Source organism: Schistocerca cancellata, chromosome 2 (assembly GCF_023864275.1).
Source record: "Schistocerca cancellata isolate TAMUIC-IGC-003103 chromosome 2, iqSchCanc2.1, whole genome shotgun sequence".
Lineage (NCBI taxonomy): Eukaryota > Metazoa > Arthropoda > Insecta > Orthoptera > Acrididae > Schistocerca > Schistocerca cancellata.
Window position 1 is genome coordinate 293,467,282 of NC_064627.1, and position 72,089 is coordinate 293,539,370.

Genomic DNA, 72,089 nt, shown 5'->3' on the forward strand with positions numbered 1-72,089 from the left:
GTCAAACCGATTTCGAGAACATCAAGCAATCCTTATTAAATCCTAATATTTTATCTCAACCCGATATGAAGAAGGATTTTTCTTTGTGCATCGACACATCTTCTCAAGGTTTGGGTGCGTGCCTTTTCCAAATGGTAGAAGAAGAGGGAAATTTCAACACTAAAGCCCGGTCCACACGCAACGATCTGTCTGCGCAGACATCGGCGCAGATGTCTGTACATGCAAAAGATAGCTGCAATTGTGATGTGTTCACACCACACAAACCCCAATCTACTACTCGCCCGCCATCTGTCGGTGTAGAAAAGGATTAGCAGTGGCAAGCGACTACGCTCCCCGTAAACGACAAAAATTTAATTCAGTTATTTTGAAATATAGAAATGGAGGAAGTTCTGTTGTGGTCTGTGTTCGCAACTTGTGATGCAAAAAACATTCAGACCAACCGCAGGAAACAGAAAGCGGTCAAAATGGTGTAGACAGTGGCTGCTAAAGCGAAAGCAGTTTTCTCACGTAAATTTACTGCGAGAGTTGCAGGGCGAACCTAACGACTGGCGAAATTATTTACTGATGGATGTCGAAACTTATAATTATCTCTTAAAGTTTTTAACCCCTCATATTATGAGAAAAAATACTTGTATGAGAAGGGCAATTTCTCCTCATGAACGGCTGGGGGTAACATTAAGATTCCTAGCAACAGGAAGGGGCTACAAGGACTTGGAATTTTCAACTGCAATATCGAAACAAGCGTTGAGTGAAATAATACCCAACACATGTGAAGCTATTTACGCTGTCCTGAAGGATGAGTTCATGAAAGCAAGTCAAGTAAATTAAGACTGTCAAGTTACAGATAATATTTTTGGTGTTGTAGGCGTGTTTAAAACACAGTAGGCCCATATTATTAGAGATTATATACCTACATGGCCAATGAGCTATGGTTTACTTTGTTTCTGAGTAGGCATTTTCAGTTCGCTACTGTGTAGAAGCAACCTGTTACAAACTTTTGTTACAGGATACAAAACTCCTACACCAGATTTTCTAGATTTCTGAACTTTGGATAACTCTTTTCGGTAAACAGTTGGCAACGAATTTATTTTTTTTATTACTGTTACTCTGTTTGCCGAGGCGTCAACTGTCCGCAATTTTTCAATTAGAGCATTGTATGCTGCTGTCTTTTTGTCTCAGTCACTATATTCTTTACTGTTAATCTTCCACAAACATGGATGGTTTCTATATATTTCAATGAATTCACTTACAAACTTACAAACTGACGAGTATCAGCTATTTTAATGCCCTGTGCGCACAAATACAAACACTAGACTGAGCAAACAGCTGTTTCGCGCCAGATTTGCGGCGATCTCCGGTCCACACGCTCCAACTTGTCTGCACAGATGTGGTTTGAACCCACAGGTTTGAGAGGTTTTGCTCAAACCTCCAACTCCAATTTCCAGGTTTGCACACACCTCAGGTTGGTGCAAATCTTCTGTTCACACGCAACGATCTGTCTGCGCAGATGTTATGTACGCAGACATTTGCGCAGACAGATCGTTGCATGTGGACGGGCCTTAAAGTAATTAGCTTCATCAGCCACACCTTATCCGAAGCTGAATGTTCATATTCAGTTACAGTACAGGGTTGGAGAGTTTGGCTGTAATTTGGTCCTTTAAAAAGGTTGAATATTTCTTTTGGGCTAAACACACAAAAAAATATGTGACCATCAGCCCCTATCGTTCTTGTTAACTTGTAAATTGCTACACCACTCCAAGCATTCACCATGGGACACAAAGATATTGAGCATCTTTGGTCAGAATTTAAAGGTATTGTCCACCACATGCTAGAGAAAAAAATATAGGGGAAGGAAAGGATCCACCTTGGTACAACAGACATTGCACAGTCGTTTTAAACGTAGTCACTACCCCCCTGCCAAACAGAAATTATGTGAAATGAAAGCAGCTGTCAAAAGGTCAATGACAGATTCTTTTAATGAATTTGAAAGCAATATTTTATCTGCAGATTCTCAAAATAATCCCCAAAAAATTTGGTTGTACATAAAATCTATGAACGCTACAAATAATTCAATACCTTATCTTTCTGACAGTATGGATAATGCAATGGACGATGATAAACAGAAGACCGAAATTCTGTACCTAGCTTTCAAGATTTCGTTTACAGTAGAGGACTGCAGCACCATTCCTCCTTTCATTCATCGAACAAATGCAAGGATGGTTGACATAGTGTTTAGTGTATCTGGGATTGTAAAACAGTTAAGATCCTTGAACGCCAGGAAGGCATCTGGCCCAGGCTGTATCCCCGCAAGGTTATATGTTGACTATGCTACAAATATTGCACCATTCTTATCCCTCATCTATCAAAGATCATTGGAACAGCAGAAAGTCCAACGTGGCTGGAAGAAGGCCCAGGTCATAGCAATCTATAAAAAGGGTAAAAAATCGGATGCAAATAATTACTGGCCAATTTCACTGACATCTATTTATTGTAGGATCATGGAACATATTTTGTGTTCAGACATAATGACCTTTCTAGACTCTGAGAAGCTCATCTGCAGAAACCAGCATGGTTTTAGGAAACAGTGGTCATGCGACATACAGCTGGCCCTCTTTGTGCATGATATACAACAGGCTCTAGACACGTGCTCCCCGGTTGATGCCATATTTCTCGACTTTCGAAAGGTGTCCGACTCAGTTCCGCACTGTCGCTTTCTCTAAAAAGTAAGCGCTTACGGTCTGTCTGATGACATAAGCGGTTGGACAGAAAGTTTTCTAACAGACAGGGAGCAGTATGTCGTCCTGAATGGGGCGACTTCAACAGAAACAAGCGTAACTTCAGGTGTACCCCAGGGCAGCGTAATAGGTCCGCTGCTTTTTACGATTTACGTAAACGATCTGGTTGATGGTATTGACAGCGGCATTAGACTGTTTGCCAATGATGCTGTAGTCTACAGGAAAATAATATCACACGAAAGTTGTGAACAAATCAATGCGGATTTGCAGAAAATAAATGTGTGGTGTAATGACTGGCAGTTATCTCTCAATATTACTGAGTGTAACCTATTGTGTACAACAAGGCGAAAATCCCCATTAATATATGAGTACAAAATAAATGTCCAGTTTTTGGAAGCGGTAACATCCGTCAATTTTCTGGGTGTGACTATTCGAAATGATCTCAAATTGAATTATCAGATTGCATAAGTAATGGGCAAGGTTGGGTGAAAAAGCATAAGCACTCTTTGCTACTTGACAATTCCTCAAACGGTGTTGAATGGTCCCTAGTGGTTCCAGCCTGTACACAAAAGTAAAAATTGTGGTTGTGCTGCACTCCAAATGGGTCACATCACGTTTCATGAGAATGGAGCCCTGCAATGTCCTTAGAGAAGATTTAAAACGTGTCTCAGAGGTCGACAAGAACATCTTCCTGTTCCTCATCGCACTGCGAACTATCGTTTTAAACCGCGAGATGAGTGGGAATCAACACCCCAGGGAAAGAGGTGGTTTCATTGAGGTCCTTTAAGCCGTCCCTGAGATCTTTTCTCGTCGGTTCTGAATGGCAACGTGTCTGAAATGCTTTCCTATGTCACCCATAAGAAAACCGCGTGATTTCAAAGCTGGGCGTCATGGTTCTAACCTCCATCGCAAAGGCATAAAACAAAAAAAAACGGTTGAAATTTGGGTAAGAGGGACTGTGACGAACTTCCCATCGTTTGATACGTCCTCGGCGGCAAGGGGCAGAATTGTGGTTTTATTTGGTGCCAGTGTGACATCATTAACCCACCTTAGACGTCATATGAATTTCTGAGCTGTGCCCTTTTGTTCACATATGCCGACGCGTTGCTATTTGAAGCTTCGTCGAACCCAAGAGCAACGTCAGAGCCTGCCACACTTATGCATCATTACAGAGGTAGGTTGTATGCTCCTTTTAGCCAAATTTCAAACTTAAGCGTCGCAATGAGTGGGAATTACGGGACTATAAGAACTGCACAGAAAACATAATTGGACAGTTTCAGTAATACACAAAAATAAGCTTTCTGTTGTCACTTTTAACCGGCTCTTCTCCGGCAGTGAAGGACTGTCGGCGAAGTAGATTTTTAATTATCCCTCGTTCATATAACCGTCTTGCATATTGAACAATAGCATCGAGGCTACAAAAATTATCTGTGAACATGTATATCTACAATTGTAAAATAATATGCGGCGTCTTAATTGCGTTTGTCATCGAACTTGTTAATAACTTTTACAAAAATTCCCGAGATGAGTTGTTACAGCTGCTCGCCAAGTAGGCTTCACTGTGGTCCGTCTGATTCCCGAGAAACCTCTCCGTGACGTGACGTGTCCATGACGTTCTGTTGACGGCGTATGTGAATACCACCCTTTGAACAAAGGAGGAGAATCTTTTGACGTGACGGACATGGCGGTGAGGTTCCATCAAGTGTGAATCCATCTTTATATTGATGTTCCGTGCGAACTGCTGACATTATTGCAGTCTGGGATTAATTGGTAATAGCTATGAGACTACGAACTATCGATAGTTTCTTCGACTTTCAACTCATATATTATCTATGGCTTACAAACCGCCAGTTTTGTTTGGGTGGTGTTTTGATTTGGTTGTATGTTTATCCAACCTAGTTTGCAGTCTACAATAGTCAGTGGAGCTAGGAGTATGTGCTATTGATAAGAACTGTGACTGTTACTTCAAGATTGTATACGACTTACAAACCACCAGTTTTGTGTGTGATGATTTAGTATCTAAAATGCTTGTCAACACGTAAAGTTTGTTTTTTGTAATCGTACAGAGTAATTTAAATGGATCCTCCACAATATCTAGACAGCCAAGCATTGTTGAAAGGAGAGTATGAGACACAATTTTTCGGATTTTCCTCGAGATTTTTATTCGTGCACCGTAAGTTCACTTTGTTTTACATGTAGTTAGTATACAAAAGTGGCTTTAAATTCCGTGTTTTGGCTGTCGTTCTACAGTGGCAATTTATTTTTTATTTGCTATCGTAGGTTACCTTGTTTAGCTGAGGATGTCACATTTCGCGACACTTAAGTGCAACAACTTACACTGAAAATGTTTTGGGTAGATCTTTAATACAGCGTATCGTGTAAACTGCATACTTTCGTAACGCTTAAAAAATATCGTATTCGATGGATTTCCTATTTACCCCTGTGTTTTACAAAAACATTCAATTAAAGATCACTGCAAAACATATTTTAAATGGTTTGTTGTGCTGAAGTATAGCGAAATGTGAGTTTGCGGTTGAACAGTGTACCATTATTAAGTTAAAAAGAAGTCTATCTTTTTTAATCGCCGTTTTGGAAACTAATCGAGTCAAAACACTGCTCTGAACGCTTGTTGACACGTTTGACATTTCGAACACCGATGTTCTTACTTCCTTTCACCGGTATATGTATTTTATGGTTTATGGGGAACAGTCGGCTGAAGATGTTGGAAAGAATAACATCCTGCGATACCGCAGAATGTGACTGAAATGATTGAAAGAAACCACCAAAATGTACAAAAGTTTGCCATATTTTGTAGCCTATATTACCCAATCCCCTCCCCTATGCATATCCCCCTCACCTCTCGCATTAGCCGCCCCCCCCCCCCCCCCATGCATATCCCCCTCACCTCTCGCATTAGCCCCCCCCACCCCAAATTATTTGCTAGTCTCCCGTGAAAAGTTAACCAGGTTCTGTTAGGTTTGAGTGTCTGCTGTGTGAAACCTAATCCTGTTCTTATTCATTTTCTTTAATACTAAGTCACTGGATTTTCTCCCCATGTAGAGTGTCATATTTCATTCTTTGTTGCTGTCAGTATACTTCTAGGTTTTTCCAAGGGTCCAGGACTCAAAGTTATATTTTAAATTACTAATAACGAATGATGTAAATATTTTTTCTTAAGTGTTATCAAGTTCATCACTTTTTGATAGAAATATTATGTTTCCGTAGACTTTTTGTAATTGCTATTATATTCTTTTTATATTCTTAACAGTCCTGTTGGCGTAACATAATGAACTTCACTTTAGTCTAGTAAATAATGCAAACAATCATTAGGTATATTTTTTTAATTATGTCATCATAAGTAAATCGTGTCATCATGCAGTATGTAAATGGTGTCTAGGATGTTTTTATGTGTTGGCTTCAGTTGTAGATCTCAGTAGTATGTTCTGTTTATAATTATTGTTTTTCTTGTTGATGGTGGCTTAGCTCATGTTCACTGTACGTATATACATCGAGGTGACAGGTCATGGGATACCTCATTTTGCCCGACATAGTTCAGCAACTTGGCATGGTATGGGCTGAAGAAGTTGTTGAAAGACCCCTGTGGAAATATTGAGCCATGCTACATCTTTACCTGTCCATAATTGCGAAAGTGTTGCCAGTGCAGCATTTTGTGAATGAACTAACCCCCTTAATTGTTCACATAAATGTTCGATGGAATACATGTTGGGTGAAATGGGTGCCGAAATTACTGTCTCAAATTGACCAGAATGTTCTTCAAATCAATCATGAGCAGTTGTGGCCTGGTGATATGGCGCATTATCATCCATAAAAATTCCTTTGTTGTTAGGGAACGTGAAGTCCATGAATGGCTGCAGATGAACTCTAAGTAGCCAAACATAACCATTATCACTCAATGATCAGTTCAGTTGGACCAGAGGACCCAGTCTATTCCATATGAATACAGCATACAGCATTAAGGAACCACCAACAGAGTGCACAGTGGCTTGTTGACAACTTGGGTCTATAGCTTTGTGGGGTCTGTGCCACACACAAACCCTACCATCTGCTCTTAGCAACTGAAATTGGGCCATGATTTTCCAATCATCTAGGGTCCATCTGATATAGACACAAGTACGGGAGAGGCACTGCAGGTGATGTCATGCTATTAATAAAAGCACTTGCATCGGCATATGCTGTCCACAGCTCATTAACAGCAAATCTCGCCGCTCTGTCCTAATTCATATGTTTGTCCTAAGTCCCACATTGCCTTTTGTTGTTGTTTCATGCATTAGTACTGACAACTCTATGCAAACACCACTGCTCTCAGTCATTAAATGAACGTTGTCGGCCACTGCATTGTCTGTGGTGAGAGCTAAGCCTTGAAATTTGGTACTGTCGGCACTCTCTTGACACTGTGTATCTCAGAATTTTTAATCCCCTAACAATTTCCAAACCGGAATGACCCATGTGTGTAGCTCCAACTACCATTCCGCATTCAAAGTCTGTTAATTTGTCATGCTGCCATAATCACATCGGAAACCCCCTCACATGAATTACCTGAGGGCAACCAGTGCACTACTATTTTATACCTTATGTACGCAGTACTACTGCCATCTATGTATGTGTGTTACTATCCCATCACTTTCGCAACCTCAGTGTAAATCTGGTGGAAATGCAATCTGTTTAGGGGAGTAGTGTTCTGCATTATATAGTAGCATGTCAAAGCTGACATCTGGTATCGGCAGATTCAGTTAACCCAACTAGTTTGTCACGACAACCTCCTGTGTGCATTACAGATCACTATGCAGCCACAATTTACATTACAGAAATTAATATCAAAACAAAGCAGAAATTGTCAATGTATGAGGTGCATTCAAGTTCTAAGGCCTCCGATTTTTTTTTTTTTTTTCTAATTAACTACTTACCCAAAATCTATGAAACTGGCGTTACTTCTCGACGTAATCGCCCTGCAGACGTACACATTTTTCACAACGCAAACACCATGATTCCATGGCAGCGGCGAAGGCTTCTTTAGGAGTCTGTTTTGACCACTGGAAAATCGCAGAGGCAATAGCAGCACGGCTGGTGAATGTGCTACCACAGAGAGTGTCTTTCATTGTTGGAAAAAGCCAAAAGTCACTAGGAGCCAGGTCAGGTGAGTAGGGAGCATGAGGAATCACTTCAAAGTTGTTATCACAGAGAAACTGTTGCGTAACATTAGCTCGATGTGCGGGTGCGTTGTCTTGGTGAAACAGCACACGCGCAGCCCTTCCCGGACGTTTTTGTTGCAGTGCAGGAAGGAATTTGTTCTTCAAAACATTTTCGTAGGATGCACCTGTTACCGTACTGCCCTTTGGAACACAATGGGTAAGGATTACGCCCTTGCTGTCCCAGAACATGGACACCATCATTTTTTCAGCACTGGCGGTTACCTGAAATTTTTTTGGTGGCGGTGAATCTGTGTGCTTCCATTGAGCTGACAGGCGCTTTGTTTCTGGATTGAAAAATGGCATCCACGTCTCATCCATTGTCACAACCGACGAAAAGTGCATGTTGCATGTTGACTGCTGTGAAGGTTCCCTTGTAACAAATCTGCTGATAATGAAACTGTACTTCAGGTTGTACCCTGTCAAAGTAAAAAATGGCATCAATAAGATACTGGCTGGATTTCTTTACAAGTTTTCCATTGATTTTTATCTTTTTCAGTATGTTGTTTATTGTTGTTCTTGTGTACTGTAGACTTGAACAAGAAGAGAGCAGGTACCTTTCACGTATTTTCTTACTCTCATGTTTCTAGTAGTAATATAATCTATTTTTCTGTGAGATTTTCCCATAAAATCTTATTCCAGCTCTGTTCATTTGTTTGTGACTGTAATAAAGCACATGGTAGATATTGCACTTAAATTGTGCCATTTCTCTTTTAATGCATGCTGGTATGCACATGAAATGGATGAAAATATGTTTTGTAGCACTCTCTCAGTGATAACTGTAAACCAATATCTGATGCTGAAATGGTCAGTGACCTTACGATCAACTCAAAGAAGGGACACCGTTGACTGCTTTCAATGCGTGTGCTCTAATGTGACATCATCCCTTCTGGCACTGATTGCTTTCATTCACAGCGCCAGGTTGGTAGGTTTCTTCGAAACTGCATGTAAAGAAATGTACAAGTGTATAGTAGGAGAGATTTTTGAGAAATATTTGATGTATTGGTTCCCTGACCCAATGCTAAAGCACACCAGCTGGCAATTCATCAGTTCTGGTTCAATTCCTCATGCTACTGCAACTTTTTTCCCCATTTCTTTTTGTTCCTCACAATGGTAAACATTTGATTATAAAATTTAAATATATTTAAACATTTCAGTTTATATACATAAAATTAATATATTCTGTTAAGAGTACTACCCTCCAAGTCAAAACACTACAGATGGTGGTATAAAAAAAAATCTGATATATGAGGAAATTGAAAGCATAGTGGATATAATAAGTATACAAACAATATACTTGATCTCACTGCATTAGGTAAAGCTACGATCTCAAAAATATTAAGTCTGCCTATCATGGCGGCATGGTGTGGGTTCCTGTAGTCATGTCCTAGTTCATGAACCACGGGCAATGTATGAGTGGCCAAGTAAGTGGTCCCGACAGGCGGGATACCAGTTACTTTGGAATAAGGCTGGGCATCTCGGACATATTCTGAGTCGTGGTTACCTTTGTGCTCATACGGCAAAGACTATCAAATCCACCAATTAGTCCCTCAGCCGTTAGGGGTAAAATCCAATGGGACGTGGGGCAAGTAAGGCTAGCAACCTGCTTCCCCGGTACTTTAAATATGATGCTGGCAACAATCAGAGCAAAATGCCTCGGACCTTTGGAGGTGACGGAGTCCCACCTCTAACTGACAAACCAGGGACTCCTAAGATACGACTTGGCAAACAAATGGTAATGAGATGGGGAGCTATTAATATCAATGGGGGCTACTCTGGGAAGAAGGTAGAGCTGGCAGAGGCTGCAAGTAAGATGGGGCTGGACGTTTTAGCTGTTAGTGACATTCGGGTAAGGGGTGAGAAGAAGAGGAAGTGGGAGAATACAAGGTCTACCTGTCAGGAGTCAAAGCAGGAATAGCACAATGGGGTGTAGGGCTTTACATCAGGAAAGCAATGAAACCCAGCGTAGTTGCAATAAGGTATGTAAACGAATGACTGATGTGGATAGATTTGACAGTGTCTAGCAAGAAAATTAGGATTGTGTCAGTATATTCGCATTGTGAAGGGACAGATCAAGATAAGATGGATAGTTTTTATGAGGCACTCAGTGATGTAGTTGTTAGAGTAAAGGACAAGGACAGTGTTCTGCTCATGGGTGATTTTAACGCAAGGATTGGAAATCGAACAGAAGGGTATGAAAAGGTTATGGGTAAATTTGGAGAGGATATGGAGGCCAACAGGAACGGGAAACAACTCTTGGATTTCTGTGCCAGTATGGGCTTAGTAATCACAAACTCCTTTTTTAAACATAAGAACATTCACCGGTATACTTGGGAAGGCAAGGGAACCAGATCTGTCATTGACTATATAATAACAGATCAGGAATTCAGGAAGGCTGTGAGGGACACACGTGTATTCAGGGGATTCTTTGATGACACTGATCATTATTTAATCTGCAGTGAAATTGGGATTGTGAGGCCGAAAGTGCAGGAGGTCAGGTCCATATGTAGGAGGATAAGAGTGGAGAAACTTCAGGATAAGGAAATCAGGCACAAGTACATAACAGCGATCTCAGAAAGGTACCAGTTACTTGAATGTAGTCAATTACAGTCATTGGAAAAGGAATGGACAAGGTACAGGGACACAGTACTAGAAGCCCCCCAGGGGGTCCACAACTCTTTTGTGGATACGTGCGTAGCGAGCACGGGACCCCGAGCTAATGTGGCCTTCCTTCCTTTCCGGGCTGCATACCTTCCCATTCCTTATCCTTCCCCATCCCTATCTTCGCCCCTCCTCCCCTCACCTCTGGCTCTTTCCTTCTCTTTCTCCCCATCTGGGAGTATGGTTTGTGCCTACGTCCGGAGACGGACGCTCGTAAATGTACTGCATTTCTTGCCTTCCTTGCTTTTATGTCTTCTTCCTTCCTTTGTCCTTCTCTGTCTTTTTCCTTCCTTTGTCCTTCTCTTTGTCCTTTGTCCTTCTCTTTTCCTTACCTCTTCTCTTTCTCTTTTCTCCGCTGCGGCGTTTGAGACCTCTCTTCCTTCCCTTCCCTTTCTCTTTCTTCCTCCCTGTGCGTGTCTGAAGGCCGACCCACGCCCTTCGTGCGTAGCCGGTGACGGGGTAACGCGTAATTCCCCGCCCCGGGTAGACAGGTAGGACACGTACGTACCCCCTGGTAACGGCCAGGCCCAGGGAGGGGTGATTACCCGAGCTGATACCTTCCGAAAATGCCGATTGGTCCCTCCGTCCGTTTGTCGGGAGGTGTGACCTGAGGTGTGAACAATCACCTAAGGCGGGAGTGCCCTCAGAGAGGGCCCCCACAAGGGAGGAGCGCGCCATCGGAGACGCCGGTAATCATGGGGGATTCTTCCGCAATGGTTTCCTCACCTTCCACTAAGTCTAGTCACAAACGTAAGCATACTGAGTCTCAGCCACAGACGATTCTTCCATCGTTGCCACAGTTCCTTGTTGTTTCTCGGTCTGATGAAGGTCATGACTTCTCCACGGTCAACCCTTTCATTATTCAGAAAGGAGTCGACGCAATAGCAGGTCCTGTAAAGTCTTGTTCCAGATTACGGAATGGCACCCTGTTGTTAGAAACACACAGTGCCCTCCAGTCACAAAAATTGCTGCGTACTTCTCTGCTCCACACCTTCCCTGTCCGGGTGGAACCGCACCGTACCTTGAATTCCTCGCGTGGAGTCGTTTATACACGCTCCCTCGATGGATTGTCTGACGAAGAAATTCAGCACTATCTGTCTGACCAGGGCGTAACGGCAGTTCATAGAGTAATGAAACGGGTTGACACGAACATCATTCCAACCCGCACTGTCTTCTTGACATTTGACACAGTTCAACTCCCATCGAAAATCAAAGCAGGCTATGAGATAATTTCCGTTCGCCCTTACGTCCCAAACCCTACGCGTTGCTATCGATGTCAGCGGTTCAATCACACCAGCCAGTCCTGTTCCAATCCAGCCAAATGTGTTACGTGTGGCACGGATGCCCATGAGGGTGCTTGTCCACCTCCATCCCCTCGCTGCATCAACTGTATGGGTGACCACGCTGCTTCCTCTCGAGATTGCCCCGTTTTTAAGGATGAGAAGCTCATCCAGGAAATAAGGGTGAAGGAAAAGGTGTCGACCTTTGCTGCTCGAAAATTATTCGCCAGTCGCAAGCCCACCGTGCCTCAGACAGGAAAATACAGCACTGTCCTTGCTTCTCCTCGGCCAACAAAGGAGGCGGCCACGCAGACTTGCGACCTCACCTTTAGTACCACGGTCGTCAGATCGGCCAGCGCAAAGATCGCTCGTTCAACCTCACCACTTTCGCCTGCCCACTCTATGGCTCACCCTTCGTCGGGTTCTGCTACATCTCGAGCCCAAAAGTCGGACGCCAAGTCTTCGAAAAAAGAGCATACTCGTGAAGAGTTTTTACGGACCGCAGCTTCACAACCATCGGTTCCTCCTTCCTCTAAACAACATTCTTCCAAGAAGGCTACAAAGAAACCCAGTTCCTCTCCTTCTCCGCCAAGGCGTGCCCCCTCTACAGCACCACCTGGCGGAAATCGCCCTCGGCCATCTTCTGTGTCGCCGAGGCGCACTGCTGGTGGCCGGTCAACCGGCCGATCGCTGGTGGCAGGGACTGCTCCTGACCAACTTATGGATCAGGATCTTCTGCCTTCGGCTGAATGCCATTCCATGCTGTCGGTTGCTAGCTCCGAGCAGTCTTTGAGTTGACAGCAACTTTGGTCACATTCCTCCATTCTCTTTTCACCCCATGTCCATTATCCACTGGAATATCCGCGGCATTCGAGCCAATCGGGATGAATTGTCGGTCCTCTTACGCTCCTACTCGCCGGTCATCTTCTGTCTTCAGGAAACAAAGCTGCGTCCCCATGACCGCTTTGTTCTCCCTCATTTTCAGTCTGTCCGATATGATCTCCCCTCTGTTGAAGGCTCTCCAGCCCATGGAGGACTCATGATTCTTCTCCGTGATACTCTCCATTATCACCCAATCCCCTTAAACACTTCCTTCCAAGCTGTCGCCGTCCGTCTTTCACTTTCCGGATACACGTTCTCTCTTTGTACTGTATACATTCCATCGTCCACACCAATGGCACGAGCTGATCTCTTTCATCTTCTTGGTCAGCTTCCACCCCCCTATTTGCTGGTTGGGGACTTCAATGCCCACCACCCGCTTTGGGGATCTCCTCATCCTTGTCCACGTGGCTCTCTATTGCTAGACGTCTTCCACCAAGCGGATCTAGTTTGCCTCAACACTGGGGTCCCCACATTTTTGTCTGCCTCCACGACAACATTATCTCATTTGGACCTTGCGGTCGGTACTGTTCCGCTAGCTCGGCGCTTCGAATGGTTCGCCCTTGATGATACACACTCGAGTGACCACTTTCCATGTGTCCTCAGACTGCAGCCTCAACTGCCATATATGCGCCCGCGACGCTGGAAGTTTGCCCAAGCCGATTGGACACTTTTTTCGTCTCTCGCGACTTTCGATGACCGTCGCTTTCCCAGCGTCGACGATGAGGTCACACACATTACCGACGTTATCCTTACAGCTGCGGAACGTTCAATACCACGCACCTCCGAATTGCCCCGGCGCCCCCCAGTTCCTTGGTGGAACGAGGCATGCCGTGACGCAATACGTGAGCGGCGACGTGCTCTTCGCATTTTCCGTCACCATCCTACTTTGGCCAACTGTATCCGCTATAAGCAGCTCCGTGCGCGATGCCGTCGCGTCATCCGCGATAGCAAGAAGGCAAGCTGGAAATTCTTTATTAGCTCATTTAACACTTTCACTCCCTCCTCGGAAGTTTGGAGTCGGCTTCGACGGTTCTCAGGCGCGCCTAGTTTCTCCCCGGTTTCTGGGCTCACTGTCGCGCATGATACCCTAGTGGACCCCGTCGCAATTTCTAACTCGTTGGGTCAGCACTTTGCTGAGATTTCGAGCTCTTCAAATTACCCGCCAGCGTTTCTCCCGAAGAAACGTGCAGCGGAAGTGCGACCTCTTGCTTTCTCCTCCCAACATCACGAAAGCTACAATACTGTTTTCTCCATGTGGGAACTCCAACATGCCCTCTCATCTTCTCGCTCCTCCGCCCCAGGACCGGATGGTATCCATGTCCAAATGTTGCTGCATTTATCCACCCATAGTCTGCGTTACCTCCTTCGCCTTTATAATCGAATTTGGACCGGCAGCACCTTTCCCAGACGGTGGCGGGAAGCTATTGTCGTTCCCGTTCCGAAACCTGGAAAGGACAAACATCTCCCCTCTAGCTATCGCCCCATTTCTCTCACGAGTAGTGTCTGTAAGGTTTTGGAGCGTATGGTGAATTACCGTTTAGCTTGGTGGCTGGAATCCCGCAGCCTTTTAACACCAGCCCAATGCGGATTTCGGAAGCATCGTTCTGCAGTTGACCATCTTGTCGCTCTCTCCACTTATATCATGAACAATTTTCTCCGGCAACGCCAAACGGTAGCAATATTTTTTGATCTGGAGAGAGCATACGATACCTGTTGGAGGACAGGCATCCTCCGCACACTGTTCTCTTGGGGCTTTCGAGGCCGGCTGCCCCTTTTTCTTCGCGAATTTATGGCAGAGCGCATTTTTCGGGTGCGGGTGAACACTACTCTCTCCCGTACTTTCTCCCAAGAAAACGGGGTACCCCAGGGATCCGTGCTGAGTGTTGTACTGTTTGCCATCGCCATAAATCCAATTATGGATTGTCTCCCTCCTGATGTCTCGGGCTCCCTCTTTGTGGACGATTTTGCGATCTACTACAGCTCTCAACGGACCAGCCTTCTTGAACGACGTCTTCAAGGATGTCTCGATCGCCTCCACTCGTGGAGCATCGAAACTGGCTTCCGTTTTTCACCCAGTAAGACCGTTTGTGTCAATTTTTGGCGACGTACGGAGTTTCTTCCGCCCTCCTTACATCTAGGTCCTGTCAACCTTCCGTTTTCAGACGTCGCTAAATTCTTGGGTCTTATGTTTGACAGAAAACTATGCTGGTCCTCCCACGTTTCCTATCTTTCGGCTCGCTGTCTGCGATCACTTAACACCCTCCGTGTCCTGAATGGTACCTCCTGGGGAGCGGACCGAGTGGTCCTTCTCCGCCTCTATCGCGCCTTAGTGCGCTCGAAATTGGATTATGGAAGCATAGTCTACTCCTCTGCTCGGCCGTCTATTCTTCGGCGTCTCGACTCTATCCACCACCGTGGATTACGTTTAGTGTCTGGAGCTTTTTACACTAGCCCTGTGGAAAGCCTTTATGCTGAGACTGCTGAACCTCCGCTGTCCAATCGGCGAGCAGTCCTCCTGAGTCGTTATGCTAGCCGTCTGTCTTCCATGCCTGCTAATCCAGCCCACGACCTTTTTTTCGACGCCTCCTTTGATGTAGGGTATGCAGGCCGCCCCTCCTCCCTACTACCCCCGGGAGTCCGCTTCCGTCAACTGCTCCATTCTCTTTCCTTCCGCTTTCCTAAAACCTTCCTGACAACTTGGGGTACAGCACCGCCTTGGCTCCGTCCCCGGATCTGCCTGCTCCGTGACCTTTGTCAATTTCCCAAAGATGGTACCCCTACACTTGTTTATCGTCGGGCATTTGCTGCTCTATGTGCAGAAATGACGGACGCCACATTTATTTACACCGACGGCTCGAAAACATCGTTAGGTGTAGGGAGTGCCTATATTGTTGGCGACACCCCAAATCGCTTTCGGCTTCCCGACCAGTGTTCGGTTTATACTGCGGAGCTTTACGCTGTTCTCCAGGCTGTCCACTACATCCGCCGCCATCAGCGGATACAGTACGTTATCTGCTCAGATTCTCTCAGCTCTCTCCTCAGTCTCCAAGCTCTTTACCCTGTGCACCCTCTGGTCCACCGGATTCAGGACTGTCTGCGCTTGCTTCACCTGAGGGGCGTCTCGGTGGCGTTCCTCTGGCTCCCGGGACACGCTGGTATCTGTGGGAATGAGGCGGCCGATATAGCGGCCAAGGCCGCAGTCTCTCTTCCTCGGCCAGCTATTCAGTCGCTTCCCTTCACCGATCTTCGGAACGATTTATGTCGCCATGTTGCTCATTTATGGCATGCCCATTGGTCGGCACTTCCCTGTAATAAATTGCGGGAAGTGAAAGCCCTTCCTTGCGCTTGGACCTCTTCCTCCCGAACGCGTCGTCGGGAGGAGGTAATTTTAGCTAGACTCCGGATAGGGCATTGTCGTTTTAGCCATCGACATCTTTTAAGCGGCGATCCTCCCCCACTCTGTCCCCACTGCTCTCAGCTGTGGACGGTAAGACACCTTTTAATTGAATGCCCCTATTTTAATCCGTTACGCTCCTGTCTACAGCTATCGCCTGATCTATCGTCGATTTTAGCAGATGACACGCGCTCCGCCGACCGCGTTCTACAGTTTATTAGTGACAGTGAAATGACGTCAGTCATTTGAAGCTTTTTTTGGGGACAATCACCCCCTTTCTGTAGTGGATTTTTAAGCAGTCTTCTATTTTTAGTTTCTCCAATTTTCTGACTTTGTTCCCATTGCTGCTGGTTTTAAATTTCGGTTTTTTACTGTCTTAAGTCATGGGCTGGGCGCTAATGACCATAGAAGTTTTGCGCCCTAAAACCACAACAAAAAAAAAAAAAAAAAAAAAAAACAGTACTAGAAGTGGCTAAAGAATGTCTTGGAACAGTAGTGTGTAAAAGTAGGATGAAGCAAACAGCTTGGTGGAATGATACAGTCAAGGCAGCCTGTAAAAGGAAAAAGAAGGCGTATCAAAAATGGCTACATACCAGAACCCAGGTAGACAGAGAAAGTTATGTTGAAGAAAGAAACAAAGCCAAACAGATAATTGCAGCATCCAAGAAGAAATCGTGGGAAGACTTTGGAAACAGGTTGGAGACTATGGGTCAAGCTGCTGGAAAACCATTCTGGAGTGTAATTAGCAGTCTTCGAAAGGGAGGTAAGAAGGAAATGACAAGCATTTTGGACAGGTCAGGAAAACTGCTGGTGAATCCTGTGGATGCCTTGGGCAGATGGAGGGAATATTTTGAAGAGTTGCTCAATGTAGGTGAAAATACGATCAGTAATGTTTCAGATTTCGAGGTAGAATGGGATAGGAATGATGATGGAAATAGGATCACATTTGAGGAAGTGGAAAAAATGGTCAATAGATTGCAGTGCAATAAAGCGGCTGGGGTGGATGAAATTAAGTTGGAACTCATCAAATACAGTGGAATGTCAGGTCTTAAATGGCTACACAGGATAATTGAAATGGCTTGGGAGTCGGGACAGGTTCCATCAGACTGGACAAAAGCAGTAATCACACCAATCTTTAAACATGGAAACAGAAAAGATTGTAACAACTACAGAGGTATCTCTTTAATCAGCGTTGTGGGTAAAATCTTCTCAGGTATTGTTGAAAGGAAAGTGCGAGTATTAGTTGAGGACCAATTGGATGAAAATCAGTGTGGGTTTAGGCCTCTTAGAGGTTGTCAGGACCAGATCTTTAGCTTACGGCAAATAATGGAGAAGTGTTATGAGTGGAACAGGGAATTGTATCTATGCTTTATAGATCTAGAAAAGGCATATGGCCGGGGTCCTAGGAGGAAGTTATTGTCTGTTCTACAAGATTATGGAATAGGAGGCATACTTTTGCAAGCAATTAAAGGTCTTTACATGGATAGTCAGGCAGCAGTTAGAATTGACGGTAAATTGAGTTCATGGTTCAGAGTAGTTTCAGGGGTAAGACAAGGCTGCAACCTGTCTCCACTGTTGTTCATATTATTTATGGATCATATGTTGAAAACAATGGACTGGCTGGGTGAGATTAAGATATGTGAACACAAAATAAGCAGTCTTGCATATGCGGATGACGTAGTTGTGATGGCAGATTCGATTGAAAGTTTGCAAAGTAATATTTCAGAGCTAGATCAGAAATGTAAGGACTATGGCATGAAGATTAGCATCTCCAAAACGAAAGTAATGTCAGTGGGAAAGAAATATAAACGGATTGAGTGCCAAATACGAGGAACAAAGTTAGAACAGGTGGACGGTTTCAAGTACTTAGGATGCATATTCTCACAGGATGGCAACATAGTGAAAGAACTGGAAGCGAGGTGTAGCAAAGCTAATGCAGTGAGCGCTCAGCTACGATCTACTCTCTCCTGCAAGAAGGAAGTCAGTACCAAGACTAAGTTATCTGTGCACCGTTCGATCTTTCGACCAACTTTGTTGTATGGGAGCGAAAGCTGGGTGGATTCAGGTTACCTTATCAACAAGGTGGATGTTACGGATATGAAAGTAGCTAGGATGATTGCAGGTACTAGTAGATGGGAACAATAGCAGGAGGGTGTCCACAATGAGGAAATCAAAGAAAAACTGGGAATGAACTCTATACATGTAGCAGTCAGGGCGAACAGGCTTAGATGGTGGGGTCATGTTACACGCATGGGAGAAGCAAGGTTACCCAAGAGACTCATGGATTCAGCAGTAGAGGGTAGGAGGAGTCGGGGCAGACCAAGGAGAAGGTACCTGGATTCGGTTAAGAATGATTTTGAAGTAATAGGTTTACCATCAGAAGAGGCACCAATGTTAGCACTGAATAGGGGATCATGGAGGAACTGTATAAGGGGGGCTATGCTCTAGACTGAACGCTGAAAGGCATAATCAGTCTTAAATGATGATGATGATGATGATGATGATGATCATGACGGCACAGTGAAACACAATCTGTTTATTTTTGTAATATTGCAGCAAATGGTTAAAATTTTGCATGAGCCAACACTGGTAATAATAAACATATATTGAAGCCTATAGAATTTTACACAATTCCTGTCTGATAATTAGGTAAGGTACGGAGGTAACATGTACCACAGTTAAAACCTCTTAAAAGTCATAGCATGGAATCAAAATAGGACTGGATATGTTCCTACTGAATCTCCTCCCAGCTGGATTCCGCACAACAGCCCAAGGACTGTCAACAGTTGTTAATGGAGAACTGTGAAGAAAAAGTTGGTGATAACCCCTATCTTGGACATTTTATACATGTTAGACAAAATGGGATGTGAAGGAAGTAGATTCAGCTGCTATCCTTCCAAGAAGGCTTACACTTTCATCGCACATGTAGGTTGGTATTATTCTGCTGAAATGTGATATACAGTTGGCTGAAGGAGGGCAGTAACCTCAGACTCTAAACCTTCCTGGATGCAGCAGTTGGTGTTAACACATTAGAGACGGTGCCAGTGTCTCACTCGTGTGCTGTCATAGACAGTGTCCGAGTGAGACTCAGCTTCTGTCTCAAACAGGTTTTCATTATTACAGAATGAATCACTTACAAGAACAGAATCACTTTCATCATTATTATTGGAGTCGCTTGAAAACGCTGCCACGTTACATTTCTTTGCATGTCTAGTGAGGTGACCGTCACTGGTAATTGTCGTCAAAAAACTCCTAAAGTATTTCACATTTGTTCATCTCCTGAATAGCACTTCCTCTGAAAGCAGGAGGAATGTCGAGACTAAAGGGTACTGTTTGACATATCAAAATGCTAAGTAAGCAAAAAGTACATCAAGGCTATAAAGTTTAATACATTGACTTCTGATGTAAACACTTAAATAGATAAAGTGGTTAAAATATCACAGCAGGTGGCATCTACAGATGGCGTATGAAAAACTCGAGTAAACTCAGGACCTGTCCGCAGTGTGTTAAGATCCCCCTTCATATGCAAGTGTGAAGAATGTGCATAGTATCCAGTGGCACGCCTAACCACCTCACTCGATGTAATCTTTATGTCATTTGAATCCATTGGTTTTACACATCACCTTCGTTGAAGCATGCTATGTATGTATCTCAGATCAAATTTCCAGTTTATTTGAATTTTCTGATATTGCACCCAATGATGCCAGCAAGGCGCATCAACATGTGCTTTCACATTGTCATTTTGTTTAATGGCTCTTCCTTGACTTGACTTTGCATATTGTGAGTGTTTCAGTTGCACAGGAAAGTGTTGTTGAGGCTACATCAACATGTCCGTCATCTATCTAGTCTTATTATTGATGATGCACTGTTCTGTGTGTCTTACAAATTTTGATTAATTTGACCCATTCTCTCTGGTTGTTGAAATTTACACAAAACCTTGTGTATTTACAGAATATTAACAACCAAAGTCTGTTATTTGCATACAACTATATTACCTGATTCTCCTTTTTTTTAAATACAATCCTTTGATGCACATAGTGTTGCATGACATATTTCCATAGCTTTGTCTCCAGTACTTTGATCTGCAAGAATGGCCAGTCATAGAAAGAATTGCCAGTAACCAGATATTGTAGCTTAATAGATAGGTGCTGGTTTGGAATTGTGTCTCATTGGAATATTTGGCTTTTTGGTCATGGTTACAGCCATTTTGTATAAAGTATCAAATATTGGGCCATTAACATGTAAAATGCTATGATTTTTTTCTGTTCAACCTCAGTTCCCTCAAGTTTCAGTAGTGGATCTTTGATGCTCCTTGTATCAATTTTTTGTCCATCAATCCTTCCCCTTCCCAGCAAAGTAGACTAGTTAGTAAGGCAACAATGTCTTTACCACAAACATTCTGAACTATAATTGTACATTTTATTGAACAGTCTAAGGAGCACTTCAGTAATATTACACAATATTATTGACTGCTTGGGGGCCACTTTAAACTAATCTAGCTTTTCATTTTGATGGTAGTGATAAAACTAAAATGGCAGTAACAATAATTTTCTTTGCTTAGTGGCTGCCTTTTTGTAGTGCGTTGTGATCTCTTGTTGTCATGGTCTGCTTTCAGCTGTTTGGGTTAGTGCCATCATTTTTATTATTATAGTATTCTCCTTTTCAGGAAATAAATTGGGGCTACGCTTGTTGTTTGGAACCAAAGGGCAATTGTCTAGTGCTGAGAAACAGCTAGCACCGATGTTTGCCATGGTCAGTAGGATTATGGCTAGTGCCTAGAACTGCAGTTACATTTAGTGCAAGGTTTGGTGCTTCTGGAATCCATTAGGAATCCTGATGTTGCTGCACTTATCGATGTGCAAGATCTGGCTGGATCTTCATTATTCATGTCAGAGATAAATGACGGACAATGGTGGGTTTGCATGTCACTGGGCAGAAGGCAAATGTGAGTACTGGCCACATGGCTGTCCCCTTATTCTTTAACGACAGATGAAAGGTGCTGCCCATTGTTTGTATCACATGAACCAGCACATGAAGCCTTTTTTTTTCTGGGGCCTGTGGCAGATTGTCCTGCTGTGTCAGGATAAATACAGATAAAGGTAATGTTTGTCACTGGAGACTCCAAGATTTGGTGGGTAATGGGGCCCCTCAGAAAATAACTGGCAGATAGGGGGGAAAGGAAGTCAAGTGTGCATTCAGTATGATTGTCTCTGTTCCTTTAGATGGCTGAATGAAGTGATAACAGCTTGCCTCACAGATTTGATGGCTTAACTCACTGTCCACGGCATTGTATCCAAAACCAACTGCAGTCTACTGGTTTGGAACTGAATGGAGCATTTAACAAAGATAGTCCTGCTCAGACAATACTTAGGTCTTGGATTGGATTTCTTTACCTCCATTGCTTATAGCAAGAGCCTACTCTGTTAGATGAGTACATTTGGTGTTCAACCCCACTCCCTCCCCCCACAAATGCATTACATGCAATAATCATAGAAAGATTAGCCACATTGATATCAGAACATGCATCATCATAGAACAGATCAGTGAGGTCACTATCTTAGATTACCCAGTAACTAACAGTCCTGGATTTTTGATTGTAAGACTAAAGTCCATGTAGAATCAGTGATTACATATGTTAAAATAAATACTAAGAAAGGTTGTACAACATTTTTGCTTATTAGGTGTGCCAGGAAAGAGATTGCAGGTTATCTGAGCAGATGAGAAAGAAAGTGCTGAAATACTGAATTACAGGCACTTTATTGTGAATAGCAGAGTAATCACATAGCCTAGATGTAGATGTAGGAATGAAGGAGGCGGCTCACCTAAAGACAGAAGCACTGCGTCATCGTCAGATGCACACAGGAAAGGTATAGAGCTTTACTTTACTAGCTTTCCAAATGGAATTCCTTTCTCAAGCTGTAGGAGAAACACGCGTGCGTGCACGCACGCTCACACACACGCGCGCGTGCCTGTCTCCCTACATTGTGCTGATTCGACTGCCAGCTCTTTCCTGGCGCCTGGTGAGTGTACTGGGATGAGGTGTGGGTGCCGTGTGGGGCAGGGTAAGGGATGGAGAGAGGCAGGAGTCAGGGAGGGGGTTGGAGGGAAGTGACTCTTGGGAGAACGGGGAGTCATCCATGGGCCAGCTAGGGATGCAGGTAGAGGAGGCATGTGGCAGACGGCTGAGCACTCGATTTCACAGACTAGGGCATGAGATGGCAGCACACTACTATCTGACACGCATTGGGCACTGGTAATGGGAAAGTGGTGGTGGTGGTGTGTGTGTGTGTGTGTGTGTGTGTGTGTGTGTGTGTGTGTGCGCGCGCACACACACAAATTCTATTTGGTGGGGGTAGGGGGACAGCAAGTTCCCTTAGGTTTAGGCTAGGAAGGTTATGGGAGCGAAGCATGTGCTGCAAGGATAGCTCCCATTTGTGCAGCTCAGAAAAGCTGGTGGTGGTGGGGAGGATTCAGATGGGATGGGTTGTGAAGCAGCCTTTGGATTCTCACATGTTGTATTCTGCTTCATGTTGTGCCACTGGGTGGTCCACCTTGTTTTTGGCAACAGTTTGACAATGGCCATTCATTCTGGTTGACAGCTGGTTGGTTGTCATACCAATGGAAAATGCTGTGCAGTGGTTGTAGCAGAGCTGGTATACAATATGGTTGCTTTCACAGATGGATCGGCCCCTGATGGGGTAGGGTAAGCCTGTGACAGAACTGGAGTAGGAGATGGTGGATAGGACAGGTCTTGCAGCTGGGTCTTCCACAGGGGAATGATCTCTGTGGCAGGAGATATGGGGTGGGAGTGGCATAGTGATGGACTATGATGTTGAGGATGGGTGGGACGCGAAATACCACATTGGGAGGGGATTGAAGTATCGTGGGTAAGATATCTCTCATTTCAGGGCATGGTGATAGATAATCGAAGTCCTGACATAGGATGTGGTTCAGTTGTTCCAGTCCCAGGTGGTACTGGGTGCCAAGGAGGGCACTTCTTTGTGGTTGGTTCTTAGAATGGATGTGAGGATCAGGTGTGTGTGTGGTTAGGGCATGGGAGATCGTTTGTTTTTTGAGGCCTTCAGCATACTGGATGAGAGAGTTCTCATTGCTGCAAATGCGTCTACCATGGCTGACCGGGCTGCATGGTGGGAGGGATTTTTTGGTGTGGAAGGGATGTCACCTGTCAAAGTGCAGGTACTGTTGGTGATTGGTGGGTTTGATGTGGACTGAGGTGTGGATGGAGCCATCTGGAGGAGGAGATGGGCATCTAGGAAGGTGGCACAATGGGTGGAGGAGGACCAGGTTAAGTGGATGGGAGAGAAGGTGTTGAGATTGTGGAGGAATGAGGCTAAGGTGTTCTGGCCTTGGGTCCAGATTATAAAGATGTCATCAATAAACCTGAACCAGGCCAAGGGTTTGGACTTCTGGGAAGCTAGGAATGTTTCCTGTAAGTGGCGCATGAAGAGGTTGGACTGGAGGGTGGCATGTGGGTGCACATGGCTGTGCCACAAATTTGATTGTATACCTTTCCTTCAAAGGGGTTAGGATGTAGTTGGTTAGCTGTATGAGGAGTTAAGTGGTGGGCTTGTAATCTGCAGGGTGTTAGGGGAAGTACTGTACAATTGCTGCAAGGCCATGGACATGAGGGATGTTGGTGTATAAGGAGATTGCATCTACAGTGATGAGTAGGGATCCGGGAGATAAGGGTGTGGGGATGGGAGAGAGCCATTGCAGAAAGTGGTTGGTATCTTTAATGTGGGAGGCTAGGTTATGGACAATTGATTGCAGGCATTGGTCAACAACGGCTGAGATACTTTCGGTGGGGGCACTGTAACCAGCCACATTGCGGTGCCCAGGATTGCAAAAGGATCAATAAGGCTAAGTTTAAAATTTTGTTTTTTTTATCTTCTTGCCTATTCTATGTAGGTGACCATAGAATTATACTCACTGATTCGTGAAAGTATCTTTTTTTTTCCATTTAAGGGGAACCGGAACGATCCATCTCCTCCATGTTAATTTTAACAGATAGAAAGAACATTTTTTCTAAAACCATTAAACATATTGCTCTGAAATTTGGGCTACATGTTCAGTGAATATTTCTCTACAAAGTTATAATGCCAGGTTAAGAAATAATAATTGGTTTTTGTTTTACAATTTTTTTTTAAACATGCTTATTTTTTTCTCTAAAATTTTGCACTTTTTCCTCTAAAACTCTGGAATTATACAATATTTTTTTACAATTTGTTATACAAATGAAGGAAAAGAAGTAAACAATATTGTATTTAAATTTCATTGATATACTAGTAGCAGTTTTTGAGAAAATGTTCCTCAAAGATGAAAATTTTAAAGTTGCAGGAAATGGCTTCCAAAGTTTTTTAATACATTCCTGCCCCATATGATGGATTATCAGAATCCTCTTCTTTCTCCAGTGTTAGTTTCCTTTTCACTGGTCTTTTCTTCTCTTTTGTTGCATGTTGTAAGCTTTTGTCTCTTCTTCCTGCACCTCTCAGTCTTTCTTCATCAACTAGGCACATTGTGGAAATGGTGTTGTGTCCTGGTTGGGAACCTAAACGTTTCAGCACATCACATTTTATAACGTTTCCACCATTGTATGTTGCCACTACATCATACACTCCAAAGTGCAATGTTTTTATCTGTACTAACACTCTTTTGGGAATCCTAATCCAAATTAAATTATTTACACTTTCATTTGGATTTTGTGTTTTCCCATGTAAACACCTTTCCAATAAACTTGGCTGTGATAAATCTCTGAATATGGGCTTAATTACATCAATTACAGCATTTGGCAAACTGTTTTTATGGGCATATTCCTTTCCTGGTTGGTACTTACACCATGAGTCATCATCTGTGGGGCACAGTGCATGTTGTGGCTGCTCATTTGTTGATGCAGTAGGAAAAAATAATGCCCATGCTGCTCTCCTCATATGCTCAATGCTTCTTGTATTTTGCCTAATTGCACATCCATAATACCTCTGCAATCTATCAATTGCTTCATCTGTCAATCTTCCTCTTCCTCCAAGGGTCTTACCATCACTAAGCTTCTGGGATCCTAATGTCTGCTTTAGTTTGCGCAAGCAAGCCCCCATGCACTTCTGCACATGTCCAATGCACTCCTGTTTTTAATGTGAATTTCATTGCCATAAGGTTCGAGTTCCTCTACAGCTTTATTTCCCTTAGAATCACCATCTCCTAGATTGTTAGTGTATCATACATTATACCACTCCTGTGATCTGGAAAAAATTGCTTTTACTCCCTCGACTTCCATCGCTCCACAACTTTCTTCAGCAGAAGATCCCACCAATTCATTATAAAATCCAAACTTGTTTGTTGGTTTTGGCAAGTTCATGATTCCACATAACATTGTCCATGCAGCACTGCCCTTGCCAATGCAACGCAAGCCATACACTAGCCTAACATTTATATCATACACCTTCTTTCCAATATTACCACTACGAGGACTACTGTTAGAATTAGAAAACGAAACTTCTGCAGCACATTTGTTACACTTCAATAACATTTTACTTGCTAAATCAATCTGTGAAGTTATTTTCAATTTCAGTCCTCTTGCTTTGCAAACTTGGCATAATATGTTATGTTTCAAAATATTAGACAGCAAGGAAATGTTAATTATTTCATTCACATCATTACTGTCACTTTCACAGTTTTCAATTTTTTCTTTGCTGTCACAAAGTTTCTTGCTGGAAGAAGTTCTATCATATTCATTTGGAGTAGTCGGTGAAGCAGTCTGAGCAGCATCTCCCTACGAAACAGCAAAAGATTTCTTCTTCCACTCATTATGCCTATTCTTAAACACTCGATTGCTGAAACGGGGTATTTTGATATCCACAAACCAAATACCTAAAACAGGTACGAGCAAAATTCGTCAAATATGCAAAATTGAACAGCTAAACAACACAAAGCAAACTCCACAAGTCAACACACATGGTATAGCGTTTATGTTTACTGATATGAACAGTGACTTGTCACAGAGATAAAGCCATACAGTGTTGGAAAACAAAACACTGTCTAATTCCACAAAGATACCCTGCTTGCAGCCAGCGAGCGGTGCCATCAGAGGTGACGCACCAAATTCGCTACAACCGTTTACGCGGCACGTCCACTTTGCAACGATAAAAAACACACTTAGAATTAACTTAGAAGGGTGAAACTTGATTTGTTTTATTCAGATCCAAATAATTTTATAACAAAAATAAAACAAAAAACGTTAATTTTGTCATTTTCCTCGTTCCAGCTCCCCTTAACTTGGGATCTTCTGATTTCAATTTGTTACAAAATTACAAACTAAATTTTATGGTTATTTGTTAGGGCTTATTCTGATAGTAAAAATTTCAATCAGAAATTGTATGGATCCTGCAAACAAAGCTCTTGAAAAATTCAATTCTCCCTTGATGAAAGCTCTATAGCTTGTAGTCAGGTGGCAGTGTTAAAAAAGATATTTGAATACTACGATCCAGCTGGAAATTGAGAGCTTTTCATCAGTTGTATACATTGGGAGAGTCTGTTCACTCATCAGCAAATAGAATTTGGCACATCATTTTTAATAAATGTAAAAGTAACTTGTGGAGCATCCTAAGGTGTGTATGAAGCTCCGTGGTGATGCTGTTGGATATAAAAAATAGATGCGACAACAGTTCATGTAGTTTAATGCAGGAAGATATGCTGAGGACTGGACACAAATATTGGAAGCTGATCTCAATGTAAAGAATGTAGGGTACTGCACATGCATACCCCATTACTGCTTGGTATAAATCACCATAAACAGCACAAATGAAAATTTCTAGTCTGTCTGCAATGGCCTAAAGTGTAACAACCATGGAAAACAAATTGTAGGCAAAGCAGATGTTATTCCTGGGAAGATATGTAAATGTAACTCATTCAAGAAAAAACACCTAACCAATTTGTGACTGTTACTTGTCAGTCTCAGACACTACTACCTGGGATTAATAGAGGAGATGAATTGCAGAGGCCGGCTGGTGTGGCCGAGCGGTTCTAGGCGCAGTCTGGAACCGCGCAACCGCTACGGTTGCAGGTTCGAATCCTGCCTCGGGCATGGATGTGTGTGATGTCCTTAGGTTAGTTAGGTTTAAGTAGTTCTAAGTTCTAGGGGACTGATGACCTCAGATGTTAAGTCTCATATTGCTCAGAGCCATTTGAACCATTTGAATTGCAGAGTTTTTTGGAAATGCTCATCAAACTCCAATGGCAGACATTACAAGAGAGTTGTGTATGATAAAGAGGTGTACTGCTAAATTTCTGAGTACATTAATGCAATATATTACTTCCTCCTACATACATCTCGCGAAATGTCTGTAACGGGAAAATCAGAAAAAACTGGGCTCATATTTAGGCTTGCTTACAGTCTTCCTTTCCATGACTGGGGCAGGAAAGAGGTGCTAATAATACATCCCACAACATTCTGTAAAGTAGCTTGTAAAATGTAGATGTAACCAAACCTTTCCATTTCTTAATTAATGTGATTTGTTGATATGGGGGAGAGGATGAAACAGCGAGGTCATCGGTTCCTTCATTAATCTGAGAATATGCTTTTCTTTAATAGCACTGTTTTTGCTAAGATGTTAAAATTGTCAAGAAATGTTTACATTCTTGTGTGTCATGAATATGGTACAATTTGTAATGTGTTTTATGGTTTTGCAATTTCAGTGAAGGACACCATAAATGGTATTTTTAGTAGCCAAGCAACAAATTTACAAGATTGCTTGATAAAGAAAGGGGGATGGGATGAAAATGAAGCTAAATCTGCAACTGACATGTTGATCCGTAAGTGTGAATGTGCTCTTCAAGCACATAGTGATGATTTGCAGGTGTGTTCTATTTCTAATTTTCTTTATAAAATGACTTTTTAATTAGGTAAACAAAAAAGGAAAAACTAGTCATTATCTAATAATAGAAAATAGTGGGAATATGTGCTTTAGGATGTAACATAAAAAGATGAAAGAAATATAATTATTGGATTTTTTACTGTGGATTATTGTTGTAAGGAAGAGTTAAGAAAATAACTTATCTGCTCAACTAATTTCTGTACATATTCTTAAACCATTATACTACTTATCACAAGAGTTTCCAAAAGAGTTTTTGGGGTATTGAATTAGTATTACTCAAGAATGCGTGATCTTTTAGTGCAGTTCATTACTTCCTTGTGCCAGTTTATGAGTCCAATATGGAATCTCCTGAGTAGCATTAGGGTTAAAGCTCACAAGGCAATGAGGCTGCAGTAGTCTAGCTGAGTTAACCTGAATGAACAGACAGCTAACGGTCAGTCATCCCCAATGAACCGAGTGAAATGGATGTGGAGGGTGTTGTAATTGTTTACCTTTTGTCTCATAAGAAACCCAAAACCACATTATTCAGGCTCATTTTAATGTAATTATAAAAACTATTTTTCTGTCATTTTACTTTCTTTATTTGACGCAGATGATATCTACACATACATAGATGAGCAAGCATATGGCATACATAGATGGGCAAGCATATGGAATGTGTAGTGACTAATCTATTTTTAAGCAGTCAGTTTTGCATGAAAAACTCGTCAATTAAAATTTACTAGTATCGGAGAAAAGCTCGATATCAAACAATGGAGTACCAATGCCATACACCATCATCTGTGGCGAGGCAGTTGATATAACTGAAAATTTAATGCATTCATATTTTTAATACCAACTGTCTCAGTAGAATGCACAGTTATCGTTCTGGTAAATAAATTAAGAATATTTCATCGACTAGTGGATGTTCGAGAAGGATTTACGTAATTATGTGTGAGAAAGAGGTGGCTATAAATTTGAAGACACATTGTACTTCCCTCCAGAAGTGGAAATTTGCCCAGATTCTTCAAGCAGTCTAGAATCATCGCGAATTTTGTTCCGGGATGCAAACCAGGTCTGTCTGCTTCAACAAGTGTGCATAGACTGAAGGCAGCCACATACGTTCTCCACAAGACAACCTGCTCACAACTGACTGTGCGGAGCCAACCAGCTGCTGTGCAACAAAACATGCTCTGATGGCTGCCACACACAGGAGATCATGGTTTCCTAGTGCACAGGCTGCAATGAACTGTCACTGTTTTATTAGCAGCCACAGCCAGACTGCCTAGTGCATTACAGCCCTTGGAGGGATGGAGAGGGGGGGGGGGGGGAGAGATAGTAGCTTTCACTGATGACTCAGACTAGCGAGAGGGTTTGATGGACAAGTGAAAATATTTATTGCCATAATGAGGAAACTGTAGGAACTTCTTTTTATTTTCAAAGAGATCTGCAATAAATAGAAGCTGAGGCAGGAACTGAGTAGTACACTCTTAAATTAACTGGCTATTGAGCTAAATCCTAAAAGCATAAAACTGGAAATATTCTACAGTAGGTGACCTAAACACTCTCCCACCACCCTCCCTTCCCCATCCCCCCATTGCTATAAAACTTTCCATCCTTCACTACATGGTCCCCTTTGCTGAATTTGTCCTACCATTCCTCTTCCAAATTTTATTGTTAGTTGAATCTTGTTGGGAAGGCCAAACATTTCAGTGTACTTTGTACTTTCCACCTTTTGTTCTTTCCTGTCTTGGCACCCTTCCTTTCTGGATAGAGTAATAAACCCAACACAGTAACAGTAGCCACCTATGTTGTTGTTGTTGTTTTTTTTTTTTTTGGGGGGGGGGGGTGTTGTTCATAAAGTACCTACAATGAGGTAACCCCTTGACCATGCAGTGAGCAAGGATAGCAGGCAGTGGTTAACTGTCCAGATGGCTGGGTGGTACCCGTGGGGCGAGCCCCCCATTTGGATTTAGTGGCACCCATGCAGATGATTCGCAAATAAAGCAATGTAAACTTTCTTACACTGGTGTTTGCATGGTCTCAGTAATTTCTTCTGAAGGAAAGAATTACTACAACCCTGAGAGATGTGACCTGCAATGTTACCTCTCCTGGATACTTCCCAGGATTCTGCTGATCTGCAACCGGATACCAGTCAGCCTCTGAAGGAGCCATGGGTTGCTGGTCGTAGGGCTTCATATTCCTCCTTTTGTCGCTGAAACTATGGCAGACAAACTGTCACAGACACTGAAACCATCCAGTGAGAAGTGGGACAAAAATAAGCCCACTTCGACAGAGGAGGTTTAAGTGGTTCTTGTGCCACGAGACTCTGTACCTGTTGTGACCAGATGAAACTACTTTTGACCAGCCATAAATGTGGTTCCTTTGGTTGTTCTGGGAGAACTTTCATCAAACTAGAACAAATGAATATTAATTCACATAATTACATAGATGAATAAAAGATTTACCTAACTTTGACACACTCCTTTGCCACAGGAGTACTGGATAATTTAAAACTGTCATTGACTAGCAAAGCATCATTTGATGCACTAATTAGCAAACTGTTCTCTTGATGCACAATGTTAAAACTTTGCTAAGGCACACCTCATCAGAAACTTAACAACTTGGACCTACACTATGTTTTGAGACTGCTGTAGCTGAGGTCACGAACTGGGCTGAGCTCTTGCGTACTTGACCTCTGGTGCAACGGCACTGCTGTGCTGAAATGGGGGTGAGGTCTTCATTTGAGATTGCAGCAAGCCCTTGCTAATGTCTGTGGTATCAATTCACATTGTCGACTTTGTTGTGTCATCAAGCTCTCTGGACAATACCACAGTACCCAAGGCAGAGTTCCTGGTGACGTTTATGCCACTGGATATACCCCCCCCCCCCCCCCCCCCTAGTGGCAGCAGGTAATCCTTGGGCATGACCTACCTCCATGATCCCTTCACATCCCCACTGAATACCAATTTGCGTTGCCCTTCTGGAAACTAGGCCTTGGATGGAGTTTGCATCTACATTGTGGGTTCCGTCTACAGCAGATCCATGCCACTTGATAAGACTTTGGAGGCTGTGGTTATTTGTGTGAGATGGTCTTTGAATTTTGTCATTTGTGACGTATATCGCCCTCTCTATGATGATGTGTCTCAGACCATATCTTCTGCGTTGATTTCTCAGCTCCCCCACCCTTTCTCATTTTGGGTGACTTCAATTCCCACAACACTGTTTGGGGTGAAACTACAACCACTGGCTGCAGTAAAGCTACTGAAAATTGGCTGTGGTACAGCTATCGAAACTTCGGCACAGAGCTCAGTCCTCCTCTTGAATACTGGTGCCCCCTCACACATCTTATTCGGCCATTGATCTTTCCATTTGCAGCCCTGGTCTTTTCCGCTCCATCTTTTGGAGGATCCATGATAACCTTTGTGTCAGTGATTTTGGATTGTCTCCTCCCTTCCTCAGTATCAGTCACCTGGGTGTCAACACAGATGGGCTCCAAAAGTGCTGACCAATATGCCTTTGCCTCTGCCGTCACCATAATCACACCACCATGTGGGGGTATTGATGCGATTGGTGAGAGCACAACCATAGCCATTCTTTCAGTAGCAGACTTAGCAACTGCCATTCCTTGAGATCCCTCCATCGGGGCTGTCCAGTGCCATAAGTAATATCCATCGATGGAGCACCTCATTGCCTTTAATTGGCTCTGTGCCCGGGTCTGCGACCTCATAAAATTACAGAAACATGTTACTATCATTAAACTACATGATGATTCTGTAGACACCAGTCCCCCCACAGGTGTATGTGGTATCTCCCTGAATGGTGTTTGCTACACTGACCCAGATGCTGTCGCCAAACATTTTACTCTACATTATGCTTGAGCCATTGTGTCTGAGAATTATCAGCCTGTGTTTCATGTCCTCAAACAGGGGCTGGAGCAAATTCACTTACCTTTTGCAACATGTCATGTTTAGCCATATAATGCTCTGTTTGGTGATTTGGAAATCGGTGACCCAGCTCTTTGCCCTGATAGGGCTGCAGGGCCATACCACATCCATAGCCAAATGCTCAAACACTTATTGATGGATTGCGAACACCACATCCTTGCCATTTTCAACTGTATCGGAAGCAAGGGTGATTTCTCGGCTCAGTGTCGAGAAAGCGTGAGCATTGTGGTACTGAAACAGTAAATACACCCTTAAGATGGACAGCTGTTGCCCAATTAGTCTCGCTAATGTACACTGCAAGTTGCTTGAACATATGATGAGCCAGTGACATTGTTACTATGTTTGAGTCTCTGTTCTAGTTCATTTTTCACCAAAACCATTCTACTGCTGATAGTTTGGTCTGCCTGGAGTCTGCTGTCTGCTATCCAGTCAGCTTTTGCCCGACATCAGTACCTTATTGCTGTCTTCTTCATCTTGAAAAAGGCTTAGAGTACCGCATGGTGTACACAGGAGAATGGGTTACGCGAGGGCTCTGTATTGAGTGTGCCCCTTTGTGTAGTAGCTTTCATTGTTTTAGCTGCAACTGTGGGTCAACACTGTTGCCCTCCATGGAAACTGATGATTTTCACATTTACTGTTGTCCCTCCCCCCTTGCATGAACCGTGGACCTTGCCGTTGGTGGGGAGAATGACCTGGCCTTGGAGCACTAACCAAAATGGCCTTGCTGTGCTGGTACTGCGAATGGCTGAAAGCAAGGGGCAATTACAGCCGTAATTTTTCCCGAGGGCATGCAGCTTTACTGTATTGTTAAACTATGATGCCATCCTCTTGGGTAAAATATTCCAGAGGTAAAATAATCCCCCATTCGGATCTCCGGGCGGGGACTACTCAAGAGGACGTCGTTAACAGGAGAAAGAAAACTGGCGTTCTACAGATCGGAGCGTGGAACGTCAGATCCCTTAATCGGGCAGGTATGTCAGAAAATTTAAAAAGGGAATTGGATAGGTTAAAGTTAGATATAGTGGGAATTAGTGAAGTTCGGTGGCAGGAGGAACAAGACTTTTGGTCAGGTGAATACAGGGGTATAAATACAAAATCAATTAGTGGTAATGCAGGAGTAGATTTAAAAATCAATTTAAAAAAATAGGAGTGCGAGTAAGCTACTACAAACAGCATAGTGAACGCATTATTGTGGCCAAGATAGACACGAAGCCCATGCCCACTACAGTAGTACGAGTTTATATGCCAACTAGCTCTGCAGATGATGAAGAAATTGATGAAATGTATGATGAGATAAAAGAAATTATTCAGGTAGTGAAGGGAGAAGAGAATTTAATAGTCATGGGTGAGTGGAATTCGGTAGTAGAAAAAGGGAAAGAAGGAAACGTAGTAGGTGAATGTGGATTGGGGGTAAGAAATGAAAGAGGAAGCCGCCTGGTAGAATTTTACACAGAGCATAACTTAAATCATAGGTAACACTTTGTTCAAGAATCATAAAAAAAGGTTGTATACATGGAAGAATCCTGGAGATACTAGTAGGTATTAGATAGATTATATAATGGTAAGACAGAGATTTAGGAACCAGGTTTTAAATTGTAAGACATTTCCAGGAGCAGATGTGGACTCTGACCACAATCTATTGGTTATGACCTGTAGATTAAAACTGAAGAAACTGCAAAAAGGTGGAAATTTAAGGATATGGGACCTGGATAAACTGAAAGAACCAGAGGTTGTACAGAGTTTTAGGGAGAGCTTAAGGGAACAATTGACAGGAATGGGGGAAGAAATACAGTAGAAGAAGAACGGGTAGCTCTGAGGGATGAAGTAGTGAAGGCAGCAGAGGATCAAGTAGGTAAAAAGACGAGGGCTACTAGAAATCCTTGGGTAACAGAAGAAATATTGAATTTAATTGATGAAAGGAGAAAATATAAAAATGCCGTAAATGAAGCAGGCAGAAAGGATTACAAACGTCTCAAAAATGAGATCGACAGGAAGTGCAAAATGGCTAAGCAGGGACGGCTAGAGGACAAGTGTAAGGATGTAGAGGCTTATCTCACTAGGGGTAAGATAGATACTGCCTACAGGAAAATGAAAGAGACCTATGGAGAAAAGAGAACCACTTGTATGAATATCAAGAGCTCAGGTGGAAACCCAGTTCTGAGCAAAGAATGGAAAGCAGAAAGGTGGAAGGAGTATATAGAGGGTCTATACAAGGGTGATGTACTTGAGGACAATATTATGGAAATGGAAGAGGATGTAGATGAAGATGAAATGGGAGATACGATACTACGTGAAGAGTTTGACAGAGCACTGAAAGACCTGAGTTGAAGCAAGGCCGCGAGAGTAGATAACATTCCATTGGAACTACTGACGGCCTTGGGAGAGCCAGACAAATGGAAAACCTGGTAGAAGCCGACCTCGGGGAAGATCAGTTTGGATTCCGTAGAAATGTTGGAACACGTGAGGCAATATTGACCTTATGACTTATCTTAGAAGAAAGATTAAGGAAAGGTAAACCTACGTTTCTAGTATTTGTAGACTTGGAGAAAGCTTTTGACAATGTAGACTGGAATATTTCCTTTAAAATTCTGTAGGCGGCTGGGATAAAATATAGGGAGCGAAAGGCTATTTACAATGTATACAGAAATCAGATGGCGGTTATAAGAGTCGAGGGGCGTGAAAGGGAAGCAGTGGTTGGGAAGGGAGTGAGACAGGGTTGTACCCTCTCCCCGATGTCATTCAGTCTGTATATTGCGCAAGCAGTAAGGGAAACAAAAATTTGGAGTAGGTATTAAAATCCACGGAGAAGAAATAAAAACTTTGAGGTTCGCCGATGACATTGTAATTCTGTCAGAGACAACAAAGGACTTGGAAGAGCAGTTGAACAGAATGGATAGTGTCTTGAAAGGAAGATATAAGATGAACATCAACAAAAGCAAAATGAGGATAATGGAATGTAATCGAATTAAGTCGGGTGATGCTGAGGGTATTAGGTTAGGGAATAAGACACTTAAAGTAGTAAAGGAGTTTTGCTATTTGGGGAGCAAAATAACTGATAATAATCGAAGTAGAGAGGTTGTTAACATCGAGTATAGATTTAAGTGTGAGGAAGTCGTTTCTGAAAGTATTTGTGTGGAGTGTAGCCATGTATGCAAGTGAAACATGGATGATAAATAGTTTGGACAAGAAGAGAATAGAAGCTTTCGAAATGTGGTGCTGCAGAAGAATGCTGAAGATTACATGGGTAGATCACATAACTAATTAGGAAGTATTGAATAGAATTGGGGAGAAGAGGAGTTTGTGGCTTAACTTGACAAGAAGAAGGGACCGGTTGGTAGGACATGTTCTGAGGCATCAAGGGATCACAAATTTAGCATTGGAGGGCAGCATGGAGGGTAAAAATTGTAGAGGGAGGCCAAGAGATGAATACACTAAGCAGATTCAGAAGGATGTAGGTTGCAGCAAGTACTGGGAGATGAAGAAGCTTGCACAGGATAGAGTAGCATGGAGAGCTGCATCAAACCAGTCTCAGGACTGAAGACCACAACAACAACAACAACAACATTGTCCCTCCGCTGTGGGTGTTCCTGAACACCAACTGCAGGGTGTCATACAAAAAATGCAGTCCTGGGCTCTCACCCATGACTTCCGGTTTTCAGCCGCCAAGACATACATCATGCGCGTCTGTCACCGTTGTGATGTCCATCCGCAACTGGAACTTGACCTCAACGACCAGTTGCTCAATATGATGGAATATCTGTCACGTTCTGGAAATGGTCTCAGTGCCCAGTTCACAGGGCTTTCTCATCTTCACCATGTTAAGTGAGTGTGCTAGTTACACCTCAATACTCTTCACTGCCTCAGTAACAACAGCTGGAGTGCAGACTGCAGTTCGCATACAGTGTGTCTACTCTGAACTCCAGCTTCCCCTATTATTGCTTCCTGTACAGGAGCAATTGCATACTCTCCCATGGTGCGTACCGCATCCTTGGATCTTTCTTGATATGTCCTTTAGACAAAAAGAATCTTTTGACCCCCATGGTTTTTCACCACTTGTTCCTGGTCATCCTTGATGCTTTTTGAGGTTCAGAAGTGGTGTACAGTGACAGCCCAACCAATTCTTGTGGTCTGGTTCTCAGAAAAAATTGTGAGCAACAAAGAGAATCATGAGCATGTCTCAAGTCTTTCGAGCATACTTCTCCAGGGTGTATACGCCCCGGGAGATCCGGGAAAAACCCGGGAATTTTTTCATCCGGGAAAAACCCGGGAATTTTTTAGAATTCCGGGATTTTTCATTGTTTTAGATTTTAGTTAAAGTTTTGTAGGTTTGACGTGTAAGATCTGATACGCTGACAAAGAACTTTAGTCCACTACTGCAGAATAATTCTGCAGCAATGAAACATAAACCAGAGAATAACACCAAAATAAAAGTTTAGTTGCATAGAAAATGGGTAATTTACACAAGGCACAGACCAGTTTGCCGACACCGAAAAGTGTCAAAGGCTTTAGGTCGAAGTTTATGCAATACGTCCGTAACAACTAACGTGCATTCGATGTGCGTGACGTCACAATTCTTTACATTTCTAACAGATGACCAGAAAATATTACAAATAGTGGCTTGCGATGCGTTACTTTCACAGTAAATTTCCACGCAAGATGATTTATATTACGTGTGAGAATGTGCAGTGAATTTCTTAAATGACAGGGCGTTATAACTCTCATTCAAAATGTAACACTTTGAGGATCAGCCATTTGAAAAATGTCGGGCCGAGAAGATAAGTCATTTATGCCACTATTCAAAATTTTACCAGCACATTTGTATTTGATATGACTTAACGTGTAACACATGCTAAAAAAAGACCTACCTTCAAGGTAGTTTTCATATTTAATGTTGTTCTTTCATAGATAAAACATTATGCAATCGATGGCAAAAAGCGTAATTGACCTTCAAAAAAATGTGCATAATGTGTTACTGAGCAATGTTACAAGTCTCTTCATGCCAGAACACTTCACTTTTATACGCGACTGATAATCATTTTGGCATGATTTTAATTGCCAAATTAGAGCCTGTTAGTCGGCCCACGGACTTCTTATCATTGTAGGACTAATAACAGTGGATGCTAATGGACGATGCAATTCTCGTTCGTACATACACTTCTACTTACGAGTTAACCGCTGTAGAAACGCACTTTGCTGAGTGGAGGAGGATGAGGAGATAAGCGTTTAACGTCCCGTCGACAACGAGGTCATTAGAGACGGAGCACAAGCTCGGATTAGGGAAGGATTCCCAAGGAAATCGGCCGTGCCCTTTCGAAGGAACCATCCCAGCATTTGCCTGAAGTGATCTAGGGAAATCACGGTAAACCTAAATCAGGATGGCCGGACGCGGGATTGAACCGTCGTCCTCCCGAATGCGAGTCCAGTGTGCTAACCACTACGCCACCTCGCTCGGTACTTTGTTGAGTTGAGCGAGCTCGGCCTACCTTCGTAGCGTAAGCGCCGCGGCCTGTCTTTCTCGTAGGTCTCGTGCTCCGAATAACTGCTGTCATTCGCTAGCGAGATCACGTGACATGTGCTATGACTGGCTGACAAAAGGGCATCGCTCAACGCAATCTCTATTTTAGAGTTTCGGAAACTACCGTGCTGTAATTTGTGGAATTTGTGTATATACTTTAGCAATACGAAAACAAACTCTGTGCATATTGTCTCGCATCAAACAACTTTCCAAACGCATTGTTTTTCCTGGATTTCGTTTCCTAAGGTGCTGGGACGTCTTTCGCCGTTTTACAGCTCCGAGGGAAAGTATACTGTTACTTAACCCGGATGTATTTTCACCCGCTTTATACGTAATTTCATCCGGGAGAAATAGTGTTTTTAACCGGGAAATCTGGGAAAAATCCGGGAATTTTTTTTTCTTGTCTACGTAGACACCCTGTTCTCGCAGTTAATCTACTGTTCTGTCACCTCCATGGTGGCCACACTCACTTGACCCACAGCCACATTCTATGGCATGAGGATGCATCCAGTCATCAATGTAGTGCTCAACTGATAGTGGCCCACATCCTAATGGACTGCCCTAATTTGGCCACCTGATGGTGAAACCTTAACTTGCTGACACATTTCCTATGGTGCCAAAACAGATGAATTGGTTTTATGTGTTGCCTGTGAAAGTGGTTTCTACTTCTCTCTGGGAGGTAGGGTACATTGGCCTCAGAGGCCACGGATTGGTTTTGCATCATAGCCTTCTCAGACCCAACAGGCCCATGGCTGTCCGTGCTTGGTGATCTGGCCTGGCTCCTGCTCGTCCAACCCTTTTAATTCTTTGTATTCCTTTCCATGTGTCACTGCATTACTGCCTCATCATCATTGTTCTGTTTCTTGGGATTTTGACAGCATGTCCTCGTTGCAAGTTTTCTTGTGATAATGGAAGGTGAGGAAGCGCCAGTTGCGTGCAGAGGGTGTGTTTCCCAGTGCATAACATGTCCTGTGGGCCTCCAACTGTTTTGTGATTGGAGTAATTTGCCCACCCTCTTACACTTTTCTCACTTCTACTTGCTCCTCTCTCTTGGTTTTATTAATTCTTTGTTGTTTGCTGTGTCCTTCCTTTCTAAGGAATCTTCCAGCCTTGATGTATATAGAATGAAGGGACTCATAGCTTGGTCCCTTTACCTCTGTCACGCCAATCCAATCATAAATTTGCAGAAAGAGTGGATAGATGGAGTTAATATTGGAGCTAGAAGTTTAATTAAAATTAATCCATGTAATCTAACTATGGATACCTTCATCCTTACATTCAGATTCTGTGTTTATGACGCGATACCCACAATGAAAAGAGCTGGGGGAAGAAAAGAAATAGTGTATGTGGGGGTGGGGGGGATGAGTGTTCATCCAGCTGTCCATTCAGCGGAAGACAAGGAATATTAATCGACAAACTTTTAGTACTTCCTTTCAGAAAAGAGGATGAAGCGTTGGTTAAATTATGACTATTCGGTGGTGATGTATGAAAGACACCCAGGACCCCGGATCGAGGGAGACACAGGAGGATAAGATGAGAGAAATTAATGCTCACTGAGTAATAGTTTTGTTTCATACCTTAACAGTCTTCCTTTTATCATTTCTCACTCTTGTTAAATGAAGAAACCTCCAGTTCAGAGGTTGCCTCCTGTCTGTAGCTAATGAGTAGCATTTTTCATTTTTATCACAATAATAAAAATTCTGGGATAAAAGTAATGAACAAAGTGAGAAAAGGCAATCACTCACCTGTGGTTCATTTGTGCGTGGCACATGTAAAGTTTTCTTCAACCCAAAGGTGCATTTGAACACCACAGTGCTGTATTACTGGATGTGGTATGCCCTTGCCGTCCTCCGACCTTCGAACTTATAGGGGAGCCTACAGTTTAACGATGTAATTCAGCCTTTTGTCACAGTAATAGTCAGACTTGAAAGGAGTGGTCTGATATGCACAAGCTACCACTCTTTCTCTATACTGTCAAGTGCGCAACATAGATAGCTAGATGTACCCACACATATCTAGAGCATATGTGCTGTTTCTGAGTGGTTGCTCTGGTTGACAGGTTTGGAGGAAATAAAGTGAGTGTAACAACAGGGAGGAAGTTAGGTGTATGAGCAAGGGCTGGGTATGGAGGTAATGGGAGATGGAGGGCTGACAAGTGGCTCTCAGCGGTAGTAACAAAACGGGGACCGAACAGAGAAGAAGGGGGTACAAGGTTGGGATAGGAGATGAATGGTGTGGAAAACGATAGGAGAGGAAATGGTGAGGGTAAGTGTGTGGCCAGGGAATAGTGAAATTTTAGGGTTGGGGGATTTGCAAAAATGGCATATACACTGGGAGATAGTTGCCCCCTGTGTAGTTCCGAGGAGCAGATAATGGTGATATAACCAGAATGCCATGGATATTGTTGATATAGTTGTTGAAGCAACTGGATTATTTTTATGGAACCATGTATTACATGAAGATAAACATCTACAAAGCAGCTCTGTTGATATCAAATCACCATCAGTCCCTCCATTTTGAATACTGTCACTTTGTCATTAAATAGTCCCTATCCTACCATTGCTGTTCCTGTAGATACTGTATATGAAACGGGAAGCAAGCGTTACCAAAATATACTGATAACCATGCCATAGCTTTTGCAGGCAATGTCCTGTCCAGAATGCCCAAAAAGCTTTCCCCTGCCACAGATACCAACAGATCCATTGTCCTTGTTAACCAGTCACCAATCAGTAGTCCTCTTACCACCGTAAATCATCCAGGACCTGAAAAACTTGATCACCTCCTTCACTGAAACTTCAGCTGCCTCTTTGTGTCATTAGGAAATGGGCTCAACCCCACTGTCTAAAATAGTATTATATTACCCATCTAACTTATGCACTACACTAGTCGTGGATGACCCAGATACAATATCTTCCTTTACACCCACTCACCATTTGGTGCCGTATTCTTGTCTGAGCTGTAGGAGTGACAACTAACCACCATTCGTCCTCAAGAATAGCTATCTTCAAATTGTGGCTGACCTCAAACTTGCCCATTAGTTGCTGGAAATGGTTCACGCCACAATGTTAATTAGTTCAATAACAGCTTAAGGACCTGTGACGTTTGGATCAACTTCTTCATGCAACACCTATTCTTCTCAACTGTACAGACAGGATTGTACATCCAGCACTTTCCATGTTTGTTCAGTCTCAATGGCCTAAAACTCTGTTAATATCCTTCCAACTCCTTTATAGTCAGTTGTTCCTCTCCTGTAGTTCTACCCCTTCCTAGCCCTACACTGCATACCTCTTTCCCTACCACTGTCAGCCTGAGCGCTCCTCATAGTTAGCCAGTGTTGTTATGGCCCGTGGGTGGGTGCATTTGGGGTATCTGCTTTGTGCATGTGAATGTATTTACTGCTGCTAGATAAAAAAAAAAACTAGAGATATCTTGAAAAATACACTAATGGAAAAAATTGGTACATTAAAAAATAATTAATGTACAGTAATTAAATTTTGGGAATACGTTTGTCTAGTTAACATATTTAAGTGATTAACTGTTGCAAGATCACAGGTTAATGTAAGCATGAGATGTTGTTGTTGTTGTGGTCTTCAGTCCTGAGACTGGTTTGATGCAGCTCTCCATGCTACTCTATCCTGTGCAAGCTTCTTCATCTCCCAGTACCTACTGCAACCTACATCCTTCTGAATCTGCTTAGTGTATTCGTCTCTTGGTCTCCCCCTACGATTTTTACCCTCCACGCTGCCCTCCAATACTAAATTGGTGATCCCTTGATGCCTCACAATATGTCCTACCAACCGATCCCTTCTTCTGGTCAAGTTGTGCCACAAACTTCTCTTCTCCCCAATCCTATTCAATACTTCCTCATTAGTTATGTGATCTACCCATCTAATCTTCAGCATTCTTCTGTAGCACCACATTTCGAAAGCTTCTATTCTCTTCTTGTCCAAACTATTTACCGTCCATGTTTCACTTCCATACCTGGTACACTCCATACAAATACTTTCAGAAATGACTTCTGGACACTTAAATCTATACTCGATGTTAACAAATTTCTCTTCTTCATAAATGCTTTCCTTGCCAGTGCCAGTCTACATTTTATATCCTCTCTACTTCGACCATCATCAGTTATTTTGCTCCCCAAATAGCAAAACTCCTTTACTACTTTAAGTGTCTCATTTCCTAATCTAATTCCCTCAGCATCACCCGACTTAATTCGACTACATTCCATTATCCTCGTTTTGCTTTTGTTGATGTTCATCTTATATCCTCCTTTCAAGACGCTATCCATTCCATTCAACTGCTCTTCCAAGTCCTTTGCTGTCTCTGACAGAATTACAATGTCATCGGCAAACCTCAAGGTTTTTATTTCTTCTCCATGGATTTTAATACCTACTCCAAATTTTTCTTTTGTTTCCTTTACTGCTTGCTCAATGTACAGATTGAATAACATCGGGGAGAGGCTACAACCCTGTCTTACTCCCTTCCCAACCACTGCTTCCCTTTCATGTCCCTCGACTCTTATAACTGCCATCTGGTTTCTGTACAAATTGTAAATAGCCTTTCGCTCCCTGTATTTTACCCCTGCCACCTTTAGAATTTGAAAGAGAGTATTCCAGTCAACATTGTCAAAAGCTTTCTCTAAGTCTACAAATGCTAGAAACGTAGGTTTGCCTTTCCTTAATCTTTCTTCTAAGATAAGTCGTAGGGTCAGTATTGCCTCACGTGTTCCAGTATTTCTACAGAATCCAAACTGATCTTCCCCGAGGTCGGCTTCTACTAGTTTTTCCATTCGTCTGTAAAGAATTCGTGTTAGTATTTTGCAGCTGTGGCTTATTAAACTGATTGTTCGGTAATTTTCACATCTGTCAACACCTGCTTTCTTTGGGATTGGAATTATTATATTCTTCTTGAAGTCTGAGGGTATTTCGCCTGTTTCATACATCTTGCTCACCAGATGGTAGAGTTTTGTCAGGACTGGCTCTCCCAAGGCCGTCAGTAGTTCCAATGGAATGTTGTCTACTCCGGGGGCCTTGTTTCGACTCAGGTCTTTCAGTGCTCTGTCAAACTCTTCACGCAGTATCGTATCTCCCATTTCATCTTCTGCTACACCCTCTTCCATTTCCATAATATTGTCCTCAAGTACATCGCCCTTGTACAGACCCTCTATATACTCCTTCCACCTTTCTGCTTTCCCTTCTTTGCTCAGAACTGGGTTTCCATCTGAGCTCTGGATGTTCATACAAGTGGTTCTCTTATCTCTAAAGGTCTCTTTAATTTTCCTGTAGGCAGTATCTATCTTACCCCTAGTGAGATAAGCCTCTACATCCTTACATTTGTCCTCTAGCCATCCCTGCTTAGCCATTTTGCACTTCCTGTTGATCTCATTTTTGAGACATTTGTATTCCTTTTTGCCTGATTCATTAACGACATTTTTATATTTCCTCCTTTCATCAAGTAAATTCAATATTTCTTCTGTTAACCAAGGATTTCTAAGAGCCCTGGTCTTTTTACCTACTTGATCCTCTGCTGCCTTCACTACTTCATCCCTCAAAGTTACCCATTCTTCTTCTACTGTATTTCTTTCCCCCATTCCTGTCAATTGTTCCCTTATGCTCTCCCTAAAACTCTGTACAACCTCTGGTTCTTTCAGTTTATCCAGGTCCCATATCCTTAAATTCCCACCTTTTTGCAGTTTCTTCAGTTTTAATCTACAGGTCATGACCAATAGATTGTGGTCAGAGTCCACATCTGCCCCTGGAAATGTCTTACAATTTAAAACCTGGTTCCTAAATCTCTGTCTTACCATTATATAATCTATCTGATACCTTTTAGTATCTCCAGGGTTCTTCCATGTATACAACCTTCTATCATGATTCTTAAACCAAGTGTTAGCTATAATTAAGTTGTGCTCTGTGCAAAATTCTACCAGGCGGCTTCCTCTTTCATTTCTTAGCCCCAATCCATATTCACCTACTACGTTTCCTTCTCTCCCTTTTCCTACACTCGAATTCCAGTCACCCATGACTATTAAATTTTCGTCTCCCTTCACTATCTGAATAATTTCTTTTATATCATCATACATTTCTTCAATTTCTTCATCATCTGCAGAGCTAGTTGGCATATAAACTTGTACTACTGTAGTAGGCGTGGGCTTCGTGTCTATCTTGGCCACAATAATGCGTTCACTATGCTGTTTGTAGTAGCTTACCCGCATTCCTATTTTCCTATTCATTATTAAACCTACTCCTGCATTACCCCTATTTGACTTTGTGTTTATAACCCTGTAGTCACCTGACCAGAAGTCTTGTTCCTCCTGCCACCGAACTTCACTAATTCCCACTATATCTAACTTTAACCTATCCATTTCCCTTTTTAAATTTTCTAACCTACCTGCCCGATTAAGGGATCTGACATTCCACGCTCCGATCCGTAGGACGCCAGTTTTCTTTCTTCTGATAACGACATCCTCTTGAGTAGTCCCCGCCCGGAGATCCGAATGGGGGACTATTTTACCTCCGGAATATTTTACCCAAGAGAACGCCATCATCATTTAATCATACAGTAAAGCTGCATGCCCTCGGGAAAAATTACGGCCGTAGTTTCCCCTTGCTTTCAGCCGTTCGCAGTACCAGCACAGCAATGCCGTTTTGGTTATTGTTACAAGGCCAGATCAGTCAATCATCCAGACTGTTGCCCTTGCAACTACTGAAAAGGCTGCTGCCCCTCTTCAGGAACCACACGTTTGTCTGGCCTCTCAACAGATACCCCTCCGTTGTGGTTGTACCTACGGTACGGCCATCTGTATCGCTGAGGCACGCAAGCCTCCCCACCAACGGCAAGGTCCATGGTTCATGGGGGGGGGGGGAAGCATGAGATAAGCCGCTGCAAATGTGAAATGCTGTTACATTAATAACTAGTGTAGCTGCCAGAATGTTGAACACAAGGATGCAAACATTCATGCATTGTGTAGTACAGGTGCCGGTTGTAAGCTTGTGGGATGGAATTCCATGCATGTTGCACTTAGTCGATCAATAAGTTGTCATCTGATGATGTCCCATATTTACTCGATTGGAAGCAGATCTGATGATTGAGCAGGCCAAGGCTACAGGTTGACATTCTGTAGAGCACAACAGCGGTATGTGGGCGATTGTCCAATTGGAAAACATCCCCTGGAATACTGATATGCTCTTCATAAGTGGCAGGCAGTAGGTCGAATCACCAGAATGACATACAAATTGGCTGTCAGGTAGCATGGGATGACTACGAGAGCTCCTGCTGTCATACAAAATCGCACCTCAGACAGTAACTCCAGGTGTAGATCCATGTGTCTAGCACACAGACAGGTTGATTTCATGCCCTCAACTGGCCTCCTAAACAGCATACAGCCATCACTGGCAACAAGGTGGAACCAGCTTTCATCAGAAACACAAGAAACCTCCATCCTGCCCTGCAATCATTTCTCACTTGACACCACTGAAGTGCAAATGGTGGTGGTTTGGGGGTTAGTGGAATGCACACTACAGGGCATCTGGCTCAGTGCTGTCCTTGAAGTAACCGATTTACAACAGTTCATTGTGTCACTGCAGTGCCAACTGCTGGTGGAGATGCAGTATGATTCGGTGGAGCCATACGCTGAACTCCCTCTCAGTAGTGCCGTGTGGCTGTTTGGAGCCCTGTCTTCTTGCGATGACCACTGTCAGCAGTCATGTACGTTCCTGCCAAATCTTTCTGCTATATTACAGAAGGAACATCCAGCTTTTCGTAGCCGTGTTACACAGCCTCATTCAAACTCGGTGAGCTGTTGATAATTGTGTCGTTGTCGCCTTAAAGGCGTTGTTGACTAATTTCAACTCATCGTGTCATATCTCATAGGTGATTAACACTCACAACCATTACAGCATGTATTTAAAGCAAACTTGATTTGCATCCTCATAGTGATGCAACTAGTGCCACTCTTATGTGACTGGTGTGGAATTTGATTAAACATCATCTTTCAGATGTAGAAACACCCCTACTAACTTTTGTGTATGTCACACACAACTCCTCCTTGATGTTGCAATTTTTTTGCTGTCAATATAGTAATGTCTCTGAGCTGTTACGTACATTTCTGTGCCACACATAAAGGTGAGTGGTAGGTTGACCTCATTTTTGATTATATTTTTTATTTTTATTTGATTGTAATTTTGTTTATGTGAGCTTTTTCATTTTGGAAATTTAAAGAAGACTATTCTTCTAAATAAAATGAACTAAGTTTACAGCACGTTGTCCAAATTAAACTTTTAAATAAACATAATTATCTTAATAGAGATGTAACCCACCAATCTAGTCTGGCAACTACCTGAGATTTCGTTTTCCCTTAACAGCAACATGCAGTTTCAGACCATACTGCATAATGTTTGTGAAGTTTCAAGGTTAACTGCTTCTCAAACTGCAAGCATCACAACTTCACGCAGTGCTGATGGCAGCTCTTATGTATTTTTGTCTCTTTTCTCCAAAAAATGCAAAAAAGCATTTTAATTTGGCCACATGCCTTCTTTGTTGTGGTATTAAAATAATATGACTTGAAAATTTTGCACACAGAGATCTTTGCCTCAGAGCATATCTTAACTTCTTGTCTGATTTGATAAAAGAAATTCAAAATTTCCATGTGTTTTTGCCTATGTTTGTATACTCCTGTGGAAATTCCAGTTCCATCTCCAGAGTTAACCAAAGAACCTTTTTTTTATTTATGTAATAGCATCTTGGGCAATGTTAATACTGTTGAAGTCAAATAGGCATTCTTATAACTGAACAATACTTCAGAAGCCCATACAGATTATTTTAAAATCAAAATAAACTAGTGCTGCCTGATTTTTGTTTTGTAATGAAAATTTTTCGTAGCGTGATTGTTTGCATGAACTCCATCGCTCATCGTTGAGCTGTTAGTCACTGTGCAATTTATTGTGTATTATTAGATGGTGCAGAGTTTTGGTGTTGTGTGGAAATGTCTCATAAAACATGCTGTATTAAATTAATAACATATCACAGTTTCACATGTTTTAACGTGCCTTGGTTGTAGGTGTGTTTTGGAAGAAGATTCTGTGCATCACATATAAACTTCAAGGACATTGCTTCTAAACTGGCACTTGCTGATGTGTTGATCTAGTGTGCATCTCATCCTTAAGAATATCAATTTTTGTTTATGCCAGTGGTGTATTTGCGTAGGAATACTAAGGTCTATATCCAGCAGTGGCTGATGATGGTAATTATGACAACTCAAATTGTTTTCCTGAGTGAAATGGCACAATAAATAGGACACTGTTGTCATATTCTGAAGTACAACCATTCTGATTTAGATTTTCATTATTTACCTGAATCACTCCAGGCAAATGCAGGGATGTTTCCTTTTCCTATGTTGTTGTGGTCTTCAGTCCTGAGACTGGTTTGATGCAGCTCTCCATGCTACTCTATCCTGTGCAAGCTTCTTCATCTCCCGTACCTACTGCAACCTACATTCTTCTGAATCTGTTTAGTGTATTCGTCTCTTGGTCTCCCTCTACAATTTTTACCCTCCACGCTGCCCTCTAATACTAAATTGGTGATCCCTTGATGCATCAGAACATGTCCTGCCAACCGATCCCTTCTTCTAGTTAAGTTGTGCCACAAACTTCTCTTCTCCTCAATCCTATTCAATACCTCCTCATTAGTTATATGATCTACCCATCTAATCTTCAGCATTCTTCTGTAGCACCACATTTCGAAAGCTTCTATTCTCTTCTTGTCCAAACTAGTTATCGTCCTTTACTAATGTGTGACTTGGTAGCTCAGTTGTTAAGTGTCAGACTATAAATCACCAGTCTCCCCTGCCCCCCCCCCCCCCCCCCCGCCCTTTAAATTTATTTATCCCCCCCCCCGGTCACATCGATAGCAAGAGTATACTTTTAAATTCATTGAACACTTTCTGTATTGCTCATCTTTTGTTCAGTTTCTTTGTTCAATTTCGTTTGTGAACAGGGCTTCAACTTTGTTTAAATCAATTATGTTTTTCCCAATAGAAAATAGCAATTCTGTCTTTTGCAACCCAATTTGTCTGTTTTTGTTAAATGCCTTTTGCATGTGCATGCGAGGCTTCTTCAGTGCCTGACAATAAAACACAACACATGGTTTTTAGCCTGAAAGACAAGCTTCTATCAGAGGATCCTAGTTATGTTAAGTTTTTGGGGGTATATTTAGATGATAAATTATCTTGGGGTCAACATGTACAAGATATTAGTGGTAAGCAGTCAAGAGCAATTTATCTGATAAGGTGAATTATGAACTGTGTACCTGAAAAGTATGTTAGAACATCCTATTTCTCTTTCTTCCAAAGCATATTAACATATGGTATTATTTTATGGGGGATCTCTAGTTGTGTGCATGGCATCTTACTACTGCAGAAAAAAGCTATGAGGGTAATTACTGGTTTGTCTTATAAGGTGTACTGTAAACCATTGTTTTGTGAACAAAAGATCATGACTGTAATAAACTCATACATGTACTATCTTTTAATTTACACAAAATAGAAGTTACCAGATGCAAAACACAGAGGAAATGTACATTGTTACAGTACAAGAGGGAACAGATGCATTTATCCCCCATACCACAGACTTTCAAAATCACTGAACAGTTACGAACTCATGGAGCACAAATTATTTAATAAGATTTCACCATCTGTACAAGAATTATCCATACTAGCTTTCAAACAAATACTGTATCATTGGCTAGTTAACCACCCATTCTGTGACATAAATGAAGACTTTAACTTAATATAATAATGTAACACTAATAACAATCTTTTTGTTTCTTTTAAAGTGTCATTTGTATTGTGTAATATGTGTGGTGTTGTCTTTTGCTGTAATGACTGAATGACAATAAAATTATTGTTATTATTATTATATTATTATTGTTTCTCATACCTAAATCAATAAATATTAAAAGACATAGAGTCAAATGGACAGATAAATGCAATACCAGCATGGTAGTTGACAAGAATTTTGAGGGATGGAACATAGAATATAGGGACAGTATTAGGAAATAAAGTGAGGCTTTGAGAGAGCCACATTGTTTGTAGTTTTAGGTCTGAAAGAGACAGAACAAATGACAGAAATGAAAAGCAATGAGAAATGACATGCATCTCATAGAAGTGGAGTTATCAGATTCAATATTATCGAAGAGTGGACAAAATTCACACTGTTAGAGTGCGTCCAAATGAAGAACTGGCATGTTTCATATTGTTTTAATATATGACATTAGTGGCAGAGAGAGCTGAAAAGTTCCTGTGAAAAGCTGCAGAACGTATCAGATAAGATTCGTGTAGATTTCAATGCTAGAATCGGAAAACAGTCAGAAAAGAATAAAAAAAACTGAAAGTCACGGTGTTAACAATAGTATGATGTGTGCTGACTTTGGTGTTGCTCACAATCTTTTACCAGTCCCCACCCAATAGAGAGAGAGAGATTCACACAGCAGAGAAGAGAAATAGGAGATAAGTAGGCAAGGGAGAATGAGATTCAAAATACAACCATTCAGGAAAAAAAAATGAATTGTAGAACCACAGGAGGAGACTATCCAAAACTAGATCTATAGTGATTTGAACGTGTCCAGCAAATCTCAAATGATTATTCACTGACTTTAATGAAGATAAAGAAGGAATATGGCAGCTTGGACGCATTTGTGAAGAGAGAATTGAAAAGGCACTACAGGAGAGGGGCCTGTCATTGAGAAAAGAAGAAGCCATAACTGCAGTCAGAGAGAGACCAAGATCCCTTTCGTCATCTATGTTGTGAGGCAGACGCTTAAACCATGGACACAGGCTAACTTATTACATGTTTAAAAGTAGCTGTCAGTAAACGACAGGTTGTCTTAAATTGTTATAAGTAATAGCAAGAAGAAACCTAAAGGGGGTTTAAGTTTAAAAAAAGGGGGGGGGGGGGCTCAAGAAGGAGAAGTTTCAGACATTCCTCACAACCATTGTATCACAAAGTTGCGTATGTTTGTTAACAAAGTTGCCAAATCATGTTTCAGTGCTTTAAATTGTCATAACTCATGGTCAAAATTATATTTGATTTTATCTTAATAAACTACTATGGGACTTTAATGAATAGATTAAATGGACTCTTTACTGGGCGACATAATGTCTGCTTTCTATGAGAATTTGTCATCTACAGTCTTAACTTTGATTATGCAGGGATAGCACTTGTATCAGGGTGAAGAAGTATCAGCTACACTACTGGAGTTAAAGTGCTTTACTAAAATTATTTCATATCATTATAAGAATTTATTATGTTTATTCTGAAATTAATTGGCAAAATATATTTATTTCAGATAGCGTGTGATTCGAATTTTGGAATTCCAAGTGGTGTTTTGCTACCTGAAGATAGTGCACAGAAAGTTCAATATTCAAGTGAAGAAGCTGAAAATCTTGAGAAAGAGTTAGATTGTCTGATGACTAGGTTAAGCAGGGTATGTATACAAGTGTCGCTGATTTGCTTGTCAATAAAATAAATATTGGTAAGAAAAGTTTTGGTGGAATGTAAATAATTTCAGAGTAAGAAAAGTGCTACAAAATGTGCAGGTGCAAGCGTGACACACACACATTACCATTTCTAAATTTGAAAAAGGCCCATGATAGCTTACACACACAATTTTAAGGTGTACTAAGATCAGAGGATATCATTTCACCTATTTTATTTGACATAGTCTTACTAAGGGACCATCAGACCTGTTAATCACGTTTTTCATGAGTCTTGCATATGTTGTAGATCTCTTGAGGGCTAGCTGGTTTTCATGTGACAGTCCCTAGTTTGTGAGAAAATCGTTGTTGAAATTTTATGCATTCTGCCGATATCTGTAACATTAAATATGTTGTGAGTGCGTGAACATAGTTCAGGGACTAAGTTCCACAGTTACCATGCTGGCAGTACGGCTTCAAACCCTACCCAGAATATCATTAAATAGTGTAGATTTTGCTGTAATAACTTCTTTAATAAATCAATCATTACAGCAAATTTTCTTCAAATTTGTATTTGGTTTGTTACAGAATAGATAACAGAATCGTCTTACTAACTGTCACATGCTGTGCTAGAACAAAATTCCAGATGGTATTTGTTGCAGAAGCAACCGAAATACAAATTCATAGAGCATCACATACATTTAATGATAGCTACTGTCTTGTAGGGACACAGATTATTCAGGAGTAATACCAAAAACCACAGTTCATTTTAATTAAAAAGTATTTTCATTTCTTCGATTAACTTCAGTGCAAACCACGTTGTATGAGGGTTGTTTTTTAAGTAAGGGCCGTTTTTATTTTTAAAAAAAGATACAAATACTTTTGTAAAAAAACTTTTATTTTCTGATTCTACACACTTTTACCTATTTTTCTACATAGTTGCCTTGTTTATTTAAGCACTTGTCATACCGTACAACTAAGTTTTTAATTCCCTCTTCAAAAAATTCAGCCGCCTGCTCCGACAGCCAAGAGTTCACGGCCGCTTTCACTTCGTCGTCGTCATTGAAGCGCTACCCGCCAAGATGGTGTTTCAGGGACTGGAAAAGGTGAAAATTGCTAGGAGCAAGGTCGGGGCTGTATGGTGCATGGTCCAAAACTTCCCAGCCAAAAGAATCAATCAAATCCCGAGTCTTTTGAGAAGTGTGAGGCCTAGCGTTATCGTGCAGGAGCAAAACTCCTTTTGTCAGCATGCCGCGCCTTTTGTTTTGAATTGCTCTGCGGAGCTTCTTTAGAGTTGCACCATAGGCATCTGAGTTGATTGTCGTTCCTCGTGGCATAAAGTCCACTAGCAAAACACCGCGCTAGTCCCAGAACACAGTTGCCATAATCTTGTGCTTTGACAGTGTCTGTTTGGCTTTGACCTTGACGGGTGAGGTTGTGTGTCGCCATTCCATCGATTGTTGCCTGCTTTCGGGAGTGATGTGGGATACCCATGTTTCCTCTCCAGTGACAATTTGACTCAACATGTCATCCACTTCTTCCTCGTAATGAATCAAAAAGTCCAATGAAGTGGCAAATCTCTTCCCTTTGTGGTCCTCTGTGAGGAGTCTGGGCACCCACCGAGAACACAGTTTCTTAAAGTTTAGGTTTTCAGACACAATTTTGTACTAAACCGATCTTGAAACTTGTGGAAATTCCAAAGAAAGAGTGGAAATTGTGAATCTTCTGTTCTCACGATTCTTTGTTTCGACTGCAGCCACCAAATCATCAGTGATCACAGAGGGCCGGCCTGAGCGTTCTTCATCATGGGCGTTTTGACGGCCATTTTTAAACTCTCTAACCCATTGACGCACTTTACCTTCACTCATTTCATTCAAGCCATAAACTTCTGTTAACTGACGATGAATTTCTGCAGCTGATAGGCTTCTCGCGGTCAGAAAACATATCACTGACCGTATCTCACACGCGGCGGGCGATTCAATAATCGTAAACATTATAAAGTAGCACAGCGATGCGTACACGTCAGCTACAGAGCTGCAACTTGCATCAGTGTGAACGGGAAGGATGCCGGCAAGTGGCATGGTGGCTTGTTGCAGCGACCATGCGAACTACGGGACTATACGTGCAAACGGCCCTTACTTAAAAAACAACCCTTGTATCATTCCTGTGGATGTAGGTGCACTAAATTGATGCAGAGTTAGAGAATGTATTTTTATGGAATCTTCCATCAAATCGATTTCTCTATTAGTCTACTATTTAGCAAGTTTGGAGCATTTTGAATTTTTTTCGCGAAAATTTTAACCTATGTAAAACTAAACATTCCATGGTTGGCAGAATGGAGAACATTCGGAAGGTATAATCTTTACAGTGTAGGTGCATGGTTATCTTTCATCAACAAAGATTTCATCTTAAGTGTCTAATCAGTCTGTCCCTCCACACAAATCAATAATGGAAAGGAATTTTTTGTGTCTCATGTACAGAAGAACGACAAATTTTACAAACTCTTCGTGCAGCACTTCCATCGACTTCCCTGATTTCAAGCAAGTCACAATTACATTTTTTAATTTATGAGTCAAGTCGATTCTTTTGAACAATTCCACCAAATTTCCTGGATGACTTGTGCATATGTAAGAAAACTGAAGGGAATATCTTTTTTGGTGCGGTGATATATTGTGCTGTGAAGGAGACTACCATTGTTAAAATCGGTTTTTGCTCCTTGTTCTGCAAGGGATCTATTGTTCATAGATTTGTACTGGCAGCCAGTTTGATTAGTATTAATTACATAATCAATGTCAAGATTAGGGATGAGTGCTTTCACCTGCATCTGGAATCCTTTCACAGTTGCTAATAGTTTGTCCATTGTTGAGAACTCTTTGGAGCTGTCAAAATATTTGGAATTTTAACTACGAACCACAAATGGAATACATACTTGATGAAAGTGTGCAATAATTATAGATTTATAAATGAAATTACCATGGCGAAAATGACTATTTTTGAATAACTGTGCTTGACATTTACTATGCAATGATATTATTTGTGATTTAAAAAATCACTATAGTGAAAATTACTATTTTTGAATGATTGTCCTTGACATTTACTATGGAATGATATTTGTGATTTAAAAAAAAATAGGGTACTTAGGCAGGGTTTGAACCCGTACTGGCAGTGTATGAGCCTCAGCTCTTGTATTACACTCACTTTGTTGAAAAATGACTGACGCTACATGTGTAGGAGGCACACATAAGACGTCAACATCAATTTTCTCAGAAAATTTACTAAAACTAATCCACAAGGGATCCGGCTTGCAGGAGGTGCACATAACTAGACTTGCCTACACAGCTGGTATAGCATTAATAAGTTGTTCCGGAACAGAATTAATCAGTATACAGTAAAATTATTACAAAATTTTTGAGAAAACAAGGTTAAATGTCAATGAAGAAAAGATGGAATATCGGATCCTAACAAGGGAACCTCCCCATTGCACCCCCCTCAGATTTAGTTATAAGTTGGCACAGTGGATAGGCCTTGAAAAACTGAACCCAGATCAATCGAGAAAACAGGAAGAAGTTGTGTGGAACTATGAAAAAATTAAGTAAAATATACAAACTGAGTAGTCCATGTGCAAGATAGGCAACATATAGGGAAGTTTGAGATCAGGAGAGCCGTGGTCCTGTGGTTAGCGTGAGCAGCTGCGGAACGAGAGGTCCTTGGTTCAAGCCTTCCCTCGAGTGAGATGTTCAATTTTTTATTTTCAAACAATTATTATCTGTCCGTCTGTCCGTCGGATGCGAGGTAACTGCGGCGTAGTATGGGCACGCTACATCTAAACAGACATCGAAACACACTTTTTTGGGAGTGATTATCACATCCACAAGAAAACCTAAATCGGGCAAGGTAGAAGAAACTTTTTACCCATTCGCCAAGTGTACAAGTTAGGTGGGTCGACAACATATTCCTGTCATGTGACGCACATGCCGTCACCAGTGTCGTATAGAATATATCAGATGTGTTTTCCTGTGGAGGAGTCAGTTTACCAATGACCTTGCGATCAAATGTTTTCGGTTCCCATTGGAGAGGCACGTCCTTTCGTCTACTCAATCGCACGGTTTTGCAGTGCGGTCGCAAAACACAGACACTAAACTTATTGCACTGAACAGAGACGTCAATGAACGAACAGACAGATCACAACATTGCGAAAATAAGGAAAGTAAACCTTTCACTCGGGGGAAGACTTAAACCAAGGACCTCTGGTTCCGCAGCTGCTCACGCTAACCACGGGACAGCGGCACTCCTGAGTCCAGATCATCCTTGATGTTGCATATCTTGCGCATGGACTACTCAGTTTGTATATTTTCCTTATTTTTTTCATAGTTCCACACAACTTCTTCCTGTTTTCTCGATTGATCTGGGTTCAGTTTTTCAAGGCCTATCCACTGTGCCAACTTATAACTAAATCTGAGGGGGGTGCGATGGGGAGGTTCCCTTGTAAGTAAGAAAATCCAATGTGATGCACCTCTAGCTGTAGGTAGGTTCACTTTCATGACAAATGACCACTTCAAGTACTTAGGGACTCTTTTTATTAACAATAATAGAACAGATATTGAAATAAATGCCTGTCTAACAACAGTAAAGAAAAAACTTTTTAGCTTTAGCAAATTTTAAAAGAGAAAAGAGCACTTACAACTAACTTCAAAATCTGTACAAATTGACTGTTATACCGGTAACATTATATCGATGTAGAGAGTTAGTTTTTTTGAACAAAAAGATCAAGAAAAACTGTTAATATTCAAACTAAAAATACTAAGGATTTTTGGATCTGTATATGATGAAAATAAAATGGAATGGAGGAAAGGAAACATGAAGAATTAAGAGAGCTGTGCAATGCAGGATGAGGAAACATACAGAATTAAGAGAACTGTACAGACACCATAATATTATTAAGTACTAAAGAAAGAAAGGTCGAACTGGGCAGGCCGTATAGCAAGAACGAAGGAGAATATACTACCTAGAAAGCATTCCACAGAATAAAAGATGGGACTAGAGGAAGAGAAAGACCCAGAATTAGGCGGCAAGATAGCATCCAGGAGGACACAGTTAGGATAAACATTAACACAAATGAACAAGGAATGCACCCAAGAGCAGTTATATGGTTGATTAGGCCCTTGCCACATGTAAAGTCATGTCATCTGTATTGCTTCTTCAAAAACTGTTTTGTTTTTCCTTCAGGACTATTTTATATCAATTTCTCACCTTTTTTAAGTAGTAATTACTAGAAATATGTTAAAAATGAACTGTGTTTTACAATGCTCCCTTTCCATTTAACAGAAATGTAACCTTCTGTGGCTGCTTTCCCTGTCTGCCTTTCAACAATATTTCATATGGATTTGATTTTGTTGTCTGATCTGTCAGTTTCAGACAGGATGTACATGCATCTGGATTCTTTTTAATAATTTTCTTAATTTGCTACATTACTGAGTACAGCGGAAGTATTTCTATTTGCTGCTTTCCCTTTTTACTAACAGAAAAGTTGCTCATATAAAATTGGAATTATTGCAATAAATTGTCATTTTAAATCAATCCAGATTACTTTTTTTTTGTGAATCTGTACAGATACTTACTACAGTTTGAGTTGTTCACTTTCTGTTTCTTCAGTTTCTCTTTGTCTTAATTAGTTACTAGAGATTGAATATATTTTATATTTGCAGTATAAAATTACTAATTTTTTTCACAGGCAAAGGCCATGAAATGCCATTTGGCTAATGAATTAGAGGAATTTGAAAAATTGAAACCCGTAATAGAAAAGATGCACAATCTGAGACTGGAGGTATTAAAGAATTTGGTTAAACAAGTGACGCAACATGAACAGCAATTGAAGAGACTATCGAAAGTGTCAAAATCAATCTGTTCAGTTACCAGCAAAACAACAACGGATAAAACAGACTTTCCTCATAAATTAGTGAAAGACAAATTCCGTTGTTCCCCTCCTGAATAGTCACGTACTAGTATCTGAAATTTGTTTCTGTACTGTGCTAAATTTTTTATCAGTGGACTCATTAATTTGTTTTGTATTCATATTTACTTTGCTCAGCTGTTCATTTGCCTCGTTCCTCACTAAATCACACTTCTTGATTATCTCAGACTGTTAGCCGCCTTTTAACTTTTGTATAGTGGATTTTAATTTTAGTATTTTTTGATTTGTCTGAGCCTTATCCTGAGTCTGAGTCTTAGAAATGTGTTCTTCCAACTTACTGGCTTAGTTGTATTCAATTTGAAATTCAGGTCTGTAATTAAGTTATACTTTAGCATTAGTTATATCCAGCTTGACATTTACGTCAGTAAGAACATTTTCAAACTCAAGCATTTAAGTTACTGTTTAGTTCAGGAGGAGCAGATATTTCCTCTCACAAAGTTGCTACAATTGCCATCTCGTGTTGAAGATGTGTGTCGTCCCTTGGCATGGCTCACCACATGAAAATAAAAGTAAAAACCCCACACAACGCCTGTACCTTTACACTTGACACCAAATTTTGTAACTCTTCAGTTGCAATTATCATTTGTTGATAAGGAGGTGTAGGGATACTCATCACTCCTTTGGAGTGGTATACAGGGTGTCCTAAAAAAAAAACACTGGTAAGGTTTAGGGACAGGTCCCTTATACATAAGTAAGTAAAGAAGTCTAATAAACCATGGGCTGTAAAATGCATACCTTAAGAGGTATTAGCACTTGTTCAGCTTCACTACTATGAAATAGATCTCTTGTATTGCAAGGTTTTTGCATTCTATATTTTGGGAGGAGGTACTGACCAAAACAAGAAAAAAAAGGTCTAATAAACATGGAGTCCAAAATGCATACTGTAATTGCTAGGAGCACTTGTTCATCTTCACTTGTGTGAAATACATTTCTTGTACTGAACAAGTGCTCACAGCTGTTAAAGAATGCATTTTAGAGCCCATGTTTACTAGCTATTTTTCTTGTTTTGATCAATACTACCTCCTCACAAAATAAGAAAGGCAAAGAGCTTGCAGCAGAAGAGATGCGTTTCATAGCATCGAAGATGAATAAGGGCTCACATCTCTTATAGTTCGTGCTTTAGAGCCTGCGTTTACTAGACTTTTTTTTCTTGTTTTGGTATACTGAGCCTGTCCCTAAAGCTTGTCATGATGTTGTTGTGTTTTTTTGTTTTTTTTTTTGGGGGGGGGGGGGGGTTTGCTGGGACCCTGTATATCACCACAAGGGCCAAGAATCTTTCATTGTCTCATATCAGTGTGTGACAAAGGTGGTAGATTTATCTATCTTTATAGAACAGAAACAGATTTTAATATAATAGTGATTTATAAAATGTACAAATCAATCACATAATATATAATTTCATTTTTATTGGACAGTTGAAATATATATATATATATGTATATATAGGTATAATAATGATATGGAGAAAATAAATCTCACAGTTATTGTATATAATTTTCATGAACTGTAGCTTTGTTGAGTGGTAACACTAAAAAATAAAAATTTTATGGAACAATATGGAGTTTCGGTCACAGAACCGATGTTATAATATTGCTTAATATATCACATAAAATTCAATAATGATATTATTAATATTTTGTACTTGAACACAATATACCCAATAAATGTGACATGATTGCACAGTTAACAATCTTATCATGTAAATGCTTATTGTGTGAAATAATCAGAGATGTTTTTCAACATCTTAATACAGCTGAATTAAATGCTCATGGTATGTAATAGTGAATAAAAAGAAAACTAACAGTCTGAGCCATCAAGGAATGGTCAATTTGGTAATGTATGGAAGTGTGAGGCACAAAAATTGTAGATGGAGACCAAAGCTTGAGTAGAGTTAAGTTCAAACGGATGTAGGTTGCAACATTTACAAAGAGGTGAAGAGACTTGCACAGGACAGACTAGTGTGAAGAGTTTAATCTAATGAGTCTTCAGACTGAAAACTCCCTACTACAACAGTTATAACAAAAACAACGAATATGTGCTGTAATGATGTCTAAATATAATTATGTAAATGAAGTACATTATTGTATAGAAATTACCACACCTATTGAGCAGCGTATCTTTTCTTTTTCACTTCCTATTCCTTTCTTTATTAATGTAGAGAGGGCTGCTCTGACTTCTAGAATCTTCTTTGTAGCTGAGAGGATTACATATTTTATTTTGTTGTGATACTGTTTATTTTGCCAGTGCGAGGTGTTCGTCACATATTGTAATTGGAAATTTATTTACTATGTGTTTATAGGGCCCTCCTGAACCAATGTAAATTGTCATCTTTCTTCAGCTGCTCTTGTTAATTTTCTATGTGGACCCCACTTCCATCATACAAGGGAGTTGAAACTGGGGTCTGAGAATGGAATACCAGTTCTCTCAAACCCTTGTTCCTATCTTGCGCAGCTGAGGGCTTTCTTGTTAATTCAGACTGTTGGTGAATGAGTTCTATTGCAGATATCATCCAGGAAGCATCTTGAAGGCACAGTTCATGTCAGTCAGATGCATTTCATGAGGCACAGAGCACACAGGGACAGATACCTGACATGGTTGATATAAGATTGCTAAGTCTCATTCACATTGAAACCACCAGCAAACCTATGCTCCACTGTTGTGGTCAGTTTAGATGCTGTAGTATTACATCCCTGGTTCAAGCATACAAAGTTTAGAGAAATGACTTATTTAGTTAATCTTCCTGGCTGTGCTAGAATTTGTTCTCGACAGGTCGTAACCCAAATCTAAATCTTGAATTAAAATCAATGTAGTTAATTAGCAGGTTTTTTCATCAAGAGAGACTAAGTTGGAGAAATATTGCTTTCTTTTTTTCCCTGTGAAATTGTTGATTTTGCAGTAAGTCAAAGATGCTGTTTATTTTTGAAGATTGCTTTGATTTTAATCTCAGGCTTAGATTTCAGTTTTCAACCAAGTCACAAGCTGTAAAATAATTTCATTCTGATGTTGAAAAATCGATGTAATTCAGCAGGTAAACTGCCTTTAAATCATTTCCCACACTTTAAAGAATCTCATTATACTTCTTGAATGAGTAGGAAGAAAAACACATTTCACTTTGTAACACTTTTATTGTTGTCGTATAACTTACAACTGTTATACGGTCGATATTGACTGATGGGTGTCAGAATACAGACCATTTCACACTATCATTACATGCACATTTGGAATTACATTTTTTCATTGATTTTCCATTTAAGTACCATTTTTGTATCAATTTTATAATGAGACTCATATCGGATCAATAGTTGGCGGTGGCACCTTTCTCCCACCTCTTGCAATCACCGGAGTCGCAGTACTGGTAAGCACAGCATCCCTGAAGCAGTAACAAAGATGCTGCTGTTGGTGTATTGCAGTGCTCTCATTCCTGTTGTCGTACATAAGAAGCACAAATACTTCTGTAGATCACAATCACAATAGATAACAAAAAGACGTTATAATGCTCTCTCATCTGTATCTACTGTGTGGCAAAAATACAGGTGTGACCGCTGCTAATTTTCCTGTTGCACCACATACCCTTTTCACTGCCCCAGTGTTACTTATCACTAATACCTAGATCCTATATACTAATAAATATGTAACTTCAGGTTAAAGATTATCATAAGGTTTTTATTAAACTCATTACTAAAGTAATGTATTAGTGTTTCCCTCCACATAAGTTGTTCCATGCAAGCACATTAACACAGTGTTCTTTAAAAAGACTTGGAAATAAATGGTCATATTTTTCATTTCAAGACAGAACATAGTTATTGACTTTAAATCATTATCTCCTCTATTCTAAATACATTGTCATTTGCTTGGTCACATGTCTAATAGAACACAAAGCATATAATGTCATTTACAAGTATAAGATCAGTTTATATTATTCCTATACCAAAAAAAATTAAACATTCACGAGCCTTATATTGACTATATACATCTCTCTCATGTCCTGAAAGTAATTAATTGTACTTTCTGTTAATGAACCTCCCCACTATCACACTTACAGCAATATAGGCAGAAGTAGTTATGCCGTGTCAAATTACATATAGATCTGTAGATTACGTTATTTCCACTCGACATGTACAGGGTATTCATAATTAAAGTTTCAGTATGAAAAAAAGAAATTGGTCCGATGTCTACTAAGAGTCAGGAAAAAATGATTACAAAATTTGTACAGCAGATTCTTTTGAAGTTCAATGTGGCATAGGGAGGAAAGCAGTTGATCAAGCATCTGTCAAACGTGTGGCCGCAGCATTGTAGGAAGGTGTGCAAACATGCAATGCATGGGGATTTACGCAAATGTTGTTTGGAGGCACTGTGCATGAAACTGTATGCAACATCCTGCATTGCTATCCATACAAAATCACACATGTTCAGGAGCTGCTTCATGCTTACCTGACGGCTATTTCATGCTCATGTGGAAGTGGGCAATGGATGGGCACAGAACATTCTGTAGACAGATGAAGGTCATTCCATTGCCAAGGACATTTCAATACACAGAATCACAAAATATGGGCAAAGGAAAATCTGCACACACACATCAACAGTTACCACTTCATTCTGCAGAGGTGACAGTTGTGGTGTGGGTCGATAGAATTGTTTATCATAGGGCTGTATTTTTTTGGGGGGAGATGGGTCCTGTTACCTGTACCGTAACTGGTAAATACTACGAGAGTCTTTTTTGCACCAGTGTCAACCCAACCCTTCAACAGCATGGATGTGTGAGTAGGATCATTTTTATGCAAGATAGTGTTCCGAAGCACACTGTACAGCCAGTGAAGTGGCTGCTGCAGAGGCATTTCAGAAATGCTAGAATTATCAGCTATCATTTCCTTACATCTAATCTTAACCCATGTTACTTCTGGCTGTAGTGTTGTCTGATTGAGCACAGTTGAATTGTAGGTATACATTGTGCAACACATTCTGAGCGTGACTCCCAAGACACTCCAGTCTGTTGTGAAACATATGTTTCTTGATTTCTGTTTGTGTCAGAAAACTGTGGACAGCGTAGTGAACGTCTTGAGCCTGTCTCATGACGATTAGAAACTGATGTCATTATGCTTTTTATGTGGACTTTGACCATAGGTCTATTAAAAACTGAGGTAATTTTGCATTTTATCTGATTTTTGACAACAGGAAAATTGAGAAAAGTTGTTTCCTATCCAGGTTGTTTCCGTCATGTATGGGCTTACCTAACCAGCAGTGCCACAGCTGTTGATTGCAGACGTTTTGCTATCATGCACTTTAACAGCACAGCTGATGTAATTTGCATCTCAATCCCAAGTTTTTTTGTGTTCCATGACGTTTCCCACTGCATCAGTAATATGCTGTTTAGATTTTACATCATTGTGAGCAGTGGGTCTGTTTCTATAGTGTTTTGAAATTGAAACTTTAATTATGGACCTCCTGTATATGTACTTAATTGTACATTATTAAAACAGCATAGTCACATGCTTTGTAAGCTATTTACTATCTTTTAAAATTACTCATTGTATGGTCAGCAGGATAGTGGTGGATTTTATGTATTCAAGATTTTGGTATATTATGTTTAGCAAAATCTACTAACAAGGTCAAGTAGTGTCAGTTATTTAGTGATGCTTTACAACAAAGATTAACTTTCTGCTGTGTCATTGATGCAGCGAGAGCAACCGCCGTAACTCGTCATCTAAACTGATGCAGACAACAGCATACCGCTAACATTTTGACTGGACCCCGGTATGGTGAATTGTCATATTGTAAACTTGTATGTATGTTTACAAAAGTCTTGGCCTTCTCATGCTCTCATATGACTGTCTACATGCTTTTAGTACAAAGTGTGTACAGCAACTAGGGTTACAAAGCATGCAGTGAAACAAGTAAATTTTTTCATTCAACCAATACAGTCAACTGATAGTACATACGTTAGGTCATTTTTCGATTTAGCCTTCACATTGGTTAAGCAGTAGTCACTTTGTGGGGTGGTGCTTCGTGGGAGTTTGAATATACCCTCCTGGTAAAACTCCTGTCCGTACATGTTGTTGCAAAGTGTTTCATCTCTTCATCTGAAGTGAATTATCGGCCTTCCAGGTGCTGCTTCAAGTGAGGAAAAGGTGAAAGTTGCTCGGAGCGAGGTCCAGGCCGTAGGAAGCAAAACTGGCTTCAACAGTTTGGTGGTCTTCTTGGCTGTAAGTGGTCGTACATTGTTGTGAAGAAAGCTGACACCCTCAGTGAAAAGACCTGGTCATTTCATCCCGATTGCTTCACGCAGTCATGTGAAGGTTATGCAGTGTCAGTCAGTGGTTACTGTATTCCCTGTTTCCAAAAGCTCCACGAGTGACACCCACACTGTCCCAAAACATTGTGGACATCACCTTCCAGCAGAGTGTGTCACCGTAATCTTCTGTCTTGAGAGAGAAAGTTGTTTCCAATTCACTGATGATCACTTACTGTTGAGGGTGTAGTGGTGGATCCGTATTTCATAACCTGTGGCAGTATGGTGAAGAAAATTATTCCCTTCTCTGGAGAACCATTGCGAAAGTTTCAGACTTGCTCCCATCCATTTCTTCTTATGTAGGTTGTACAGATCTTGTGGAGCACTTCGAGGCACGAAATGTCGGTTGTTGTAAACAGTGCAACAGGTGCTTCCGAACTACATTCCCAATTCTACCATTGTATTCTGGAACGTGATCCTCCTGTTGTCCTAAATCAGATACTCCACGCAAACTGCGCTCGGATCTGTTGATGCTGTGCCGGGTTGGCCACTGCGATCCTCGTCGGTGACATATTCTCTACCGGCCCTAAATTTTCTTAGCCTTTTTGCAATATGCAGATGAGGCACTAGTCTCTTCGTAAATCTCTACCAGCTTTCGGTGAATTTCAGCTGCTGTTAGATGTTTTGCCCACAGAAATCAAATAACTGAGCGTATTTCTTCACAAAACCAGTAATCCAAAGGAGTCGCCATTTGTGTTTACCTACAATTAGTGCTGTCGATGATGGGTGGCTCCTTAGTTGCCAATCACATATCGGAATGACTTCACACTACTAATTTCCTTACGACAGATGAAACTTCAGGAATATCGGCCTTTTAACACCAGCTTCTGATCACCGCTCGTAACAACATATTAATTCACTTTTAAGGGGTGAAATACTCTCCAAAAGGTAATTGTTGTATTAGGTTTAGAAGGAATACCTTCGAAGCAATGATATACAAAAGATGCTTTTCATATGAAAGTTTATATGTAATTAACATCTTGAAAACTGTATAATCAACTTTTGTAATAATTCAAAATTTTGCATAATAATTGGATGAGATTTGAACCTTCAATCTTCTACATGGTACGTTTATGCGCTGATCACTATGCTATGCCATTGCACTGCCATGAAAAGATTATATCATTTTTATTCAGTGAATTGCTTTAAATGTAATTTTTTTTATTTCTAATACTTTTGCCACGTCATTTTCATCATCATACTGACCTTTTTATTCACTCCTATTATTCTTACTACCATCCTTTTTTTGTTTGGACTCTGCTTGTGCCACCTATAATGTGCAACCAAATGCCAGCCAGTACTGCTCATTGGTTGGCAGGGCCTATGTAACCAGTGTGAGGATAGTTTCAGGTAACCAACGACAGTGAAAAATTACAGTTTGCTTTTACTACAAAATATAAATTTTTGCTGCAGAAGATGGCTACGAGTTTGCGCATAGAGGTTAGCCTTAAAAAGCATGAACAAAGCATTCATGATTTTAGTTCTGCCACAGATTGTTGATCGCTGTTTTCTTAGATACATTGCACATCACTAGTCTGTGTTTGGGTTAGGATATTAATTTTAATTCAGGGCTACAAAACCTGTCATCTCCCACAGTTCAGTCAGTGGTCACTTAAAATGAACTGTCGACAGAGCATCTCGCATCTCCTTCATACCTCGCAGTGGCCACTTCCAACATTTCTCCGTGTTACACATTAATAGCATTTGTGAAGTGACCCACTGTGTGTGTGTGTGTGTGTGTGTGTGTGTGTGTGTGTGTCACGTATAACCGAGCGGTAGTCAGCAGCGGATGTGGCAACACTAGTAGCAAGTGACAGATGTCAACTTTCAAGTAATTTTAATTGGATTATAGCACATAATCAGTTCTCACAACCTAGGCTTATCAGTGTACTGATGTATGCCTGATAAAAATCAGGATATTTTGAGGATCACCCATGTTGAAATCCCGCTGAATTTTGTTTTGTATTTTTTCCCATCATGTATATTACATGAAGAAATTCTGTCCATTTTATGTACATGGTGTAAAAAAAGTTACATTTCGAGCATATCTTTACAGATTATCATTATTTTAATGATTTTTCTCTCTTGTATACACATTCACTCAGTGAATGTGACTGAGTCTCCTTAAGGTGGCAGAAACACTGCGACCAGTTTTTACTGGTTTCTGGCTTCAGTGCTCTCCCCCTTAACATTTGAAAAGTCTACCACCATTTTAGTTCTGCTTTGTTCTCTGTTGATACTACTATCTCTGTAATACATGGTCTTGGTTGCATATGAAACTCAGTCTTGTTTGCCAACCTTCTGCAAACAGCTCTGTACATATTCCAACCTTCCTAATAAAAGCTGCTCCCCCCCCCCCCCCCTCTTCCCATCATCTTTCCCATAGTATGAATGCTCTTTAATGATACTGGCTTGTATTGCACTTAGAGAATTAAAATTTTCTAGTTCTTTGTGACATGATAAACTATTGCTTGCAATTCTATACTTTCCTCTTATGATTTCCCTACACAGACAATACTTACGAACTAGTTCAGTTTGGCCATATCATTTGAGATCTTCCCTACCTGGATTCATGAATAGAGTTGAATATAGTTCGGAATACATATTTGTGATCTGTTGACTAAATTCAGTTTTTGTGACTACTTTCAAATTGTTAACTTCCAGGTTAAATTTAATTTTTAGATTATCCATTTCTTAGTTGAACTTAATGGTTAATTGTGTAGTTAATTCTATTTTCTATTGTTCATTCTTTTGTGTCATTAGTCGAACCCACAAAAGCATGTGCTCCTCACCACAACTTTCCTCAGACATGATCAAACAGTCCGCTTCATTGTGGCCAACGGGCACAATACTTCAGCAATCACCCTCATAAAATGTGCTGACAAACTAAGCTCCTGAGGGTGTGCAGCTGACTTATGTCCCCTCCTGTGAGCCATTCCCTCCACAGTCTGCGACCACACAATGTTCCTCGTGGAGACATGTTGGTCCAAAATTATAGCCGCGATCTTGGTTGATGACGTTGTCCTGGTGCGAATGTCTGTGGCCTCTGTAATGACGGTGTCTCAGTATTTATAAGTCTGCACCAAGATCATAGTACATTCATACCCCATCACATGATTCTTGGACAGACAGTGCTGTGTGACCGCTGACTTGTTGAGATATGTCAGTTGCGTGTGCTTCTGGTGTTCTTGGCAACGATCTTTGACTGTGTGCACTGTCTGCCCAATATATGTCTTTCCGCATTGACACGGAATCTGGTATACACTGTCCTTTCACAAACAGAGATCATCTTTGATGCTTCCCAGTAATGCACTTGTTGTATTGAGTAGCGCATCCTCAGCTGAGGATGACACAGCAGTCGGATGGTCCCGATGGGCCACTTGTGGCCTAAGGACTGAGTGCTGCTGCTTTATTGTGCAAGCAAAAAGACAATTTTTACTCCAATTTTTCCTGACAGTGCACTAGTCTATGGTATAGAGGCAGTGGCTGCCTCTTCTTCCGTGACTTCTTCTGTTTCCACAGGTTGTACTGTTGTGGTAGGGCAGAGAGCATGCCTAATCTGCCATTCTGTTTTTTTCTTTTTCAGAATGCAATTCTGAAGCATTTCAGCTACTGGGGCAGACTTTCAGCATCTGAGATGGTGCGCACCCTATGTACTGGTGTTTTTAGTACCCCACTTCTCTCTGAAGGGTGGTGGCAGTTGTGTGCATGCAAATGCAGGTCAGTGTGTTTCTTCTGATACAAACAGTGGTCCAGGGTGTCATCAGTGCTCCTCTTGATCATGATATCGAGGAATGGTAATCTCCCTTTTGCTTCAATTTCCATAGTTAATGTGATGTTGGGATGTCTGGAGTTCAAATGTTTAAGGAAGTCTAGGAGTCTGTCCCTTCCATGGGGCCATATCTACATCAAGCGGTGTGTGGCAGAGGGCACAATTCGCGCAAAGTCATATTTCCCCCCCTCTGTTCCACTTGGAGATCGCATGAGGGAAAAACAACTGTCTGAACGCCTCAGTACGAGCTCTTACTTCCCTTATGTTTGAATGATGATCATTATGCAATTTGAAAGTTGGTAATAATAATTAGACCATGGATTTTTAGGTCGTAAAAAAGTGTGTTTTAGGCACCTAAAATAGGCTCCAATAAAAATGATGCAGAGAAAATAAAAATAAATTAAAATACACAGTGTTGACAGTATGAACATCTTATTATTCATTAAAACAAGGAGAATGAATATTTACACAGTTACAGAGCACAGCAATCTGCAACATTAATGTTGAACATAACTCCAAATATTTTTGAGTTCCTGCAAGATAAAGATCTCCGTAAAAAAAAATGTGGCAATGGTTTAATTAATACATTCGTAGTTTCACATATTCTGACCATAGTTGGCTTCACAATAAATAACCAAAATCTTTTCTAGTGAAAAACTGTGGCGCTTGTCAGTCAGAATCAATTTATACACTGAAAAAGAACATTCTACATCAACAGATGTGACAGGGGCGTACTTCACTTTCGGCACATGTTGGACAGGAATGCTGCAGTCAGGAGTGCTGGATTTTCCACTAAGTATGTCGGCAGCTGCACACAATTCCTTCAGGCCAGTGTTCTTCTGCAAAACCGTTTGCATTTTTGCCCATACTTTTTCCCCTACTTCACCTGGCGCTTCATTAATTTTCATTTTGACTTCTTCAAGCAAAGAAATATTGTCGTGGATAGATCTCCCTGAGCCTTCTAATTGTGAAATTATTCTTGCCATAAATGTGTAGTGGGCCGTAATGTAAGATAAGTCCCGTTTTAAAGAAGAATCTTTGAGTAACTCCATTGCTGCACTTACGGATGCAGCATCCTCCGGTATATTTTCAACCACCTTCTGACAGCTGAGAGATGTGTACTATAGTATTCTGCTGCTATCAGCCACGTGCCCCAGCAGGTGACAACAAGCTCTGACGGCAATGGGACATCTGGAAGTGTTTCTTTGAATGCCTGTATTCTTGATGGTGCTTTAACAAAAATTTTCTTCACCATAGATATTACTTTAGGAAATTGTAGCCTTACTTGCTCTGCTATACGGTTGATCCCATGCACTACACAAGTTACGTGCACCATCAATGGGTAGAATACTTTTAATATGTAGCAGCATCAGTGACGGCCAGAAGCACCTTATTCTCATCCATTCCGTTTGGGTGCACCTTAAGCCCATTGTTCACAAACTGTGCTATTGTTTGTTGGTTAGTTTTTGCAAGCTGTTTTGAGTAAATCAAATGAGCTCTGGATGGAGCATCTGGATCTAGCTTGCCATTAATCAGGTTTGCAATGTAACAGCCGAGATTGTCAGTAGTTTATCCACAGAAATCCATATACAAGATTCTCCAACATCTTCTCGCATTCTGTGCAATGCAGCATTGTAAGCTGAATCCACATAATTCCTACATAAAGTTGACTCTGCAGGAATAGACTGATGGCAGTACTTCTCAAGAAAACCTCTGAAAATAGGGTTTTCTAGTTTCCGAAAGGGGATGTTTGCTGCCACAAGTGCATGACACAAATCACTGCAGAATCCCCCCCCGGAGGATTCACCAGATTTATTGGTTAAAAGAGTTTGCTTCAATTTTGACTTCAACATTAGCTTTATATGTGATTCCATCTGCATGCTGAGTTAAGTGAGATTTCTTAACACTCGAAACCTAATACCAGAGAAAAGGGAAATGCAGTTTAGAATCGCATATAAAGAGTATTTCGTATTACTAAAGGATAGCGATAAAAAAGAATCCTAAGTGATAGGAAAATAAGAAGTCTAAGAAAAACATCAACTAACATCCTTGTTGCATGTTTGGCAGAAAATAATTTTCCCATCTCTTTTATAATGTGGAAAATCTTGCAGCCACTGCCTTATATGAGTAGACTTTGAACTAGCTGTTTTCGGCATGGCGTAGTATTCTCACACAGAAACTAGAATTTATTTTGCACTTAGAACGTCAGTAACACTTAACACGTTGGTCGCTACACAATGTACTGATTTGTTTTCGCTGGGAAAAAGTGAACAATGGCCTGTTTTTTTTTCCCCTGCGGTGCATGGGAGTGGTAGGGAAAGTACCGTACTCGTTGCTGGACATATGGCACCTGACAGATGGCCGCCCCTTATGAACAAGCGAATGGAATCTACCGGTGCTTCAGATGAAAACATCTCACTACTGGCAAATTATTTTTCGAACCAGAAAATTCACGTATAATACCTTTCATGACACAGAGTAGTTCGATAGGACTACCTGTAGACAGCAGCGAGAAAATGCGCGAAGAGCAGTAATTTAGCTATAGAGGGCGTTTATGATTAACATTGTGATTTTTTAATCCATGTTCAGCTTAAGGCCTATGAAACCGTTTCTTTGCGAAAATACACAGCTGGCCAGAATCGTACGAACGAAATATTTTCAAATATAACATTTAGTACTTCCACGTTCGATTCTAATGTGTAACTCAAATCTTTGACCAGTTCCCATTCGCTCACCGAAGTTAAGCACTGTTGCGCTCGGCGCGTACTTGGATGGATGACCATTCAACTGTGCCGAGTGCTGTTGGTAGTAAGGCAAGCAAAGGAATTGTAAACAGTCTCTTAACGACCTCCGCCTTCAACGAGACGTAAAGCCCTAAGTTTACTTCCTTTTTCTAATCTTTGAAAACACAAGAACTCTATGTTAGATTAACGAAATAGATACTTTTTAGGATTTTGATGCTGAAATAGGCAACATTAGGCGTCAACGTCGAAATACGCAATTTTAGGTCCTATAGATCTAACGGTATTCAGTTTAGTTAGTCATGAAATGCATAAGTACCAACTTATATGCAAATTGGAGCTTAGGAAAAAAATAGGTTTTAACCTAAAGATCCGTGATCTATTTTTTACATGTGAATAATGAAACACCTATAAAGAGTATTTGGTATTAACAGGGATAGCGATCTAAAAAAAGACTGAAGTGTCGATCTAAAAAAAGACTGAAGTGTTAGGAAAATACGAAGCATGAGCACATATCAACTAGCCACCATGCTGCAAGCTGGGCAGAAAATATTTTTTTCCATCTGTCGTATAGTGTGGAAAAACTTGGAGCCACTGTCTTATATGATGAAATAGGCACTTTTTAGGATATTAAAGCCGAAATAGGCACTAACGTCAAAATAGGCTTTTTTAGGTCCTATAGAATTAACGCTATTAAGTGTAAATAGTCATGAAACACATAAGTACACATTTTTATGCAAATAGGAACTCAGGAACAAAATAGGTGTTTACCTAAAATCCGCGGTCTAATAATAATGTATGCTCTATGTCCTCGGTGAAGGTTGGATTTCGGAATTTTGTGGGCAGCCCCTTCTGTTTAGTGCATCATCTATCTGCGGGTGTGTCCCACTTCAAACTTTCTATGAGATTTGTAATGCTCTCACGATGGCTAAATGTACCAGTCACGAATCTTGCCGCTCTTCTTTGGATCTTCTCAGTCTCTTCAATCAGACCCAACTGGTAAGGTTCCCATACAAACGAGCAGTACTCTAAGACTGGACGAACTAACGTATTGTAAGCTATTTCCTTTGTTGAAGGACTGCATCACTTCAGGATTCTACCAATAAACTGCAATCTGGAATTCGCCTTACCCGTTACTTGTGTAATCTGATCATTCCATTTGAGATCATTTTGAATAGTCACACCCAGATACTTGACTGATGTTACCGCTTCCAAAGACTGATCATTTATTTTGTACTCGTACATTAATGGGGATTTTCGCCTTGTTATACGCAGTAGGTTACACTTACTAATATTGAGAGATAACTGCCAGTCATTACACCACGCATTTATTTTCTGCAAATTCTCATTGATTTGTTCACAACTTTTGTGTGATATTACTTTCCTGTAGACTACAGCATCATTGGCAAACAGTCTAATGCCGCTGTCAATACCATCAACCAGATCGTTTATGTAAATTGTAAAAAGCAGCGGACCTATTACGCTGCCCTGGGGCACACCTGAAGTTACACTTGTTTCTGTTGAAGTCACCCCATTCAGGACAACATACTGCTCCCGGTCTGTTAGAAAACTTTCTGTCCAACCGCATAGGTCATCAGATAGACCGTAAGCATTCACTTTTTGGAGCAAGCGACAGTGCGGAACTGAGTTGAACACCTTTCGAAAGTCGAGGAATATGGCATCAACCTGGGAGCCGGTGTCTAGAGCCTGTTTATCATGCACAAAGAGAGCCAGCTGTGTCTCACATGACCGCTGTTTCCTAAAACCGTGCTGGTTTCTGCAGATGAGCTTCTCAGAGTCTAGAAAGGTCATTATGTCTGTTCCATGATTCTACAACAAATCGATGTCAGTGAAATTGGCTGGTCATTATGTGCATCCAATTTTCTACCCTTTTTATAGATTGCTATGACCTTGGCCTTCTTCCAGTCCCGTGGAACTTTCCGCCATTCCAATGATCTCTGCTAGATGATGGATATGAATGGAGCTATATTTGTAGCATAGTCAACATAAAATCTTACGTGGATACCGTATGAGCCAGATGCCTTTCTGCCGTCTAAGGATCTTAACTGTTTTACAATCCCAGATACACTAAACACTATGTCAGCCATCCTTTTGTTTGTTCGATAATTGAAAAGGGGAATGGTGCTGCAGTCCTCTATTGTAAACTAGTTTGTTAAAGCTAGGTTTAGAATTTCGGCCTTATGTTTATCAGCATCAGTTACATTACCTGTACTGTCAGCAAGAGAAGGCATTGAATTATTTGTAGCATTCATAGTTTTTATGTACGACCAAAATCTTTTGGGGTTATTTTTAGAATCTGCAGATAAAATACTGCTTTCAAATTCATTAAAAGAGTCTCTCATTGTCTTTCTGACAGCGGCTTTCATTTCACATAATTTCTGTTTGTCACCGGGGCAGTGACTACGTTTAAAACGACGGTGGAAAATTCTTTGCTTTCTCAGCAACTTCCTAATATGGTTGTTGTACCAAGGTGGATCCTTTCCCTCCCCTATACTTTTGCTAGGCACATACTTCTCTAGCACATGGTGGACAATACCTTTCATTTCTGACCAAAGATGCTCAATATCTTTGTGTCCCGCAGTGAATGCTTGGAGCTGACTATGAAGATATTCATTAATGACACTTTATTTGCTTTCCCAAACAAGAAAACTACGCTGTTTTTTTTTTTTTTTTTTTTTTTTGCAACTTCCACTGACATAGAGGCCACAATGACATTATGGTCACTAATACCTTCTTCTAGATTAACTTCCTCAAAAAGATGAGATCTGTTTGTCACCAAGATATCTAACATGTTCCCATCTCGAGTTGGTTTTCTAACCAATTGCTCGAGGTTGTATGTTGAGAGCACTCCTAGAATGACTTCACATGAATCTTTGCTTCTGCCCCCTGTGATAAACGTGTAATTTTCCCAGTCAATGAATGCTAGATTAAAGTCTTCAACTATAACTAATGGATAATTTGGATATTTACTTCCTATATACTCAAGATTTTCCCTGAAACATTCTGCGACGTTTGTTGCTGATGCTGGTGGTCTATAAAAACATCCTAATACAATGGTCAATCCTTGTCTGACTGACAGCTTTATCCAGACTATTTCACAGTCCGATGCAGTATCGATCTCAACTGCGTTTAAACAGCTTTTAACTGCAATGAACACACCACCTCCCATAGCATCAGCCCTATCCATCCTAAACATTGTCCAATCCGAGTTCAAAATTTCACTACTTTTTATGTCTGGTTTCAACCAGCTTTCGGTACCTAATACAATATTGGCATTGCTACTGTTTGTTTCGGAGATTAAGTCGGGAATCTTGCTACAGACACTTCGACAATTTACTAAC

The 72,089-nt window shown here is 41.1% G+C and overlaps 1 protein-coding gene across 2 annotated transcripts; it reads left to right on the forward strand.

Moving 5' to 3' along the window:
• Positions 1–4,556: 4,556 nt before the first annotated feature.
• On the forward strand, positions 4,557–57,128 carry LOC126161655 (protein MIS12 homolog). 2 transcript variants are annotated; one of them, XM_049917649.1, is made up of 5 exons: positions 4,557–4,908; positions 20,826–21,104; positions 27,866–28,026; positions 49,831–49,968; positions 55,689–57,128. In XM_049917649.1, exons 2-5 carry the CDS (start codon positions 21,059–21,061, stop codon positions 55,947–55,949), a joined length of 606 nt encoding a protein of 201 aa, XP_049773606.1. In that variant the 5' UTR covers positions 4,557–4,908; positions 20,826–21,058; the 3' UTR covers positions 55,950–57,128. The 2 variants fall into 2 exon arrangements, with proteins under 2 accessions (XP_049773606.1, XP_049773605.1); XM_049917648.1 differs by lacking the exon at positions 20,826–21,104.
• The last annotated feature ends 14,961 nt before the right edge of the window (positions 57,129–72,089 follow it).

Excerpts from the sequence above, each read along its gene's own strand:
- LOC126161655 (XM_049917648.1), top strand. The coding sequence starts at position 4,812 with ATGGATCCTCCACAATATCTAGACAGCCAAGCATTGTTGAAAGGAGAG. Across the intron at positions 4,909-27,865 it reads GAGATTTTTATTCGTGCACC|TGAAGGACACCATAAATGGT; the intron begins GTAAGTTCACTT and ends TTGCAATTTCAG. Across the intron at positions 28,027-49,830 it reads CACATAGTGATGATTTGCAG|ATAGCGTGTGATTCGAATTT; the intron begins GTGTGTTCTATT and ends TATTTATTTCAG.